Source organism: Pseudophryne corroboree, chromosome 2, assembly GCF_028390025.1.
Source record: "Pseudophryne corroboree isolate aPseCor3 chromosome 2, aPseCor3.hap2, whole genome shotgun sequence".
Lineage (NCBI taxonomy): Eukaryota > Metazoa > Chordata > Amphibia > Anura > Myobatrachidae > Pseudophryne > Pseudophryne corroboree.
The window spans coordinates 1,044,544,995-1,044,617,083 of record NC_086445.1 but is presented as its reverse complement, the minus strand read 5'-3'; the positions used below and the strand labels follow the sequence as shown (position 1 = coordinate 1,044,617,083).

Genomic DNA, 72,089 nt, shown 5'->3' with positions numbered 1-72,089 from the left:
GCCCTCATTCCGAGTTGAACGCTCGCTGCCTTTTTTTGCTACGCTGCGATCAAGTAAGAACTGCGCATGCGTATGCTCAGCAATGCGCAGGCGCGTCGTACGGGTACAAAGCGGATTGTTGCTGAGCGATGGATTTAACAATCCATTCGCACAGCCGGTCGCAAGGAGAGTGACAGGAAGAAGGCGTTTGTGGGTGTCAACTGACCGTTTTCTGGGAGTGTTTGGAAAAACGCAGGCGTGTCCAAGCCTTTGCAGGGCGGGTGTCTTGCATCAATTCCGGGACCAAAAAGACTGAAGTGATCGCAGCGGCTGAGTAAGTCCAGAGCTACTCAGAAACTGCACAAAACTTTTTCGTCCTGCTCGGCTGCACAAGCGATCGCACACTTGCAAAGCGAAAATACACTCCCCTATAGGCGGCGACTATCTGATCGCAGCGCTGCAAGAAATAGCTAGCCAGCGATCAACTCGGAATGAGGGCCATTGTTCAGCTTTAACCTGACACCACACAGCCGCTCTGCATATATAGATATTGCTCAGTAACAGACCCTACTGTATGTTACACCGGTGATCACTCCGGGTGCTGGTCAGTGAGGAGGGAATATTTACATTTTGGACATCTACGTGATGTATTGTTATAGTTACAGTAGCTGTAGCGATACATAACGTCTAAAATTTAGCCCTTCAAAATGTTACCCTCTTCCCTGACCAGCACCCTGCACCTAGCGCGTTCACTAATACCCCCTTCTCACCGAGCCTCTGACCCAGGATATTGCTGGAGCAACCTGTGTCCTGGCTAGGTGTGAAAGGGACAACCTGAGCTCTGTGCCACCAGAATTCGAGCAGGGTCGTACCCGGAACTGACCTGGGTAGTCTGCAGTGTGAAATATGTGACCCGGGTTACGCTGAAAGTACCAGAGAGCTGGATCAGCGGCGCATGGCGATGAGCGCCAGTAAAGGGACGACACAACAATAACCCAGCCTGCAGAGTGTACACGATATTAAGCAGCTACACAGGGCATGAAACAGGGTTCAGTAACTTAGGTTGGTGTGAAAGGGGTATTGCAGTGTAACCCTTTTTTCTCTGACGTCCTAGTGGATGCTGGGAACTCCGTAAGGACCATGGGGAATAGCGGCTCCGCAGGAGACTGGGCACATCTAAAGAAAGCTTTAGGACTATCTGGTGTGCACTGGCTCCTCCCCCTATGACCCTCCTCCAAGCCTCAGTTAGATTTCTGTGCCCGACGAGAAGGGTGCACACTAGGTGGCTCTCCTGAGCTCTTTGTGAAAGTTTTAGTTTAGGTTTATTATTTTCAGTGAGACCTGTTGGCAACAGGCTCACTGCATCGTGGGACTAAGGGGAGAAGAAACGGACTCACCTGCGTGCAGAGTGGATCGGGTTTCTTAGGCTACTGGACATTAGCTCCAGAGGGACGATCACAGGTTCAGCCTGGATGGGTCCCGGAGCCGCGCCGCCGGCCCCCTTACAGAGCCAGAAGAGCGAAGAGGTCCGGTGAAATCGGCGGCAGAAGACGATCCTGTCTTCAGATAAGGTAGCGCACAGCACCGCAGCTGTGCGCCATTGCTCTCAGCACACTTCACACTCCGGTCACTGAGGGTGCAGGGCGCTGGGGGGGGCAGCGCCCTGAGACGCAATAAATCGATTAAAACCTTATATGGCTAAAATAAATGCATCACATATAACTCCTGGGCTATATGGATGCATTTAACCCCTGCCAAAACATATAAAAAAACGGATGATAAGGATGCCGAGAAAGGGGCGGAGCCTATCTCCTCAGCACACTGGCGCCATTTTCCCTCACAGCTCAGTTGGAGGGAAGCTCCCTGGCTCTCCCCTGCAGTCACTACACTACAGAAAGGGGTTAAAAAAGAGAGGGGGGCACAAATTAGGCGCAGTATAAACAATACAGCAGCTATAAAGGGATAAACACTTATATAAGGTTATCCCTGTATATATATAGCGCTCTGGTGTGTGCTGGCAAACTCTCCCTCTGTCTCCCCAAAGGGCTAGTGGGTCCTGTCCTCTATCAGAGCATTCCCTGTGTGTGTGCTGTGTGTCGGTACGTTTGTGTCGACATGTATGAGGAGAAAAATGATGTGGAGACGGAGTAGAGTGTCTGTAATAGTGTTGTCACCCCCTAGGGGGTCGACACCTGAGTGGATGTACTGTTGAAATTGCGTGACAGTGTCAGCTTTGTATAAAAGACAGTGGTTGACATGAGACAGCCGGCTACTCAGCTTGTGCATGTCCAGACGTCTCATACAGGGGCTCTAAAGCGCCCGTTACCTCAGATACAGACGCCGACACGGATACTGACTCCTGTGTCGACGGTGAAGAGACAACCGTGATTTCCAATAGGGCCACACATTGCATGATTGAGGCAATGGAAAATGTTTACACTTTTCTGATAATATGAATACCACCAAAAAAAAAAAGGGGTATTATGTTTGGTGAGGAAAAACTTCCTGTAGTTTTCCTGAATCTGAAAAATAAAATGAGGTGTGTGATGATGCGTGGGTTTTCCTCCGATAACAATTGATAATTCTAAAAAGTTATTGGCAGTATACCTTTTCCCGCCAGAGGTTAGGGTGCGTTGGGAAACACCCCCTACAGGGGATAAGGCGCTCACACGATTGTAAGAACAAGGGCTCTACCCTCTCTTGAGATGGCCGCCCTTAAGGATCCTGCTGATAAAAAGCAGGAGGGTATCCTAAAATGTATTTACACACATACTGGTGTTATACTGCGACCAGCAATCGCCTCAGCCTTGATGTGCAGTGCTGGGTGGCGTGGTCGGATTCCCTGACTGGAAATATTGATATCCTAGATAAGGACAGTATATTATTGCCTATAGAGCAATTAAAAGATGCTTTTCTATATATGCATGATGCACAGCGGAATATTTGCCGACTGGCATCAAGTATAAGTGCGTTGTATTCTACCAGTAAAGTGGTCAGGGATTCCAAACGGCATTTGGAAGTATTGCCTTAAAAAAGGGGATGTACCCTAGGTCGCCTCTCAAAATAAGACGCCGTATTATCAGGCGCAGTCCTGGTTGGCAAGCGGACAAAAGGGTTCCTCTTTTCTGCTCGTGACAGAGGGAGAGGAAAATGGCTGCAGAGATCAGCCAGTTCCCAGGAACAGAAACCCTTTTCCGCCTCTGCCAAGCCCTCAGTATGACGCTAGGGCTTTACAAGTTCAGGCACGGTGGGGGCCCGTTCTCAGTGAATTTCAGTGCGCAGTGGGCTCACTCGCAAGTAGACCCCTGGATCCTTCAGGTAATATTTCAGGGGTACAAATTGGAATTCGAGACGTATTCCCCTCGCCGTTTCCAAAAGTCTGTTTTACCGACGTCTCCCGCTGACAGGGAGGCAGTTTTGGAAGCCATTCACAAGCTGTATTCCCAGCAGGTGATAATTAAGGTACCCCTCCTGCAACAGGGAACGGGGTATTATTCCACACTATTGTGGTACCGAGGCCAGACGGCTCGGTGAGACCGATTTTAAAATCTAAAATCTTTGAACACTTACATACAGAGGTTCAAATTCAAAATTGAGTCACTCAGAGCAGTGATTGCAAACCTGGAAGAAGGGGACTACATGATGTCTCGGGACATCAAGGAGGCTTACCTTCATGTCAAAAATTGCCCTTCTCACCAAGGGTATCTCAGGTTATGGTACAGAACTGTCACTATCAGTTCAGACGCTGCCGTAGGGATGGTCCACGGCACCCCGGGTCTTTACTGAAGTAATGACCGAAATGATGATATTCCTTCGAAGGAAGGGAATTTTAGTTATCCCTTACTTGGACGATTCCCTGATAAGGGTAAGATCCAGAGAACAGTTGGAGGTCGGTGTAGCACTATCTCAGGTAGTGTTGCGGCAGCACGAGTGGATTCTCAATATGCCAAAATCGCAGCTGGTTCCGACGACTTGTCTTCTGTTCCTAGGGATGATCCTGGACACAGTCCAGAAAGACGGTGTTTCTCCCGGAGGAGAAAGCCAGGGAGTTATCCGAGCTAGTCAGGAACCTCCGAAAACCGAACCAAGTCTCAGTGCATCAATGCACAAGGGTTCTGGGTAAAAATGGTGGCTTCCTACGAAGCAATCCCATTCGGCAGATTCCACACAAGAACTTTCCAGTGGAACCTACTGGACAAATGGTCCGGGTCGCATCTTCAGATGCATCAGCGGATAACCCTGTCACCAAGGACAAGGGTGTCCCTCCTGTGGTGGTTGCAGAGTGCTCATCTTCTAGAGGGCCGCAGATTCGGCATTCAGGACTGGGTCCTGGTGACCACGGATGCCAGCCTGCAAGGCTGGGGAGCAGTCACACAGGGAAGAAATATCCAGGGCTTATGGTCAAGCCTGGAGACATCACTTCACATAATATCCTGGAACTAAGGGCCATTTACAATGCCCTAAGTCAAGCAAAGCCTCTGCTTCAGGGTCAACCGGTATTGATCCAGTCGGACAACATCACGGCTGTCGCCCACGTAAACAGACAGGGCGGCACAAGAAGCAGGAGGGCAATGGCAGAAGCTGCAAGGATTCTCCGCTGGGCGGAAAATCATGTGATAGCACTGTTAGCAGTGTTCATTCCGGGAGTGGACAACTGGGAAGTAGACTTCCTCAGCAGACACGACCTCCACCCGGGGGAGTGGGGACTTCACCCAGAAGTCTTCCAACTGATTGTAAACCGTTGGGAAAAACCAAAGGTGGACATGATGGCGTCCCGTCTTAACAAGAAACTGGACAGATATTGCGCAAGGTCAAGGGACCCTCAGGCAATAGCGGTGGATGCTCTGGTGACACCGTGGGTGTACCAGTCAGTGTATGTGTTCCCTCCTCTGCCTCTCATACCAAAAGTACTGAGAATCATAAGAAGGAGAGGAGTAAGAACGATACTCGTGGTTCCGGATTGGCCAAGAAGGACTTGGTACCCGGAACTTCAAGAGATGCTCACGGAAGACCCGTGGCCTCTACCTTTAAGAAAGGACCTGCTCCAGCAGGGGCCTTGTCTGTTCCAAGACTTACCGCGGCTGCGTTTGACGGCATGGCGGTTGAACGCCGGATCCTGAAGGAAAAAGGCATTCCAGATGAAGTCATCCCTACCCTGGTCAAAGCCAGGAAGGATGTAACCGCAAAACATTATCACCGCATTTGGCGAAAATATGTTGCGTGGTGTGAGGCCAAGAAGGCCCCTACAGAGGAATTTCAACTAGGTCGTTTCCTCCATTTCCTGCAGACAGGACTGTCTATGGGCCTAAAATTAGGGTCCATTAAGGTTCAAATTTCGGCCCTGTCGATTTTCTTCCAGAAAGAACTGGCTTCAGTACCTGAAGTTCAGACATTTGTAAAAGGGGTACTGCATATACAACCTCCTTTTGTGCCTCCAGTGGCACCTTGGGATCTCAATGTTGTTTTGAGGTTCCTTAAGTTACATTGGTTTGAACCACTCACCACTGTGGACTTAAAATATCTCACATGGAAGGTGACGATGCTGTTAGCCCTGGCTTCAGCCAGGCGTGTGTCAGAATTGGCTGCTTTATCATATAAAAGCCCTTACTTAATTTTTCATTCTGACAGGGCAGAATTGAGGACTCGTCCTCAATTTCTCCCTAAGGTGGTTTCTGCTTTTCACATGAACCAACCTATTGTGGTGCCTGCGGCTACTAGGGACTTGGAGGACTCCAAGTTACTTGACGTTGTCAGGGCCCTGAAAATATATGTTTCCAGGACGGCTGGAGTCAGAAAGTCTGACTCGCTGTTTATCCTGTATGCACCCAACAAGCTGGGTGCTCCTGCTTCTAAGCAGACTATTGCTCGTTGGATTTGTAGTACAATTCAGCTTGCACATTCTGTGGCAGGCCTGCCACAGCCAAAATCTGTAAAAGCCCATTCCACAAGGAAAGTGGGCTCATCTTGGGCAGCTGCCCGAGGGGTCTCGGCTTTACAACTTTGCCGAGCAGCTACTTGGTCAGGGGCAAACACGTTTGCTAAATTCTACAAATTTGATACCCTGGCTGAGGAGGACCTGGAGTTCTCTCATTCGGTGCTGCAGAGTCATCCGCACTCTCCCGCCCGTTTGGGAGCTTTGGTATAATCCCCATGGTCCTTACGGAGTTCCCAGCATCCACTAGGACGTCAGAGAAAATAAGAATTTACTTACCGATAATTCTATTTCTCATAGTCCGTAGTGGATGCTGGGCGCCCATCCCAAGTGCGGATTGTCTGCAATACTTGTACATAGTTATTGTTAACTAAATCGGGTTATTGTTGTTGTGAGCCATCTTTTCAGAGGCTCCTTCGTTGTTATCATACTGTTAACTGGGTTCAGATCACAAGTTGTACGGTGTGATTGGTGTGGCTGGTATGAGTCTTACCCGGGATTCAATATCCTTCCTTATTATGTACGCTCGTCCGGGCACAGTATCCTAACTGAGGCTTGGAGGAGGGTCATAGGGGGAGGAGCCAGTGCACACCAGCTAGTCCTAAAGCTTTCTTTAGATGTGCCCAGTCTCCTGCGGAGCCGCTATTCCCCATGGTCCTTACGGAGTTCCCAGCATCCACTACGGACTATGAGAAATAGAATTATCGGTAAGTAAATTCTTATTTTCTCTGACGTCCTAGTGGATGCTGGGAACTCCGTAAGGACCATGGGGAACAGACGGGCTCCGCAGGAGACTGGGCACTCTAAAAAAAAGATTAGGTACTATCTGGTGTGCACTGGCTCCTCCCTCTATGCTCCTCCTCCAGACCTCAGTTAGAATCTGTGCCCGGCCAGAGCTGGTTGCTCCTAGTGGGCTCTCCTGAGCTCCTAGAAAAGAAAGTATTTATTAGTTTTTTTATTTTCAGTGAGATCTGCTGGCAACAGACTCACTGCTACGTGGGACTGAGAGGAGAGAAGCAAACCTACCTGCTTGCAGCTAGCTTGTGCTTCTTAGGCTACTGGACACCATTAGCTCCAGAGGGTTCGAACACAGGTACCAGTCCTCGATCGTCCGTTCCCGGAGCCGCGCCGCCGTCCCCCTTGCAGAGCCAGAAGAACAGAAGCTGGAAGACGACGAAATCGGCGGCTGAAGACTCCTGTCTTCATTAAAGTAGCGCACAGCACCGCAGCTGTGCGCCATTGCTCCCAGCACACTTACACACTCCGGTCACTGTAGGGTGCAGGGCGCTGGGGGGGGGGGGGGGCCCTGGGCTGCAATTGAGGTACCTTTGGCACAAAAACATACATATATACAGTCTAGCACTGTATATATGTAAAAAACCCCGCCATTATTTTACACTAAAAGCGGGACAGAAGCCCGCCACTGAGGGGGCGGGGCCTTCTTCCTCAGCACACCAGCGCCATTTTCCCTTCACAGCTCCGCTGGAAGCACGCTCCCCAGGCTCTCCCCTGCAGTATCCAGGTACAAGACGGGTTAAAAAGAGAGGGGGGGCACAGAAATTTAGGCGCAAATTAATACAAACAAGCAGCTATTGGGAAAATCACTTATTAGCAGTGTGAATCCCTGTGTTATATAGCGCTGTGGTGTGTGCTGGCATACTCTCTCTCTGTCTCCCCAAAGGACTTTGTGGGGTCCTGTCCTCAGTCTGAGCATTCCCTGTGTGTGTGCGGTGTGTCGGTACGGCTGTGTCGACATGTTTGATGAGGAAGGTTACGTGGAGGCGGAGCAAGGGCAGATAAGTGTGGTGTCGCCCCCGTCGGGGCCGACACCTTATTGGATGGATATGTGGAAGGTCTTAAATGACAATGTAAACTCCTTACATAAAAGGTTTGATGACGCTGCAGCCTTGGGACAGCCGGGGTCTCAGCCCGCGCCTGCCCAGGCGACTCAGAAACCGTCAGGGGCTCATAAACACCCTCTACCTCAGATGGTTGACGCAGATGCCGACACGGAGTCCGACTCCAGTGTCGACGATGATGAGGCACTTTTACAGTCTAAAATGACCAAGGCCATCCGATACATGATTGTTGCAATGAAAGATGTATTACACATTTCTGAGAGTAACCCGGTTAATACCAAGAGGGTTTATATGTTTGGGGAGAAAAAGCAGCCAGTGACTTTTCCCCCATCTAATGAATTAAATGAATTGTGTGAAGAAGCGTGGAGTTCCCCTGATAAGAAATTAGTGATATCTAAGAGGTTACTGATGGCGTACCCTTTCCCGCCAACGGACAGGTTACGTTGGGAAACATCCCCTAGGGTGGACAAGGCGCTGACACGCTTATCTAAAAAGGTGGCCCTGCCGTCTCAGGATACGGCCGCCCTAAAGGAGCCTGCGGATAGAAAGCAGGAAGCTATCCTGAAGTCTGTGTATACACACTCTGGTACTCTACTGAGACCTGCTATTGCTTCAGCCTGGATGTGTAGTGCTGTAGCAGCGTGGACAGATACTCTGTCAGACGACATAGATTCCCTCGACAGGGATACTGTTTTGCTAACCCTGGGCCATATCAAAGACGTCGTCTTATATATGCGAGATGCTCAGAGGGACATTTGCCTGCTGGGCTCTAGAATTAATGCTATGTCCATTTCTGCCAGGAGGGTCTTATGGACTCGGCAATGGACAGGAGATGCTGATTCTAAAAAACACATGGAGGTTTTGCCTTATAAGGGGAGGAATTGTTTGGGGACGGTCTGTCGGACCTCGTGTCTACAGCGACAGCTGGAAAGTCCACTTTCTTGCCTCAGGTTTCCTCACAGCCTAAGAAAGCACCGTATTATCAAATGCAGTCCTTTCGTTCCCAAAAAGGCAAGAGGGTCAGGGGTGCATCCTTTCTTGCCAGAGGCAAGGGTAGAGGTAAGAAGCTGCACCATGCAGCAAGTTCCCAGGAACAAAAGTCCTCCCCTGCTTCCACTAAGTCCACCGCATGACATTGGGGCTCCACAGGCGGAGCCAGGTGCGGTGGGGGCGCGTCTCCGAAACTTCAGCAGCCAGTGGGTTCGTTCACAGGTGGATCTCTGGGCTATACAAATTGTATTTCAGGGATACAAGCTGGAATTCGAAGCGACTCCCCCCCGCCGTTACCTCAAATCAGCCTTGCCAGCTTCCCCCATGGAAAGGGAGGTAGTGCTGGCGGCAATTCACAAGCTGTACCTCCAGCAAGTGATTGTCAGGGTCCCCCTCCTTCAACAGGGAAGGGGTTACTATTCCACAATGTTTGTGGTACCGAAACCGGACGGTTCGGTGAGACCCATTCTGAATCTAAAGTCCTTGAACACTTATATAAAGAAATTCAAGTTCAAAATGGAATCGCTCAGAGCGGTTATTGCAAGCCTGGAAGAGGGGGATTTAATGGTGTCACTGGACATCAAAGATGCTTACTTGCATGTCCCCATTTACCCACCTCACCAGGAGTACCTCAGATTTGTGGTACAGGACTGTCATTACCAGTTCCAGACGTTGCCGTTTGGCCTGTCCACGGCACCGAGAATATTTACCAAGGTAATGGCCGAAATGATGATACTTCTTTGGCAGAAAGGAGTTATAATTATCCCGTACTTAGACGATCTCCTCATAAAGGCGAGGTCCAGGGAGCAGTTGTTGATCAGCGTAACACTCTCTCAGGAAGTGTTACTACAGCACGGCTGGATTCTGAATGTTCCAAAGTCGCAGCTGATTCCTACGACGCGTCTGCTTTTCCTGGGCATGATTCTGGATACAGAACAGAAGAAGGTGTTTCTCCCGGTGGAGAAGGCCCAGGAAATAGCATCTCTGGTCAGGGACCTCCTGAAACCAAAACAGGTATCGGTGCATCACTGCACGCGAGTCCTTGGAAAGATGGTGGCTTCATACGAAGCTATTCCCTTCGGCAGATTCCATGCGAGGATCTTTCAGTGGGATCTGTTGGACAAGTGGTCCGGATCGCATCTTCAGATGCATCGACTGATCACCCTGTCCCCCAGGGCCAGGGTGTCTCTTCTGTGGTGGCTGCAGAGTGCTCACCTTCTCGAGGGCCGCAGGTTCGGCATACAGGACTGGGTCCTGGTGACCACGGATGCAAGCCTCCGAGGGTGGGGGGCAGTCACTCAGGGAAGAAACTTCCAAGGGCTGTGGTCAAGTCTGGAGACTTCTCTACACATAAATATACTGGAATTAAGGGCCATTTACAACGCCCTGAGTCAAGCAGAGCCCCTGCTTCAAAACCAACCGGTGCTGATTCAGTCAGACAACATCACGGCGGTCGCCCATGTAAACCGCCAGGGCGGCACAAGAAGCAGGATGGCAATGGCGGAAGCCACAAAGATTCTTCGATGGGCGGAGAATCACGTGCAAGCACTATCAGCAGTGTTCATTCCGGGTGTGGACAACTGGGAAGCAGACTTCCTCAGCAGACACGACCTACACCCGGGAGAGTGGGGACTTCATCAAGAAGTCTTCCAACTGATTGCAAACCGATGGGAACTGCCACAGGTGGACATGATGGCGTCCCGCCTCAACAAAAAGCTAAAAAGATATTGCGCCAGGTCAAGGGACCCTCAGGCGATAGCTGTGGACGCCGTAGTGACACCATGGGTGTACCAGTCGGTATATGTGTTTCCTCCTCTTCCTCTCATACCAAAAGTACTGAGAATAGTAAGAAAGAGGGGAATAAGAACAATACTCATTGTTCCGGACTGGCCAAAAAGGACTTGGTACCCGGAACTGCAAGAAATGCGCACAGAGGACCCATGGCCTCTGCCTCTCAGACAGGACTTGCTGCAACAAGTGCCCTGTCTGTTCCAAGACTTACCGCGGCTGCGTTTGACGGCATGGCGGTTCAACGCCGGATCCTAGCGGAAAAAGGCATTCCAGATGAAGTTATTCCTACGCTGATAAAAAGCTAGGAAAGACGTGACAGCAAAACATTATCACCGTATATGGCGGGCGGAAGTATGTTGCTTGGTGTGAGGCCAGGAAGGCCCCTACGGAGGAATTCCAGCTGGGTCGATTCCTGCACTTCCTACAGTCAGGGGTGACTATGGGCCTAAAATTGGGGTCCATAAAGGTCCAGATTTTCGGCCTTATCCATTTTCTTTCAAAAAGAACTGGCTTCACTGCCTGAGGTTCAGACATTTGTTAAGGGAGTGCTGCATATTCAGCCCCCTTTTGTGACACCAGTGGCACCCTGGGATCTTAACGTTGTGTTGGATTTCCTGAAATCCCACTGGTTTGAGCCACTTAAGACCGTGGAACTAAAGTATCTCACGTGGAAAGTGGTCATGCAGTTGGCCTTAGCATTGGCTAGGCGTGTGTCGGAGTTGGCGGCTTTGTCATGTAAAAGCCCATATCTGATCTTCCATATGGACAGGGCAGAATTGAGGACTCGTCCCCAATTTCTACCAAAGGTGGTGTCATCGTTTCATTTGAACCAACCTATTGTGGTGCCTGCGGCTACTAGGGACTTGGAGGACTCCAAGTTGCTGGATGTAGTCAGGGCTTTGAAAATATATGTTTCCAGAACGGCTGGAGTCAGGTAGACTGACTCGCTGTTTATCTTGCATGTACCCAACAAGCTGGGTGCTCCTGCTTCAAAGCAGACTATTGCTCGCTGGATCTGTAGCACGATTCAGCAGGCTCATTCTGCGGCTGGATTGCCGCATCCAAAATCAGTAAAAGCCCATTCCACAAGGAAGGTGGGCTCTTCTTGGGCGGCTGCCCGAGGGGTCTCGGCATTACAGCTTTGCCGAGCTGCTACTTGGTCGGGTTCAAACACATTTGTAAAGTTCTACAAGTTTGATACCCTGGCTGAGGAGGACCTAGAGTTTGCTCATTCGGTGCTGCAGAGTCATCCGCACTCTCCCGCCCGTTTGGGAGCTTTGGTATAATCCCCATGGTCCTTACGGAGTTCCCAGCATCCACTAGGACGTCAGAGAAAATAAGAATTTACTCACCGGTAATTCTATTTCTCGTAGTCCATAGTGGATGCTGGGCGCCCGTCCCAAGTGCGGACTCTCTGCAATACATGTATATAGTTACTAGGTGCTTCATCGCGCCCTACGGGCGCTCTTCACACCGTCGCAAGGGGCTACGCCCCCTTAACCCTTGCATGCCTTTCTGGGGTTTAATATTTGTATTATATGGAGTATTACCTGCATTCCTTTGTTAGTGGTTAAATATTGCACAATGAAAGGGCGTGCGATGGTGAAGGAGGCGCAGCCCCTTGCGACGGCGTGAACAGCACCTGCAGGGCACGATGTACAGAATGTAGCGGGTGCGGGGGGGACTGCGGATGGTGTCTGTAGATGCTGCGGGTGGAGGGGAGGCAGAAGTGGGGGTGGGGCCCGGATGGGGAAGGTTCGGGAGGTGCTGCGCGTGGGGGAGGGGCAGAGGAGTGGGGGATGCAGATGGGGGAGGGGTCCGGAGGCACCGCAGGTGGGGGAGGGGCAGGGGTGCCACGGGTGGGAGAGGGGCAGGTGTGGGGATGTTGTGGATGGGTGAAGGGTTCCGGAGGTGCTGTGGGATGGGAAGGGACGGGTGTGCCGGGGGTTGGGTAGGGGACCGCAGGCACCATGGGTAGGGTAGGGGCAGGTACGGGTGTTGCGGCGGATGGGAAAGGAGGTCCGGAGGTGCTGCAGGTGGTGGAGGGGCAGGTGCAGGGGTGCCATTGGTGGGGGAGGGGTGGGTGAGGGGGGGACCGCTGATGGAGGAGGGTGTCTGCAGATGCTGCAGGTGGAGGGGGGCAGGTGTGGGGGGAGACGTATAAGGGGGGTGAATGGTGGAAGGGGCCTGGAGGTGCTGTGGGTGGTGAAGGGGTGGAGGAGTGGGAGCCACGGGTGGTGTAGGGGGTCTGGAGGCACAGCATGTGGGGGAGGGGTGGAGTGCCGCATGTGGTGGAGGGGAAGGTGCGGAGGTGTGGTGCATTGGGGAGAGGTCTGGAGGCGCTGCGGGTACTGTACATGCCATAAAAGGTAGTTGGAGGGTATGCAGTAACAGGGCCAGGACAGGGGTGACAGGGTCAGTACAGGGGTGACGGGGCCAGGACAGGGGTGACGGTGCCAGGATAGGGGTGACGGGGCCAGGACAGGGGTGACGGGGCCAGGACAGAAATGATAGGGACAGGATAGGGGTGACAGGGCCAGGGTAGGGACGGCAGGACCAGGACAGGGGTGACGGGGCCAGTATAGGGTTCACAGGGCAAGCACAGGGGTGACAGGGCCAGGATAGGGGAAACAGGGCCAGCATAAGGGTGACAGGGCCAGGATAAGGGTGAAAGGGCCAGAATAAGGGTGGCAGGGCAAGGCCAGGGACATGACAGAACACAGGGCACGGGAGAGATTGGTATTAGGGACAAAACAGTGGTGACAGACAGATGTGTCTTACCGGAGTCACTGCTGCTGGCTGCTGCTGTTCCATCCCAACCTGTTGGGATCTGCTGCTGCTGGAGACTTGGCATGGCTGACTCTCTCAGGCTGGAGTCCTGCTTTCTCTGCCAGTCCGCATCCCTCCCCCCCCTCCTCAGTCACACACCGCAGACCTCGCGCAGCTGCCGGGCACTGTGGTAAGGTGAGACTGGAAATGACTGGTTAGCCCCCAGGAGATGCTGCGGCTGGAGGGAGGAGGGGGTCATAGCATGCACGTGGCGCGGACCTCACGGCTTCCGGGCACTGTGGTAAGGGGAGACTGGGAGTGACTGGTTAGCCCCCAGGAGACGCTGCGGCTGGAGGGAGGAGTGGGTCAGAGCCTGCAAGCAGCTCGGATTTCTGCAGCGCTACCCGCCAGCTAAAGTGTGTGAATGAGCTGGGCGCACTCCACTGCGGGTGGCAGCGCTGCAGCTAGCGGTGGGGTTGCCGGGGCTGGAGATAACAGAGGCAGTATGGAACCTGCACAGCGGCAGGTGCCTCACTAAACTGCAGCTAAGAAGCGTGGAGTGTGTCAGAAAGTGACGCTCCTCCGCACCAGAGAGACCCTGCTGAGTATGCCGATGTGGGGGGTCAAGCACACAGTGAGCCGGTGCCCGTCTGTCTGTATGACATACCCCTCACACACCCCCATACCTCCCAAATGTCCTGATTTTCGCGGGACAGTCCCATTTTTTGGGGTCTGTCCCGCTGTCCCACCCGCGGGTCGCAGTGTCCTGCGGTGGGGGGGGGGGGGGGGGGGGCAGTTGGAAAGCTCCTGTACTCGCTGTTCTGCTTAGCAGAGCAGCGGTGAATAGTGGAGACAGAGGGAGAGGGGGCATCAGGGGGTACGGATTAATGGGGGGGTTCCAGCAGCAGAGCCGGATTAAGGTGGGGGGGGGGCAGGGGATATGTACCGTTGGCCCCACAGTTTTAGAGGCCCCCCCGGCTGGAGTAGCTCTGTCCCAGCTCAGAAGCTCCCCCCCCCCGTCCTGCCAGCAACAGTGGCAGCATTGTGCTACAGTCAGCACACGCTGCTACGTGTAGGCAGGTCTGTGGTGTTGCAGGGAGGCAGCAGTCTCCCTGCTTTCTTCTCCCTGTGCGGGTGTGTAGGGGGGAGCGACCACGTCCTCTGGATTTAGCCCTAGCTGAGGGGCCAAAATCCCATAAAAAAAATAAAAACAAAAATCGGAATTTGCATAAGGGGGCGTGACCGCGCGGTCCGCGATTAGGCCACGCCCCCAACCCCCAGCAGGCACAGCAATGAGATAGGGCTCCCCTGTCTCAAGTGCCCTGGGCCCCCCGGACTCATAATCAGCCCCTGGGGGCATGCCAGCAGCTCACAGAGCGCTGGGCATGCCCCCTCACTGACGAAAACGGGGCCCTCCCGTGAAGCCACGCCCCCTTTTCGCCGAGTGTTTTTCCCTCCTTCTGCCTGGAGAAAGCTCCTGCAGAAAGCTGGGAGGTCTGCACCCCTGCCTGTGCCATGCCCAATGCCCATGCTATCTGCTTCTGCTCCTAGTCTCCTGTAGATTTGGCCAGATCTCTGTGACTCATTTGAATAACTCCGCCCACTGTTGTGACTCCGCCCAGCGTTAGCAAATGAATCACAAGGTCACAGAATAGGGCTATTATATAGGAGATTGCTTAACTATAGGGTTATTGTTATGAGCCATCTGTTGAATGAGGCTCAGTTGTTGTTCATACTGTTAACTGGGTATAGTTATCACAAGTTATACGGTGTGATTGGTGTGGCTGGTATGAGTCTTACCCTGGATTCAAAATTTCCTTTCCTTGTAATGTCAGCTCTTCCGGGCACAGTTTCCCTAACTGAGGTCTGGTGGAGGGGCATAGAGGGAGGAGCCAGAGCACACCAGATAGTACCTAATCTTTTTTTAGAGTGCCCAGTCTCCTGCGGAGCCCGTCTGTTCCCCATGGTCCTTACGGAGTTCCCAGCATCCACTACGGAGTACGAGAAATAGAATTACCGGTGAGTAAATTCTTATTATTCATTGTCCATTCCAATCCGGCAATGACCGGGTCACTTTTCCCAATTCAACACACAATACTTCCTTTTTTTTTTTTCTTTCTTTTTTTTAACACTTAAAAGACTGGTATGACATCATAATCTGCAAGCCTGTAATATACACAGAAGAAAAACCAATCCGATTTATTAATAATAATTTAATGAGAAATAGACTAAATATTTTCCTTTTGAGACACGGTAACGTGTTTGTGTAGCTCAAACATAACAAAAAGAAAATCACCACAATCATGAATTCAAACTACTGCGCAACTTCTGTCTGTCCGCGTGCCGGAGCACTGAGACTCGAGGGTGAAGGAAGTGCACTGTGCTCCAATGGCTGCAGATTGCTACATGTTCCTCAGACAGTGAGGGTGAAGGAAGTGCACTGTGCTCCAATGGCTGCAGATTGCCACCCGTTCTTCAGACAGTGAGGGTGAAGGAAGTGCACTGTGCTCCAATGGCTGCAGATTGCTACATGTTCTTCAGACAGTCAGGGTGAAGGAAGTGCACTGTGCTCCAATGGCTGCAGATTGCCACCCGTTATTCCTTCACCCTCACTGTCTGAGGAACATGCAGCAAATCTGCAGCCATTGGAGCACAGTGCACTTCCTTCACCCTGACTGTCTGAGGAACATGTAGCAATCTGCAGCCATTGGAGCACAGTGCACTTCCTTCACCCTCACTGTCTGAGGAACGGGTGGCAATCTGCAGCCATTGGAGCACAGTGCACTTCCTTCACCCTCACTGTCTGAGGAACATGTAGCAATCTGCAGCCATTGGAGCACAGTGCACTTCCTTCACCCTCACTGTCTGAGGAACGGGTGGCAATCTGCAGCCATTGGAGCACAGTGCACTTCCTTCACCCTCACTGTCTGAGGAACATGTAGCAATCTGCAGCCATTGGAGCACAGTGCACTTCCTTCACCCTCACTGTCTGAGGAACATGTAGCAATCTGCAGCCATTGGAGCACAGTGCACTTCCTTCACCCTCACTGTCTGAGGAACGGGTGGCAATCTGCAGCCATTGGAGCACAGTGCACTTCCTTCACCCTCACTGTCTGAGGAACGGGTGGCAATCTGCAGCCATTGGAGCACAGTGCACTTCCTTCACCCTCACTGTCTGAAGTGCACTGTGCTCCAATGGCTGCAGATTGCCACCCGTTCCTCAGACAGTGAGGGTGAAGGAAGTGCACTGTGCTCCAATGGCTGCAGATTGCTACATGTTCCTCAGACAGTGAGGGTGAAGGAAGTGCACTGTGCTCCAATGGCTGCAGATTGCTACATGTTCCTCAGACAGTGAGGGTGAAGGAAGTGCACTGTGCTCCAATGGCTGCAGATTGCTACATGTTCCTCAGACAGTGAGGGTGAAGGAAGTGCACTGTGCTCCAATGGCTGCAGATTGCTACATGTTCCTCAGACAGTGAGGGTGAAGGAAGTGCACTGTGCTCCAATGGCTGCAGATTGCTACATGTTCCTCAGACAGTGAGGGTGAAGGAAGTGCACTGTGCTCCAATGGCTGCAGATTGCTACATGTTCCTCAGACAGTGAGGGTAAAAGAAAAGTGCAACTCGCTTTAACCATCAAACAAAAGTCGGCTGAAGGTCCTCATTAAAGTTTATGACTGTCTGGGAATGGTTGGGATGTCTCGGCCACCCGTGCAGGTGCTCATCCATCTCCGTGTTGCAGCTGTCACTGGACTCACATGTATTCACAGAGCAGATGTCACAGTAGGGCCTGTGGCAGAAGCACAGAGCCTCCTCCGAGCTACTAGAGTCTGAATCTGAAAAGGGAGTCTGGGATCTGTAAGTGTCCCGTGGGTCTGGCTCCAAGTGGGCCCAGTGGGTAATACGGCTAGATCCCTTACCGTAGTTTTGGCGGTCTGATAATTTTGTTATCCATACGCCGCCGTTCCCTTGGTCCCTTTCTTCTGCTTGAAAGCATAATTCCACGCTCCTTGTTGGGGCAGATGGCCGACATCGGTCACCGTAGGTTTCATCCAGTGCTATCTCAGGCGTGGGATTTAACAGGTCACCTCTGTGCACGTTCGCGTCATTGGATCTGTCTCTGGAACCTTGGTTTATAAAATAATGCGCGTGGGGAGGCATCGGCCTGACATTCTGTGAGAAACGGGCAACGTTCCTACAACCGTATCCATGACCCCGTCTTCTCCGTGTTATGTAAGGCGACAAGCTGAGGCAAACATTGCGGAACCCTTCGCTAGGATGTGCTGCGGTCTCCCCGTGGAAACTGTGGCTGGAACGTCTCTGCCTCCTTGGAGATGACTTCCCACAGCCCGATAGAGTCTCTATGCTGAGCTCCCTCAGGATGTCCTGCAGCTTCTCACTGCTGACATAGTTTACCTTTCTCGTCAACTGCTCCCACGCCTCGTCTGCTACTCTGCCTGTGCTCTCCTGCTGAGATTTAGAGGAGGCGCCGTCTGCAAAGCTGACGTTTCTGGACATTGCAGCCATTTCAGTCTCTTGTTTTAGGATGGAGCAGTTAGGGGATGGGGGGACACTGACTCGCAATTCATATCCTTCTTCACTAGGGGACTGGAATCCTTCATCGTTAGATTTCGAGGTGGTATATCCCTGAGCTGGTTGGACACACAGGCGGTGGTTTGTGTCGTCTTCTGGATCATTCTTAGTTAGCCCCTTGCTTTCTCCATCGGTGCCCTCGTCTGGAGAGTCTTTGTGCTGCTGAAGAGCCAGCGTTGACGCAGCGATAGCGGCAGCCTCGGGGATCACGCTGCATTCGGAATTCAGGAGCTGGACCAGCTTCTCCTTGGCATTCGTCACCTGCTCTTGTAGGCTTTCTATCACTGCGTTCTTCTGTTGAGTAAATGCAACACAGATGACACTGTTTAGTGCAAGTCAGAGAAAGGAAACCATTCATTATGCCCCTTACCACCTAAACTGCGCCAACAACAGGGGCATTCTGATAGGCCATTGCCCCCCAAAAGAGCATGAGCAGAGGAATCCATGTCAGTGGCATTGTTGAGAAGACTATCTTATAGGAGATGCTTATTAATGTATTCTCACGAGCAGTGTAGTGCAGAAATCTGTCTAGGTCTTCTCATTATCTTCGTGTAATTCTACAAGCTGTATAGTCAGGTCCATAATTAAGCTTACGTACAATTATATATTGTATAGGCCTTTGTCTAAGTAGGGCAGGACCCTTCATAGTAGGGACTGGTAGCCATTTGCCAGGAGACCAGCAGATCTGAAGGTGCCACCTGAAGCGGTGGCTCGGGATACCAGATAAGTTACAGGAGCCAGGTTTGTCCTAGTTATGGTACTGAGCACTGTACGCTACTTGAGTTTAGACAAGCCTTTGCCTGGGTGGGAAAGAAAGATGTATCATTGTAATTGGGATGTTTGATGCTAATTATAGAATACCACTTTTAAACAAAGAGCAAGAACAAGGCAGAGATTGTGCGTAAATGTCCTCAACAGAAACTGCCACCTCCTACCAACGGGTTGCAGTTAAAATGCTGCCGGACGGGATCCCGACGGTCTAAATACTGACGCCGGAATCCTGAACGACGGCATAAGACCAGCTTCAAAATCCCGACGGAGATCGGGATCCCGGCCTCAGAATACAGATGCCTGGAATTCCGCTCTTCCAGCGGGACGCTGCTGCAGGTGGTGGGAGGTTAGGTTTAGGTATTAGAAGGGGGTGTGTTAGGGTTAGGTGCAGGGACGGGAAGGTTATGGTAAGGTACCGAGGAGGGGGGAGTTAGGGTTAGGACCTTGGGAGGTTAGGGTTCGGCACTAAGAGGGGAGGGATTGGTTTAGACATTGAGGGAGGGTTAGGGTTAGCCAGCACCGGGGTGGGTTAGGTACCACCAGGAAGGGTTAGGCAGCACCGGGAAGGGTTAGGTACCACCAGGGAGGGTTAGGCAGCTCCGGGAAGGGTTAGGTACCACCAGGGAGGGTTAGGCAGCACCGGGGAGGGTTAGGTACCACCAGGAAGGGTTAGGCAGCACCGGGAAGGGTTAGGTACCACCAGGGAGGGTTAGGCAGCTCCGGGAAGGGTTAGGTACCACCAGGGAGGGTTAGCCAGCACCGGGGTGGGTTAGGTACCACCAGGAAGGGTTAGGCAGCACCGGGAAGGGTTAGGTACCACCAGGGAGGGTTAGGCAGCTCCGGGAAGGGTTAGGTACCACCAGGGAGGGTTAGGCAGCACCGGGGAGGGTTAGGTACTACCAGGGAGAGTTAAGCACCACCGGGGAGGGTTAGGGTACTTTTTGAGGGGCTGTTGGGAAACTGATGGTCGGCATACTGAACCCCTACCAACTACTCTGGTCACTCTGAACCCCCCTAAATCCCTTCTCCCCCCCCCCCCCCCCCTCTAAAATCAGTTCTATAATCTTATTGTTTCTGAAAAGTCTGTATTACTCACAAACCACTTTCGCAGTATGAATGTTTGCGCCATTATGTTATTAGGTACTAGTACAGGCACACATGGAAATTACCCAAAAGTAACTCCGTCCCCATGAAATCAGACAGAAGTCTCACCTCAGTCAGCAGACGTCTCATCGATGTGTTCTCGCCCAGCAGCTGGTAGATTTGCTCCTCGCTGTACATTGACCTCATGCTCTTGCTGGGACTGTTGAAATATTTGGCCATCTGGACGTTCGTCTGACTTGGCTCCTCTTCAAACTGCCTCCACTGCAACAGCTGGGGGTGCACAGCACAAGCATTCTCATACTACACATATTATCAGGGCAGGTGCAGTAATAAGATCTCACAGGTGCGCTACTTGGGTACAGTGAGTTCAGGAGTATTGGGAGCCAAGCTCTGCGTGTTGTAGCAAGGCATCACGCCCAGTGCACAGACTCTGAACGGGGCACAGTATCCCATGTCAGCACTAGATATGCTCACAGAGATTGTATTTCTATTATCTAAGTATGGGAAGAAGTCAGGGAGGCTGTTATGATCCAGTCTGCAGCAATCAAGTTCTTGTATTTGTTATCGGACTTACCTTGTTACCTGGCCTGCAGGTGAGGTTTCCTGTTTGTCTTTTATACTGTTGCTGTTGGAGCATGTCAGCTGATTGCATTCCCTCCAGTCAGAATGCTCCTTGCCTCAGCTGACATTAGCAACCAATCAGAGACTTGCAATCCCTATGTAAACCATGTCTGCCTTTTGTCTGTGCCAGTGCAACTGTCAGGATCCGCCCTGTCCGGATCCGTCATGATAGTCAGCGGATACGGATCGGGGAGCCTTGGGCTGTTGCTGTAGTAACGTAGAATTGACGGGACACTGGGTTGCTTCCAGTGTCTGATTGGAACCAGACTTGTATACTGAACGGACTGGAATCAACTGAATACTGGAACAGACTGCAATTGGACTGGACTGGAGTCAAATACTTGAGTTGGACCAGACAATGACCGGACTGGAATTGAAAACTTGAACCGGAATGGAGACTGACTTGGATGATCCTGCACTGGTGTGCAACTTGTTACTGAGTGTAACCCTGTGGAGAACAGGAGTGCAAGATTGAACAGGATAAGGTGCCACACTGTACTGATTGGAAATGGCTGTGCCGGAACAGGAGCAAACTGTCCCTGGATGTTGGTGGAGAGAGACTGTGCTGCTGGGTGCTGGTGCATTGTCTGGACGTGGAGGTAAAGTATAGTGATGAGCGGATTCGGTTTTACTCGGTTTTACTCGGTTCTAAAAACGGCATCTTATTGGCTCACGGATGTCACGTGTTTTGGATAGCCAATAAGATGCCGTTTTGAGAACCGAGTAAAACCGAGTACTCACTGAACCAAGATAGCTCGCAGGCAAACGGAGGTTAATCACGTGGCAAAGTTCAGGACCATAACAACAGACTTGTCGGAGGGCTGTTCTGAGCACTGTAATCAGGAGTAGGCTGCAGAGAACTTTAGCCTGTGGGGAAGCTTGCAGTAGAAACACAGGCACTTGACCAAGCTGTAGTTGTTGCAGATTGAGAACCAGGAAGCTTACAGGTTTACTGAAGGTAGAGATTAATGGCTGAGGTCTGTGTAATCGTACTGTGGCGAAAGCCGAGTGAAGCACTTTTGAAAGTGGGCAATGCAGACCAGGAATATGGCAATGCAGGGTTATATCACCGGAAACTGTGGTATACACTCAGGAGCCAGGCTGTCAGGCTGTGACTTGCTGGGAGTCAGAATGATTATACACTGGCACAGAGCAAAAAGCAGACAAGGTATACATAGGGATTGCAAGTCTCTTATTGGCTGCTAATGTCAGCTGAGGCAAGGAGCTATGCAATGGATGCTTCCACCATGCTAGGCGACAAGCCTACGCTACGGATACTTCTACCACTCTACACTGGCTCCCATTCCCCTACAGAATCCTCTTCAAACTCCTCACCCTCACATACAAGGCCATCTCTAATTCCACTGCTCCCTACATCTCCAACCTCCTCTCCCTTCATACTCCCTCCCGCCCACTACGGTCGGCTGATGACCGTCGCCTCTCCTCTGCCTTGGTCACTGCTTCCCATGCACGAGTTCAGGATTTTGCCGTGCTGCACCCCTTCAGTGGAATACGCTCCCCCGCTCCATTAGACTCTCCCCGACCTTGCAAAGCTTCAAACGGGCACTGAAAACCCACCTATTTATCAAAGCGTACCCTTCCAATGCATAACCTAGTCCTTAGGCTGCTCCTCCATCCCCCTGCCCCATGCCTTGGACATCTCTGCTTTGCTCGCATACCACCATCAGGCTTCTACCTGTTTGCTTGCACCTCATGTCATCTGTCTGTTGCCCCTCCCCACTAGATTGTTAGCTCTTCAGAGCAGGGCCCTCTCTCCTCTTGTCTAAGCCATCTTCTTGACACATTTCACTCAGTGACCATCTTTACCTGCTTTTTCTCGTGCTGGTAAATGGCCCCTCTCTATCTATGGCCGCCAGCCCAAGTAGTACAATGATTACTCCTTCGCTACTTACATCTAAGCTGTATTATGTTTTGAGAATTGTGGTGCTCTTTGTTACCTGCACTCCATTTTTGTTATTTATTTACTGTTATGCTAAGTTTTGTCTCCCTGTACTGTCCTTTGTACGGCGCTGCGAAACACTTGTGGCGCCCTATAAATAAAATGTAATAATAATACCACTCTAGGCAATAAGCCTACGCAACAGAAACTTCCACCACTCTAGGCGTCAAGCCTACGCAACAGACACTTCCACCACTCTAGGTGACAAGCCTACGCAACAGAAACTTCCACCACTCTAGGTGACAAGCCTATGCAACAGAGACTTCCACCACTCTAGGCGACAAGCCTACGCGACGGAAACTTCCACCACTCTAGGCAACAAGCCTATGTGACGGATACTTCCACCACTCTAGGCGACAAGCCTACGCAACATAAACTTCCACCACTCTAGGCGACAAGCCTACGCAACAGAAACTTCCACCACTCTAGGCGACAAGCCTACGCAACAGACACTTCCACCACTCTAGGCGACAAGCCTACGCAACAGAGACTTCCACCACTCTAGGCGACAAGCCTACGCGACGGAAACTTCCACCACTCTAGGCAACAAGCCTACATGACGGATACTTCCACCACTCTAGGCGACAAGCCTATGCAACAGAAACTTCCACCACTCTAGGCGACAAGCCTACGCGACGGAAACTTCCACCACTCTAGGCGACAAGCCTACGCAACAGAAACTTCCACCACTCTAGGCGACAAGCCTACGCAACAGAAACTTCCACCACTCTAGGCGACAAGGCTATGCAACAGAAACTTCCACCTCTCTAAGTGACAAGCCTACGTGATGGATACTTCCACCACTCTAGACTACAAGCCTACGCGACGGATACTTCCACCACTCTAGGCAACAAGGCTACACAACAGAAACTTCCACCACTCTAGGCCTATGCGATGGACGCCTCCTCCACTCTAGGTGACAAGCCTACGCGATGGATACTTCCACCACTCTAGGCGACAAGCCTACGCGATGGACGCCTCCACCACTCTAGGCAACAAGGCTACGCAACAGAAACTTCCACCACTCTAGGTGACAAGGCTACGCAACAGAAACTTCCACCACTCTAGGCGACAAGCCTACGCAACAGAAACTTCCACCACTCTAGGTGACAAGGCTACGCAACAGAAACTTCCACCACTCTAGGTGACAAGCCTACGCAACAGAAACTTCCACCACTCTAGGTGACAAGGCTACACAACAGAAACTTCCACCACTCTAGGTGACAAGGCTACGCAACAGAAACTTCCACCACTCTAGGTGACAAGGCTACGCAACAGAAACTTCCACCTCTCTAGGTGACAAGGCTACGCAACAGAAACTTCCACCACTCTAGGTGACAAGCCTGTGTAATCGTATTGTGGCGAAAGCCGAGTGAAGCACTTTTGAAAGTGGGCAATGCAGACCAGGAATATGGCAATGCAGGGTTATATCACCGGAAACTGTGGTATACACTCAGGAGCCAGGCTGTCAGGCTGTGACTTGCTGGGAGTCAGAATAAATACACTGGCACAGAGCAAAAAGCAGACAAGGTATACATAGGGATTGCAAGTCTCTTATTGGCTGCTAATGTCAGCTGAGGCAAGGAGCTATGTAACGGATGCTTCCACCATGCTAGGCGACAAGCCTACGCTACGGATGCTTCTACCACTCTAGGCAATAAGCCTACGCAACAGAAACTTCCACCACTCTAGGCGACAAGCCTACGCAACAGAAACTTCCACCACTCTAGGTGACAAGCCTACGCAACAGAGACTTCCACCACTCTAGGCGACAAGCCTACGCAACAGAAACTTCCACCACTCTAGTTGACAAGCCTACGCGACGGATACTTCCACCACTCTAGGCAACAAGCCTACGTGACGGATACTTCCACCACTCTAGGTGACAAGCCTACGCAACAGACACTTCCACCACTCTAGTTGACAAGCCTACACGACGGATACTTCCACCACTCTAGGCAACAAGCCTACGTGACGGATACTTCCACCACTCTAGGTGACAAGGCTACGCAACAGACACTTCCACCACTCTAGGTGACAAGCCTACGTGACGGATACTTCCACCACTCTAGGCGACAAGCCTACGCAACATAAACTTCCACCACTCTAGGCGACAAGCCTACGCAACAGAAACTTCCACCACTCTAGGCGACAAGCCTACGCAACAGACACTTCCACCACTCTAGGCGACAAGCCTACGTGACGGATACTTCCACCACTCTAGGCCTACGCGATGGACGCCTCCACCACTCTAGGTGACAAGCCTACGCAACAGAAACTTCCACCACTCTAGGCGACAAACGTATGTGGTGGATGCTTCCACTACTCCAGATGATAAACCCTCTTTAAAAAGAATTTGTGCACTGTGTTAGTGGTATGTGTGCAGTTTTGTATGAGTTGTCCTTTTAACTGCCAGGAGAAGAAGCGTGATTGGTCAAAATCTTCCATGTGCCTCAGCTGTGGTAGCGGCTGTGTAAAGTGCAACGTGTGCGAGTGCTGTGATGGAGATGACTGCTAACGAGCCACACCGCACTCGCCCCCTCCTTAGTGACAGACTGCTCCCGCTCCCACATGTCCTGTTACTAAGGGATATCACTAGAGCGGATGCCAAATGCCACCCTATTGCCCAGATATCACCCTTGCGGTTATTGAAGCAATGTATGGAGAGGGGGGTAGATCCTGTTGCGAGACACCGAGCCCGCAGCGCGTCGAGCCTGCAAGGGGACCCTTAGCGCTCGCCCTCCTACAAGAATTCTGGCGGGCAGCATCACGTCCGCCCGTACAGCATACTGAATCCGTATCTGACCCTAACCCTATAGGTTTGCAATCCACTCCAAATAAAATGTCATCTTGGTGATTGGTAGTAGATATAAGAGGCTCTGCACATGTGCTGCGCTTCTGCTTTTCCTTTTTGCAGAACTCGAGAACATTTTGGCTTTTACAAGTGTTTATGTTACTATATTTAGCTGACATAAGAACTTGCTCTGATTTGGGGAAGAGATCACGTTGCAGAAAAGGGAAGGTGACGTTTTCTTGTAAATCTATAAGTAGTCACAAAAAGATCATGACGGGGAACTTTCCCCCAAATTACTACAGAATGACGGATTCTCTGCACACCGCTGGAGTAAACAAATGTCATCTCATCAGACCTGGACGTGGGGTTAATTGTGATTGACTGGGAATGAAGGAACGGAGATATCCACGTAAATGTACAGATGGACAATGGTGGCTGCTGAGTGGGTGGCGGACTGTGCGCCCCTGCTATGTGCTGTACGGGTAGCAGTGCGCAGCGTGATGAAGCCATTGTCATCTGCCATCTGATCAGCAGTGTCTGCGCGCGGCTTAAGGGTGTGACACTACTTTGTGATTTATGAAACTAAAGGGGGCAATTCCAAGTTGATCGCAGCAGGAATTTTGTTAGCAGTTGGGCAAAACCATGTGCACTGCAGGGGAGGGGTGGGGGGGGGGTGGGGGGGGCAGATGTAACATGTGCAGAGAGAGTTAGATTTGGGTGGGGTGTGTTCAATCTACAATCTAAATTGCAGTGTAAAAATAAAGCAGTTAGTATTTACCCTGCACAGAAACAAAATAACCCACCCAAATCTAACTCTCTCTGCACATGTTACATCTGCCTCCCCTGCAGTGAACATGGTTTTGCCCAACTGCTAACAAAATTCCTGCTGCAATCAACTTGGATTTACCCCCAAAGATTGTTCCTTTCATGTCGCAGCATTAGCTAGACAGACAGGGACAGTTTCTAGTCCATCCCGCCATTGTTACATGTAGTTTCGCCGGTGTTCGGTTTCAGGCGGAGGCTGGGACGTCAGGAATGAGTTGCGTACGTAAAATAGAATTTAAAAACTAAAGAAGTTACCAGACTCCCCCCTCTCTGAGTGAGTGTGGACTGTTACCTGTGGAATGAAGATGAGGCCGTTAATTGTGATGGTACAGACGAGGATGCTTCCAGACGTCGTTCCATAGACCAGGCCAGGCCAGGTGTGGAAGAACCGAGTCACTAAGAACACAACCGCGGTGCAAACGACCGCAAGACTGCTGCCAACCATGATCACCAGAGACTGGTTAACTGGCGGAGTGCTGATATTCCTGGTCAGGCCGGCCAGGTAGCTGCTGTACACCAGGAGGACGCCCTGAAGAAAGCAAGACGAGAGAAAGGGATTTTTATAGTGGTTCCAATAATTCATGTTTGATTTTTAATTTAAGTGACTAAAGTTACCTCTGGAAACCTATTGTTTTGCTCTGTTTTCGTTATCTTTTTTCCCTTATTCTTCTATTAATGATTTACAGTTTACCATGGCAACCACAGTCACATGACAAATGTGAGCACACAGACTTTGGAATTACTCTTTTCCGTATGCTTATTTATGACATTGGCCCTCATTCCGAGTTGTTCGCTCGGTATTTTTCATCGCATCGCAATGAAAATCCGCTTAGTACGCATGCGCAATGTTCGCACTGCGACTGCGCCAAGTAACTTTGCTATGTAGAAAGTAATTTTACTCACGGCTTTTTCATCGCTCCGGCGAACGTAATGTGATTGACAGGAAATGGGTGTTACTGGGCGGAAACACGGCGTTTCAGGGGCGTGTGGCTGAAAACGCTACCGTTTCCGGAAAAAACGCAGGAGTGGCCGGAGAAACGGTGGGAGTGCCTGGGCGAACGCTGGGTGTGTTTGTGACGTCAACCAGGAACGACAAGCACTGAACTGATCGCACAGGCAGAGTAAGTCTGGAGCTACTCTGAAACTGCTAAGTAGTTAGTAATCGCAATATTGCGAATACATCGGTCGCAATTTTAAGAAGCTAAGATTCACTCCCAGTAGGCGGCGGCTTAGCGTGTGTAACTCTGCTAAATTCGCCTTGCGACCGATCAACTCGGAATGAGGGCCATAGTTCTCACACTGCCACCACGGGTCTTACGTAATAGCTGCAAGATGCCGTCACGGTTATGATTATAGTCCATATTGTAAAAGCAGCAAAAGGCAAAATCCAACCAGTTTTAAATTATCGCTGCCTCAGGGGCTAACTGGCCAGAATGTCGCCGATGCCTCATCTCGCAGACTATTTCAGAAGGTCCAATTGTGCCCAGAGGCGCTTCCTGACTGAGGTGTGCTCCCACCAAGCGTCATCCCTAGATTTAGAAACAGAGGTACCAGCCAGTCAGCTCCTAGCTGTCATTGGGGGGGCAGATGTACTAAGCCTGGAGAAGTGATAAGTGGAAGGTGATAACGCACCAGCCAATCATTACAAGTTTGAAAAATGACAGTTAGGAGCTGATTGGCTAATGCGTTAGCACCTTCCACGTTATCACTTCTGCAGGCTTAATACATCTGCCCCAGTACTGATTGGAAAGTCATCCAGTGAGTTGTGAGGTTAGGGGTGACTAAATATCGTTCATGCGTATACTGCGCAGTTCCAATCAGGGATCTATAATATGGCTAACCATGCATATAATGTATGCCAGGAAGTCTTCTGCAGGTGGAAGGGGCATCAGCGGGCACGGCTGCCTACTGTCTATACTGGGAAACAACTGCCTGTGAAATGACTGATAAACCAAGCGGACAGAGAGAGCAGCCAATCTAAACGGTTACACAGACTATGCCTATCCCTTACGTATATGGGCGCGTTGTGAGGATAACTCCGCCCTGGAAATGCCGCATTGGGCGGAGCTCTGTAAATAAACTCCTAATAATATTCTGGGTTCATGTTTGATTTATATATTAACCCTTTACTCTCCGCTACCTTCACTATCCATCTAGCGGGGCTCTGATCAATTGCTGAGACTGATACTGGTTTATTATGGTATCCAGACTCTGGGTCAACAGAACTTAGTTCGACACAACTCAGGTCAACACCTATTGGTCGACAGTGAATAGGTCGACGTGGAAAAAGATCGACATGAGTTTTTCACTTTTTTTCCCCCTTTTTTTGAACTTTTTCATACTTTACGATCCACGTGGAGTACAATTGGGAACAGTAACATGTGCTGAGCGCAGCAGCAGTGGAGTGAGGCACCTTGCCCGAAGCATGGCGAGCGAAGAGCGCCATGCGAGGGGACACGGTGCACTAATTGGGGTTCCCCGTCACTTTACGGAGATAACAACACCAAAAAAACACCTATTTCCACGTCAACTTAATGGCTGTGTCAACCTATTTCCTGCGTCGACCTACTCACTGTCGACCAATAGGTGTTGACCTAATGTGTGTCGCCCCAGCCACTGTCGATCCTCAGTCCCAGATGCATTTATTATATGTGGTTAATCTCAGCAATATTACTGTTTAGGTTTAATGCCTGAAGGTGGCGCTCTCAGGTGATATTTACCATCTTTAGGTGACCCTGCATTTATTCTGACCAGGAACGTTGGGGAGACACTAAGAGTTCCTACCTTGAACCCCACCAAGAGGGCGATCCAGAAGTCCGCATACAGGGAAGAACAGGAGCGTGTTCTGGTCACGGCGCAGAAGGTGCCCTGCCGAGCGGCCTGTGTGGGCGACAAAGTAGAATTTGGTCACCACGTATGCGACGGGTGCAGTACACAAGTGTGCGGATCTCAGGGGCTTCTGCTGGCAGGTAATGATAACCAGCAGCTCACAGAAGAGGGCAGTATCTCTAAGGCATCAATGCTAACCACTCTGCAACCATGCTGCCCCTGTTACAGCTCTGCAATACAGAGTTCACTGCAGTGTGTAATATAACTAGCGTTAGTAATGCCCAGTAACATACATGCCGTTAGTGGTGCCCAATGATATACACAATGGCAGTAATACCTATTACTATGCCAAGTGCTGTTCTCAGTCATTGCCGTGGTAATATGCCAGCGGTACATACTCCCTTGGCAATAGTATTCACCATCTATGGTTACTACCCACGGCGTCCGCTCCTGCCCGCCTGGCACTCAGTCATGTGACCCAGCTGTTACTTCTCATGCCCTTACACAACACGTCGTTAGCGGGCGCAGTTCAGGAGCGACACACGGAAGGGAAAAGACGGATACACTAAAGCACAATGCACGTAGGGTCTGATTCAGGTGCGGCTGTTCTTGCTGCTGCAATCTTTTGCTGTACGCAACTGCGACTATATGCTAATATGGACAGAAGCTAAACTGAGCATAGTGACACCCGCTGCTGGCGCATAATTTCCCTCCGACGGTGTATAACTGCTGATACATCGGTACCATCGTCGCAGATCGGGTCCTGTTGCAGAGTCTGAGTGTCTACCGGGACGCATACGCAGGAAGAGAACATCGGCTGAATCAGGCCCATAGATTAGTAGCTGTACTACGGCCCCCTTACTGTATGGCGGTATAAGGAGCAAGTATGAGCGGTGCATAGTTCTGGGGGTCTCACCGTGATGCTGGCGCTCACATTCTGCGTACAGAGGACAGGGTCAGACAGAACCCATGACAGAAGCAGCAAGGCGTCCACAAACAGAAGGCCAGCTTCCAGGCCAAGCAGCGTCAGGTCCTTTATAATCTGCAGGACAAAAGTCAGAGATCAGCAACGCTTCCTCATGCTAGCTCTTCTGGTGCCTGAGTTACTAGCAGGGCTGCTCTCACATTACCCACCCCCCTCACCTCAACAACAGCACCTCGCACCTCCTTCCAATCACCTACCTCACTGCATGAGCCGCTGGGGGACCGGATAGCTCCAGAACAGGCAGGGCCTGAGACAACGTCTCTCTGCCCAGATGCTGACCACAGTGTAACACGCTCCCCTCTACATTATCATCTAACCTTTTACTTTTTTTTTTTTTTACCTAACTAAACCTATTTAAATTGCTATTGCCCGTGTATATACAAATACTATTGGGGGTAATTCCAAGTTGATCGCAGCAGGAATTTAGTTAGCAGTTGGGCAAAACCATGTGCACTGCAGGGGAGGCAGATATAACATGTGCAGAGAGAGTTAGATTTGGGTGGGTTATTTTATTTCTGTGCAGGGTAAATCCTGGCTGATTTATTTTTACACTGCAAATTAGATTGCAGATTGAACACACCCCACCCAAATCTAACTCTCTCTGCACATGTTATATCTGCCCCCCCTGCAGTGCACATGGTTTTGCCCAGTTGCTAAAAAACTTGCTGCTGCGATCAACTCAGAATTACCCCCCATTGTTACTGAGACGATCAGGACATCATGGGCTGATGCATAGCAATAAAGCTACAACATAATTAGTGTATTAGTTATTAGGCAACTGTGGGCAATAGAGGCTGATAGAGTCCCAGCCGAAGTGGCAGGAGGATCTACAGGTGAAGACCCTCAACGGCCACAGAAGAGCACCAAGCCCCAGGTTCCATTCTTATCACATGCACACAGGAGATGGGTGGACAGTTCTGGTCTATGGTTACTACGGGCAATTAAGGGAACTCCCAAAGTCCGGTTACTGCAGTCTCTACTGACTTCCACGGCTGGTGACCATCTGAGGACCTGGATCCATTATTTCTGGATACAGCAATAACACAACATGTGGCCCTCCTAGAGGCCAGTGGATGACAGAAAAGTAGAGATTAGGGCAGAGGAAGGTTACACGACTTCAGTTCCACAACAGCTTCCAGAGCTCCATGTTGCCTACACCTGGACTAGAAGACAATGTTCTCAGCTGCTCCTCTGCCTTCCCGTAATAATATAAAAAGTAACTCTACAAATATATATATATATATATATGCTGACAGCTCTCGTTTTGTGAACTGCTTAGATGTATACTATTTCCACATCTCATATTTTCCTCAACACCACAGAGACCCTCCTTATATACCTGACTCTTTCCGCACAGTACAAAAGCTCAGAAACTTCCCACCTCATTTACTATTGCAGTTACCAGGGCTAAACTCACTACTAAGTACAGTTAAGGCTGTACTACTGTATATCAAAAATAAAAGCTTACTTTGGAGCCCTTTACGTGATGATCTAAAAAAAGAAACCTTTATTTTATCAATACTCAATACAATTCAATTGTTACTTCTGATGAAAGCGCACAGCCAGCACTGAAACGCGCCAGGGATTGTCATCTTACAGCTACATTGTGTCTCTCGCAGCCAACCTGCATTTGCATTCATTGGTACCCTAGGACATGTATTCATCCCAGATAACTGCTATAGTAAATGAGGTGGGAAATTCGGGAGTCTGCGCCACGTGGTTGGAAAATCTTCAGGTAGCACAAGAGTAGACAATACAAGATATTAATTTCTCTAGCGGATGCCAATACAGGAAAATGATTATGGTGATAACAGTGAGGCTCAGCAGTACTCACCACTCGTTTATCGGGCACCCTGTGGGTAAATACCCGGTGAAGTCTCCAACTCTTCCCCAACAATGGCCCGAACACCAGCGTGACACCAACGTACAGGAGGCTGATCCGGACCTAAATGGGGAATCGTGAGTGGAAGTATAAGAACCATTTACAGCGCTTGGTGTTGCAGAATGAATTTACCTATCGCGTTATCACCTCATTTATATAAATATATACAGCTATATATCAGATTACCGAGTATACCATAAGTCCTGCCCCAATCCTCCATGGTGAGGCGGGTATTATAGGAACGGAGAATATTCATCACCATTGTTGATCTTCCAATTAACTAATTTCACAGTTTCCACCCGAAAAATTCTTATCTCATTTTCTATTACAGTTTCCAGGGCTGAATAACCAAATATTGGGGACTATTCAGAGGTGGACGCAATGTTAATAAAATCACAAATGATCGTGTATCGGCCACCTGCGCTGCAGCCGCATTGCGCATGCGCAGACTTTCACTGTGCGATCGCACCCCGGAAGGTGATTTACAGGCGTCAGACGGTCAATGGCATCATTGCGCCATTGGGGGGGGGGGAGTGACGCGGGAAACGCAGGCATGTCATGGCCGTTTTCGGGGCGGTCAGATGAAGTCGTCTGCATTTCCCGCGATAGGAGACATGGCAGCTATGCGCCTGTATATGCAGCCTGACTGCGTGTATAGGTGTCTACCTCTATTCCGAGGTTTCTGAGATGCAGTCGCCATTGAATTCTGATCGCATCGCTGGGCGGCCTTGCTCTGTGCTGGGCGGGCCCTAGAATACGATTTTACCAGTAGCAGTTTGGGTGGGAGGGGCCACACTGGTGCGTCATATCAGGGGGCGATGACTCTCGGGTTGTTTATTGTACAGGGTAATATCAGGGGATGAGTCTGAGCCTCATATGACATGAGGAGGCATCTAATGACTATGCTGAGATCTCGGTGGTTAATAACGTTCTACCTGTAGGAGAGGAGAGAGGTGTAGGAGGTATGGCATCGCTGTCACTCACCTGCATCACCGTTTCCACGGAGGAGGCGTTTTCCTGCACCGCAAACATGAAAGCGCTGATGTACGCACAGACGCTGCCCAGCACGGTCACCAGGTTCAGGTTAGGGCTGGACATCTTCACAATCCTGACCCACAGACACATAAATCATCAGTCATCATACAGCACATCACTTCATAGATATCTCCCACTCCCCAGCGGAACAGCAAACCCCACCCCCACTCCCCAGCGGAACATCAAACCCCACCCCCACTCCCCAGCGGAACAGCAAACCCCACTCCCACTCACCAGCGGAACAGCAAACCCCACACCCCACTCCCCAGCAGAACAGCAAACCCCACCCCCACTCCCCAGCGGAACAGCAAACCCCACACCCCACTCCCCAGCGGAACAGCAAACCCCACACCCCACTCCCCAGCGGAACAGCAAACCCCACCCCCACTCACCAGCGGAACAGCAAACCCCACACCCCACTCCCCAGCAGAACAGCAAACCCCACCCCCACTCCCCAGCGGAACAGCAAACCCCAGCCCCACTCCCCAGCGAAACAGCAAACCCCACTCCCCAGCGGAACAGCAAACCCCACTCCCCAGCGGAACAGCAAACCCCACTCCCCAGCGGAACAGCAAACCCCACCCCCACTCCCCAGCGGAACAGCAAACCCTACCCCCACTCCCCAGCGGAACAGCAAACCCCACCCCCACTCCCCAGCAGAACAGCAAACCCCACCCCCACTCCCCAGCGGAACAGCAAACCCCACCCCCCACTGCCCAGCAGAACAGCAAACCCCACCCCCCACTACCCAGCAGAACAGCAAACCCCACCCCCACTCCCCAGTGGAACAGCAAACCCCACCCCCCACTCCCCAGTGGAACAGCAAACCCAGTGGTGCAAGTAGAAATATTTTCTTAGTGGTACTGAGTGCCAAAAAATGGGCGTGGTCATGTGTTGTGAGGGGGCGTGGCCACATGCTGCTAGTGGGAGTGACTACATGACACTAGCATCGTGGCCACACGACACAGTCCCTTTTTTTGGGGAATCTGGAAGCGAGGCTAAAAATATATAGTAATACCTCCAATATAATAGAAATATATAGTGATAAATCCAGTATAATAGAAATATATAGTGATACCTCAAGTATAATAGAAATATATAGTAATGCCTCCATTATAATAGAAATATATAGTAATGCCTCCAGTATAATAGAAATATATAGTGATACCTCCACTATAATAGAAATATATAGTAATGCCTCCAGTATAATAGAAATATATAGTGATACCTCCACTATAATAGAAATATATAGTAATGCCTCCACTATAATAGAAATATATAGTAATACCTCCAGTATAATAGAAATATATAGTAATGCCTCCAGTATAATAGAAATATATAGTGATACCTCCACTATAATAGAAATATATAGTAATGCCTCCAGTATAATAGAAATATATAGTGATACCTCCACTATAATAGAAATATATAGTAATGCCTCCACTATAATAGAAATATATAGTAATACCTCCAGTATAATAGAAATATATAGTAATGCCTCCAGTATAATAGAAATATATAGTGATACCTCCAGTATAATAGAAATATATAGTAATACCTCCAGTATAATAGAAATATATAGTAATGCCTCCAGTATAATAGAAATATATAGTAATACCTCCAGTATAATAGAAATATATAGTAATGCCTCCAGTATAATAGAAATATATAGTAATGCCTCCAGTATAATAGAAATATATAGTAATGCCTCCAGTATAATAGAAATATATAGTAATGCCTCCAGTATAATAGAAATATATAGTAATGCCTCCAGTATAATAGAAATATATAGTAATGCCTCCAGTATAATAGAAATATATAGTGATACCTCCAGTATAATAGAAATATATAGTGATATCTCCAGTATAATAGAAATATATAGTAATGCCTCCAGTATAATAGAAATATATAGTAATGCCTCCAGTATAATAGAAATATATAGTGATACCTCCACTATAATAGAAATATATAGTAATGCCTCCAGTATAATAGAAATATATAGTAACTAGGTGCTTCATCGCGCCCTACGGGCGCTCTTCACACCGTCGCAAGGGGCTACACCCCCTTAACCCTTGCATGCCTTTCTGGGGTTTAATATTTGTATTATATGGAGTATTACCTGCATTCCTTTGTTAGTTGTTAAATATTGCACAATGAAAGGGCGTGCGATGGTGAAGGAGGCGCAGCCCCTTGCGACGGCGTGAACAGCACCTGCAGGGCACGATGTACAGAATGTAGCGGGTGTGGGGGGGACTGCGGATGGTGTCTGTAGATGCTGCGGGTGGAGGGAGGCAGAAGTGGGGGTGGGGCCCGGATGGGGAAGGTTCGGGAGGTGCTGCGCGTGGGGGAGGGGCAGAGGAGTGGGGGATGCAGATGGGGGAGGGGTCCGGAGGCACTGAAGGTGGGGGAGGGGCAGGGGTGCCACGGGTGGGAGAGGGGCAGGTGTGGGGATGTTGTGGATGGATGAAGGGTTCCGGAGGTGCTGTTGGATGGGAAGGGACGGGAGTGCCGGAGGTTGGGTAGGGGACCGCAGGCACCATGGGTAGGGTAGGGGCAGGTACGGGTGTTGCGGCGGATGGGAAAGGAGGTCCGTAGGTGCTGCAGGGGCAGGTGCGGGGGTGCCATTGGTGGGGGAGGGGTGGGTGAGGGGGGGACCGCTGATGGAGGAGGGTGTCTGCAGATGCTGCGGGTGGAGGGGAGCAGGTGTTGGGGGAGACATATAAGGGGGGTGAATGGTGGAAGGGGCCTGGAGGTGCTGTGGGTGGTGAAGGGGTGGAGGAGTGGGAGCCACGGGTGGTGAAGGAGGTCTGGAGGCACAGCATGTGGGGGAGGGGTGGAGTGCCGCATGTGGTGGAGGGGAAGGTGCGGAGGTGTGGTGCATTGGGGAGAGGTCTGGAGGCGCTGCGGGTACTGTACATGCCATAAAAGGTAGTTGGAGGGTATGCAGTAACAGAGCCAGGACAGGGGTGACAGGGTCAGTACAGGGTTGACGGGGCCAGGACAGGGGTGACGGGGCCAGGACAGGGGTGACGGGGCCAGGACAGAAATGATAGGGACAGGATAAGGGTGACAGGGCCAGGATAAGGGTGAAAGGGCCAGGATAAGTGTGGCAGGGCAAGGCCAGGGGTGACAGGGACATGACAGAACACAGGGCACGGGAGAGATTGGTATTAGGGACAAAACAGTGGTGACAGACAGATGTGTCTTACCGGAGTCACTGCTGCTGGCTGCTGCTGTTCCACTCCAACCTGTTGGGATCTGCTGCTGCTGGAGACTTGGCATGGCTGACTCTCTCAGGCTGGAGTCCTGCTTCCTCTGCCCGTCCGCATCCCTCCCCCCCTCCTCAGTCACACACCGCAGACCTCGCGCAGCTGCCGGGCACTGTGGTAAGGTGAGACTGGAAATGACTGGTTAGCCCCCAGGAGATGCTGTGGCTGGAGGGAGGAGGGGGTCATAGCATGCACATGGCGCGGACCTCACGGCTTCCGGGCACTGTGGTAAGGGGAGACTGGGAGTGACTGGTTAGCTCCCAGGAGACGCTGCGGCTGGAGGGAGGAGTGGGTCAGAGCCTGCAAGCAGCTCGGATTTCTGCAGCGCTACCCGCCAGCTAAAGTGTGTGAATGAGCTGGGCGCACCTCACTGCGGGTGGCAGCGCTGCAGCTAGTGGTGGGGTTGCCGGGGCTGGAGATAACAGAGGCAGTATGGAACCTGCACAGCGGCAGGTGCCCCACTAAACTGCAGCTAAGAAGCGTGGAGTGTGCCAGAAAGTGACGCTCCTCCGCATCAGAGAGACCCTGCTGAGTATGCCGATGTGGGGGGTCAAGCACACAGTGAGCCGGTGCCCGTCTGTCTGTATGACATACCCCTCACACACCCCCATACCTCCCAAATGTCCCGATTTTCGCGGGACAGTCCCATTTTTTGGGGTCTGTCCCGCTGTCCCACCCGCGGGTCGCAGTGTCCGGCGGTGGGGGGGGGGGGGGCAGTTGGATAGCTCCTGTACTCGCTGTTCTGCTTAGCAGAGCAGCGGTGAATAGTGGAGACAGAGGGAGAGGGGGCATCAGGGGGTACGGATTAATGGGGGGGTTCCAGCAGCAGAGCCGGATTAAGGTGGGTGGGGGGGGGGGGGCAGGGGATACGTACCGTTGGCCCCACAGTTTTAGGGGACTCCCCGGCTGGAGTAGCTCTGTCCCAGCTCAGAAGCTCCCCCCCCCCGTCCTGCCAGTAACAGCGGCAGCATTGTGCTACAGTCAGCACACGCTGCTACGTGTAGGCAGGTCTGTGGTGTTGCAGGGAGGCAGCAGTCTCCCTGCTTTCTTCTGCCTGTGCGGGTGTGTAGGGGGGAGCGTCCACGTCCTCTGGATTTAGCCCTAGCTGAGGGGCCAAAATCCCATCAAAAAAATAAAAATAAAAATCGAAATTTGCATAAGGGGGCGTGGCCGCGCGGGCCGCGATTAGGCCACGCCCCCAACCCCACAGCAGGCACAGCAATGAGATAGGGCTCCCCTGTCACAAGTGCCCTGGGCCCCCCGGACTCATAATCAGCCCCTGGGGGCATGCCAGCAGCTCACAGAGCGCTGGGCATGCCCCCTCACTGACGAAAACGGGGCCCTCCCGTGAAGCCACGCCCCCTTTTTGCCGAGTGTATTTCCCTCCTTCTGCCTGGAGAAAGCTCCTGCGTTAAGCTGGGAGGTCTGCACCCCTGCCTGTGCCATGCCCAATGCCCATGCTATCTGCTGCTGCTCCTAGTCTCCTGTAGATTTGGCCAGATCTCTGTGACTCATTTGACTAACTCCGCCTACTGTTGTAACTCCGCCCAGCGTTAGCAAATGAATCACAAGGTCACAGAATAGGGCTATTATATATAGTAATGCTTCCAGTATAATAGTAATATATAGTGATACCTCCAGTATAATAGAAATATATAGTAATGCCTCCAGTATAATAGAAATATATAGTGATACCTCCAGTATAATAGAAATATATAGTAATGCCTCCAATATAATAGAAATATATAGTAATGCCTCCAGTATAATAGAAATATATAGTGATACCTCCACTATAATAGAAATATATAGTAATGCCTCCAGTATAATAGAAATATATAGTAATGCCTGCAGTATAATAGAAATATATAGTGATACCTCCAGTATAATAGAAATATATAGTGATACCTCCAGTATAATAGAAATATATAGTGATACCTCCACTATAATAGAAATATATAGTAATGCCTCCAGTATAATAGAAATATATAGTAATGCCCCCAGTATAATAGAAATATATAGTGATACCTCCAGTATAATAGAAATATATAGTAATGCCCCCAGTATAATAGAAATATATAGTGATACCTCCAGTATAATAGAAATATATAGTGATGCCTCCAGTATAATAGAAATATATAGTAATGCCTCCAGTATAATAGAAATATATAGTAATGCCTCCAGTATAATAGAAATATATAGTGATACCTCCAGTATAATAGAAATATATAGTGACACCCCCAGTATAATAGAAATATATAGTGATACCTCCAGTATAATAGAAATATATAGTGATGCCTCCAGTATAATAGAAATATATAGTAATGCCTCCAGTATAATAGAAATATATAGTGATGCCCCCAGTATAATAGAAATATATAGTAATACCTCCAGTATAATAGAAATATATAGTAATGCCCCCAGTATAATAGAAATATATAGTGATACCTCCAGTATAATAGAAATATATAGTAATGCCTCCAGTATAATAGAAATATATAGTAATGCTTCCAGTATAATAGAAATATATAGTAATACCTCCAGTATAATAGAAATATATAGTGATACCTCCAGTATAATAGAAATATATAGTAATACCTCCAGTATAATAGAAATATATAGTGATACCTCCACTATAATAGAAATATATAGTAATACCTCCACTATAATAGAAATATATAGTAATGCCTCCAGTATAATAGAAATATATAGTAATGCCTCCAGTATAATAGAAATATATAGTAATGCCTCCAGTATAATAGAAATATATAGTGATACCTCCAGTATAATAGAAATATATAGTAATGCTTCCAGTATAATAGAAATATATAGTAATGCCTCCAGTATAATAGAAATATATAGTAATGCTTCCAGTATAATAGAAATATATAGTAATACCTCCAGTATAATAGAAATATATAGTGATACCTCCAGTATAATAGAAATATATAGTAATACCTCCAGTATAATAGAAATATATAGTGATGCCTCCAGTATAATAGAAATATATAGTAATACCGCCAGTATAATAGAAATATATAGTGATACCTCCAGTATAATAGAAATATATAGTAATGCCTCTAGTATAATAGAAATATATAGTAATGCCTCCAGTATAATAGAAATATATAGTAATACCTCCAGTATAATAGAAATATATAGTGATACCTCCAGTATAATAGAAATATATAGTGATACCTCCAGTATAATAGAAATATATAGTAATGCTTCCAGTATAATAGAAATATATAGTAATGCCTCCAGTATAATAGAAATATATAGTAATTCTTCCAGTATAACAGAAATATATAGTAATACCTCCAGTATAATAGAAATATATAGTGATACCTCCAGTATAATAGAAATATATAGTAATACCTCCAGTATAATAGAAATATATAGTGATGCCTCCAGTATAATAGAAATATATAGTAATACCGCCAGTATAATAGAAATATATAGTAATGCCTCCACTATAATAGAAATATATAGTGATACCTCCAGTATAATAGAAATATATAGTGATACCGCCAGTATAATAGAAATATATAGTGATACCTCCAGTATAATAGAAATATATAGTAATGCCTCTAGTATAATAGAAATATATAGTAATGCCTCCAGTATAATAGAAATATATAGTAATGCCTCCACTATAATAGAAATATATAGTGATACCTCCAGTATAATAGAAATATATAGAGATGCCTCCAGTATAATAGAAATATATAGTAATACCTCCAGTATAATAGAAATATATAGTGATACCTCCAGTATAATAGAAATATATAGTAATGCCTCCAGTATAATAGAAATATATAGTGATACCTCCAGTATAATAGAAATATATAGTGATACCTCCAGTATAATAGAAATATATAGTGATACCTCCACTATGATAGAAATATATAGTGATACGCCAGTATAATAGAAATATATAGTAATGCCTCCAGTATAATAGAAATATATAGTGATACCTCCAGTATAATAGAAATATATAGTGATACCTCCAGTATAATAGAAATATATAGTGATACCTCCAGTATAATAGAAATATATAGTGATACCTCCACTATAATAGAAATATATAGTAATGCCCCCAATGTAATAACAATATATAGTAATGCCTCCACTATAATAGAAATATATAGTAATGCCCCCAATGTAATAACAATATATAGTAATGCCTCCACTATAATAGAAATATATAGTAATGCCCCCAATGTAATAACACTATATAGTAATGCCCCCAGTATAATAGAAATATATAGTAATGCCCCCAATGTGATAACACTATATAGTAATGCCCCCAGTATAATAGAAATATATAGTAATGCCCCCAATGTAATAACACTATATAGTAATGCCCCCAGTATAATAGAAATATATAGTGATACCTCCAGTATAATAGAAATATATAGTGATACCTCCAGTATAATAGAAATATATAGTGATACCTCCAGTATAATAGAAATATATAGTGATACCTCCAGTATAATAGAAATATATAGTGATGCCTCCAGTATAATAGAAATATATAGTAATGCCTCCAGTATAATAGAAATATATAGTGATACCTCCAGTATAATAGAAATATATAGTGATGCCTCAGTATAATAGAAATATATAGTAATGCCTCCAGTATAATAGAAATATATAGTAATGCCCCCAATATAATAGAAATATATAGTGATACCTCCAGTATAATAGAAATATATAGTGATACCTCCAGTATAATAGAAATATATAGTGATGCCTCCAGTATAACAGGAAAATACAGCCACTGTCACACTCCCAGTAACCCTAGCAAAGTGGGAGGAGCCGTCATGCTGCCGAGCACCATGGTCTTGTTGCTTTGAGGTACATTATAATTGAGGTAATGGCAAAATGTGTGTGGCAGGTGGTACTGCGTACCCGCTGCCAAATACTTAAGGGTACTCCGTACCCGAGCGTACCCGCATACTTGCACCGCTGAGCAAACCCCACCCCCACTCCCCAGTGGAACAGCAAAACCCACCCCCAGGATCCTGTGCGCCAGACCCACATACGCCCTGACTCATCACTGCTCCCTTTACCATAACTGCAGCCTGAAGATTATCATTACACCAGATATGACTGGTGCGCTGACTGCTGAATTTCCATGTCCCGGTACTGGGCACAGGACGCAGGCGCGTTGCATCAGACAATAACAGTCATTTAGTACAGTGCATAACTCAGTGCCCGGGCAATGAAAGGGTTTAGAGATTCATGTAACACTGTCACTCTGAAGGGTTTCATTGAGAATCTGCTGCTCAGTGTAACCCCACACTACAGATGTCTGCTCCGCTGCTCAGTGTAACCCCACACTACAGATGTCTGCTCCGCTGCTCAGTGTAACCCCACACTACAGATGTCTGCTCCGCTGCTCAGTGTAACCCCACACTACAGATGTCTGCTCCGCTGCTCAGTGTAACCCCACACTACAGATGTCTGCTCCGCTGCTCAGTGTAACCCCACACTACAGATGTCTGCTCCGCTGCTCAGTGTAACCCCACGCTATGGATGTCTGCTCCGCTGCTCAGTGTAACCCCACACTACAGATGTCTGCTCCGCTGCTCAGTGTAACCCCACACTACAGATGTCTGCTCCGCTGCTCAGTGTAACCCCACACTACAGATGTCTGCTCCGCTGCTCAGTGTAACCCCACACTACAGATGTACACTACAGATGTCTGCTCTGCTGCTCAGTGTAACCCCACACTACAGATGTCTGCTCTGCTGCTCAGTGTAACCCCACACTACGGATGTCTGCTCCGCTGCTCAGTGTAACCCCACACTACAGATGTCTGCTCCGCTGCTCAGTGTAACCCCACACTACGGATGTCTGCTCCGCTGCTCAGTGTAACTCCACGCTATGGATGTCTGCTCCGCTGCTCAGTGTAGCCCCACACTACAGATGTCTGCTCCGCTGCTCAGTGTAGCCCCACACTACAGATGTCTGCTCCGCTGCTCAGTGTAATCCCACACTACAGATGTCTGCTCCGCTGCTCAGTGTAACCCCACACTACAGATGTCTGCTCCGCTGCTCAGTGTAACCCCACACTACAGATGTCTGCTCCGCTGCTCAGTGTAACCCCACACTACAGATGTCTGCTCCGCTGCTCAGTATAACCCCATGCTATGGATGTCTGCTCCGCTGCTCAGTGTAACCCCACACTACAGATGTCTGCTCCGCTGCTCAGTGTAACCCCACACTACAGATGTCTGCTCCGCTGCTCAGTGTAACCCCACACTACAGATGTCTGCTCCGCTGCTCAGTGTAACCCCACGCTATGGATGTCTGCTCCGCTGCTCAGTGTAACCCCACACTACAGATGTCTGCTTCGCTGCTCAGTGTAACCCCACACTACAGATGTCTGCTCCGCTGCTCAGTGTAACCCCACGCTATGGATGTCTGCTCTGCTGCTCAGTGTAGCCCCACACTACAGATGTCTGCTCTGCTGCTCAGTGTAACCCCACACTACAGATGTCTGCTCTGCTGCTCAGTGTAACCCCACACTACGGATGTCTGCTCCGCTGCTCAGTGTAACCCCACACTACAGATGTCTGCTCCGCTGCTCAGTGTAACCCCACACTACGGATGTCTGCTCCGCTGCTCAGTGTAACTCCACGCTATGGATGTCTGCTCCGCTGCTCAGTGTAGCCCCACACTACAGATGTCTGCTCCGCTGCTCAGTGTAACCCCACACTACAGATGTCTGCTCCGCTGCTCAGTGTAACCCCACACTACAGATGTCTGCTCCGCTGCTCAGTGTAACCCCACGCTATGGATGTCTGCTCCGCTGCTCAGTGTAACCCCACACTACAGATGTCTGCTCCGCTGCTCAGTGTAACCCCACACTACAGATATCTGCTCCGCTGCTCAGTGTAACCCCACACTACAGATGTCTGCTCCGCTGCTCAGTGTAACCCCACGCTATGTATGTCTGCTCCGCTGCTCAGTGTAACCCCACACTACAGATGTCTGCTCCGCTGCTCAGTGTAACCCCACACTACAGATGTCTGCTCCGCTGCTCAGTGTAACCCCACACTACAGATGTCTGCTCCGCTGCTCAGTGTAACCCCACACTACGGATGTCTGCTCCGCTGCTCAGTGTAACCCCACACTACAGATGTCTGCTCCGCTGCTCAGTGTAACCCCACACTACAGATGTCTGCTCCGCTGCTCAGTGTAACCCCACACTACAGATGTCTGCTCCGCTGCTCAGTGTAACCCCACACTACAGATGTCTGCTCCGCTGCTCAGTGTAACCCCACACTACAGATGTCTGCTCCGCTGCTCAGTGTAACCCCACACTACAGATGTCTGCTCCGCTGCTCAGTGTAACCCCACGCTATGTATGTCTGCTCCGCTGCTCAGTGTAACCCCACACTACAGATGTCTGCTCCGCTGCTCAGTGTAACCCCACACTACAGATGTCTGCTCTGCTGCTCAGTGTAACCCCACACTACAGATGTCTGCTCCGCTGCTCAGTGTAACCCCACACTACAGATGTCTGCTCCGCTGCTCAGTGTAACCCCACGCTACAGATGTCTGCTCTGCTGCTCAGTGTAACCCCACACTACAGATGTCTGCTCCGCTGCTCAGTGTAACCCCACACTACAGATGTCTGCTCTGCTGCTCAGTGTAACCCCACACTACAGATGTCTGATAACCGCAGTGCATGTTTAACACTCTCTCTTCCAGAGAAGCCCGCCAGTACCTGTTTCTCCGGAAACGCACAGTGAAGATGAAGAAGAAGAGCGACAGGAGGAGTCCGCAGGTGAGCAGTGTACCCAATACGCCATGTACAGCATCTGAGATGGGTGAGGTGTCTGGTGCCTGCAGGGGGAGACACTGAGCATCACTCTCTACATGGGGAAATGTCACATAGAAGTCATTACATGGGAGGTCAGGCATGGTGACGCAGTGACCCCGGCGGGTGTTACTTTGTATTTGGGGATTATAATTCAGTTCTCTCTGCTGAATATTCATGAGGGTGTTATTATATAATACTATCCCCAGCCACCTATACAGCAGAGTATATACCAGGGACGTCACTGATATATACAACATACCCATAGCTTGTGTATCTGTATACAGATGGGACCATGGGGGTCATTCCGAGTTGTTCGCTCGTTGCCGTTTTTCGCAACGGAGCGATTAAGGCTAAAATGCGCATGCGCATGGTTCGCAGTGCGCATGCGGTTAGTATTTTACCACAAAACTTAGTAGATTTACTCACGCCCGAACGAAGATTTTTCATCGTTGAAGTGATCGTAGTGTGATTGACAGGAAGTGGATGTTTCTGGGCGGAAACTGACCGTTTTCTGGGAGTGTGCGGAAAAACGCAGGCGTGCCAGGATAAAACGCGGGAGTGTCTGGAGAAACAGGGGAGTGGCTGGGCGAACGCTGGGCGTGTTTGTGACGACAAACCAGGAACGAAATGGCCTGAGCTGATCGCTATTTGTGAGTAGGTCTGGAGCTACTCAGAAACTGCTAAGAGATTTCTATTCGCAATTCTGCTAATCTTTCGTTCGCTATTCTGCTATGCTAAGATTCACTCCCAGAGGGCGGCGGCCTAGCGTGTGCAATGCTGCTAAAAGCAGCTAACGAGCGAACAACTCGGAATGAGGGCCCATATTCACATTCCTGCACTGAGTTTGCTCCCGATTAGGTTGTTCAAGGACTGGACTCTATAACCTCTATAATACATATATTCAAGACCATGGATAATGCTGGCATTAAAATAGGTTTAATATTGAATATGTTTTGCATACATTTCAGCAGTAATTGGTTTGCATTGTTATGTACACTTCAGGCAATGTGTTATTATTGTATAGGTATATAATATAATATAATATGCTGTGCATACAATGTCAGACTAGGGCATGTAGGGCCCAATGGGGGAATGCAGTGGCTGGGGTCCATGTTTAGAGGTGTGGACAGTCTCAAGTGGGTGTGGTCAGCTGCCACATTGGCTTGCCTAACCAGTACAGAGTGCATGGTGTGGGCCTCTTGATAAATATATATAGTAAATACTGTAGTGCATGCATGATAATGATTAATACCAGAAATGCACTGTAGAGAATACACCATAGTCCTGTGCAGTATAATGTAACATATGTATAATGTATAATGTATAATGCACTGTAGAGAATACACCATAGTCCTGTGCAGTATAATGTAACATATGTATAATGTATAATGCACTATAGAGAATACACCATAGCCCTGTGCAGTATAATGTAACATATGTATAATGTATAATGCACTGTAGAGAATACACCATAGTCCTGTGCAGTATAATGTAACATATGTATAATGTATAATGCACTGTAGAGAATACACCATAATCCTGTGCAGTATAATGTAACACATGTATAATGCACTGTAGAGAATACACCATAGTCCTGTGCAGTATAATGTAACATATGTATAATGTATAATGCACTGTAGAGAATACACCATAACCCTGTGCAGTATAATGTAACACATGTATAATGCACTGTAGAGAATACACCATAGTCCTGTGCAGTATAATGTAACTTATGTATAATGTATAATGTACTGTAGAGAATATACCATAGTCCTGTGCAGTACAATGTAATTTATGTATAATGTATAATGCACTGTAGAGAATACACCATAGTCCTGTGCAGTATAATCTAACTTATGTATAATGTATAATGCACTGTAGAGAATACACCATAGTCCTGTGCAGTATAATGTGACATATGAATAACGCACTGTAGAGAATACACCATAGTCCTGTGCAGTATAAGGTAACATATGTATAATATATAATGCACTGTAGAGAATACACCATAGTCCTGTGCAGTATAATGTAACATATGTATAATGTATAATACTCTGTAGAGAATACACCATAGTCCTGTGCAGTATAAGGTAACATATGTATAATGTATAATGCACTGTAGAGAGCACACCATAGTCCTGTGCAGTATAAGGTAACATATGTATAATGTATAATGCACTGTAGAGAATACACCATAGTCCTGTGCAGTATAATGTAACACATGTATAATGCACTGTAGAGAATACACCATAGTCCTGTGCAGTATTATGTAATTTATGTATAATGTATAATGTACTGTAGAGAATACACCATAGTCCTGTGCAGTATAATGTAACTTATGTATAGTGTATAATGCACTATAGAGAATACACCATAGTCCTGTGCAGTATAATGTAACATATGAATAATGCACTGTAGAGAATACACCATAGTCCTGTGCAGAATAATGTAACATATGTATAGTGTATAATGCACTGTAGAGAATACACCATAGTCCTGTGCAGTATAATGTAACATATGTATAATGTATAATACTCTGTAGAGAATACACCATAGTCCTGTGCAGTATAAGGTAACATATGTATAATGTATAATGCACTGTAGAGAGCACACCATAGTCCTGTGCGGTATAAGGTAACATATGTATAATGTATAATGCACTGTAGAGAATACACCATAGTCCTGTGCAGTATAATGTAACACATGTATAATGCACTGTAGAGAATACACCATAGTCCTGTGCAGTATAATGTAACATATGTATAATGTATAATGTACTGTAGAGAATACACCATAGTCCTGTGCAGTATAATGTAATTTATGTATAATGTATAATGCACCGTAGAGAATACACCATAGTCCTGTGCAGTATAAGGTAACATATGTATAATGTATAATGCACTGTAGAGAGCACACCATAGTCCTGTGCGGTATAAGGTAACATATGTATAATGTATAATGCACTGTAGAGAATACACCATAGTCCTGTGCAGTATAATGTAACACATGTATAATGCACTGTAGAGAATACACCATAGTCCTGTGCAGTATAATGTAACATATGTATAATGTATAATACACTGTAGAGAATACACCATAGTCCGGTGCAGTATAATGTAACATATGAATAATGCACTGTAGAGAATACACCATAGTCCTGTGCAGTATAATGTAACATATGTATAATGTATAATGCACTGTAGAGAATACACCATAGTCCTGTGCAGTATAATGTAACATATGTATAATGCACTGTAGAGAATACACCATAGTCCTGTGCAGTATAATGTAACATATTTCTACTGTATAATGTACTGTAGAGAATACACCATAGTCCTGTGCAGTATAATGTAACATATGTATAATGTATAATACACTGTAGAGAATACACCATAGTCCTGTGCAGTATAATGTAACATATGTATAATGTATAATACACTGTAGAGAATACACCATAGTCCTGTGCAGTATAATGTAACATATGTATAATGCACTGTAGAGAATATACCATAGTCCTGTGTAGTATAATGTAACATATGTATAATGCACTGTAGAGAATACACCATAGTCCGGTGCAGTATAATGTAACATATGTATAATGTATAATGCACTGTAGCGAATACACCATAGTCCTGTGCAGTATAATGTAACATATGTATAATGCACTGTAGAGAATACACCATAGTCCTGTGCAGTATAATGTAACATATGTATAATGTATAATGCACTGTAGAGAATACACCATAGTCATGTGCAGTATAATGTAACATATGTATAATGTATAATGCACTGTAGAGAATACACCATAGTCCTGTGCAGTATAATGTAACATATGTATAATGCACTGTAGAGAATACACCATAGTCCTCTGCAGTATAATGTAACATATGTATAATGTATAATGCACTGTAGAGAATACATTATAGTCCTGTGCAGTATAATGTAACTTATGTATAATGCACTGTAGAGAATACACCATAGTCCTGTGCAGTATAATGTAACATATGTATAATGTATAATGCACTGTAGAGAATACACCATAGTCTTGTGCAGTATAAGGTAACATATGTATAATGTATAATGCACTGTAGAGAATACACCATAGTCCTGTGCAGTATAATGTAACATATGTATAATGTATAATGCACTGTAGAGAATACACCACAGTCCTGTGCAGTATAATGTAACATATGTATAATGTATAATGCACTTTAGAGAATACACCATAGTCCTGTGCAGTATAATGTAACATATGTATAATGTACTGTAGAGAATATACCACAGTCCTGTGCAGTATAATGTAACGTAGGTATTATGTATAATGCACTGTAGAGAATACACTATAGTCCTGTGCAGTATAATGTAACATATGTATAATACACCATAGTCCTGTGCAGTATAAGGTAACATATGTATAATGTATAATGCACTGTAGAGAGCACACCATAGTACTGTGCGGTATAAGGTAACATATGTATAATGTATAATGCACTGTAGAGAATACACCATAGTCCTGTGCAGTATAATGTAACATATGTATAATGTATAATGCACTGTAGAGAATACACCATAGTCCTGTGCAGTATAATGTAACATATGTATAATGCACTGTAGAGAATACACCATAGTCCTGTGCAGTATAATGTAACATATGTATAATGTATAATGCACTGTAGAGAATACACCATAGTCCTGTGCAGTATAATGTAACATATGTATAATGCACTGTAGAGAATACACCATAATCCTGTGCAGTATAATGTAACATGTGTATAATGTATAATGCACTGTAGAGAATACACCATAGTCCTGTGCAGTATAATGTAACATATGTATAATGTATAATGCACTGTATAGAATACATTATTGGGGGTCATTCCGAGTTGTTCGCTCGCAAGCTGCTTTTAGCAGCTTTGCACACGCTAAGCCGCCGCCTACTGGGAGTGAATCTTAGCTTATCAAAATTGCGAACGAAAGATTAGCAGAATTGCGAATAGACACTTCTTAGCAGTTTCTGAGTAGCTCCAGACTTACTCGGCATCTGCGATCAGTTCAGTCAGTGTCGTTCCTGGTTTGACGTCACAAACACACCCAGCGTTCGCCCAGACACTCCTCCGTTTCTCCAGCCACTCCCGCGTTTTTCCCAGAAACGGTAGCGTTTTTTCACACACTCCCATAAATCGGCCAGTTTCCACCCAGAAACACCCACTTCCTGTCAATCACATTACGATCACCAGAACGATGAAAAAACCTTGTAATGCCGTGAGTAAAAAACCTAACTGCATAGCAAATTTACTTGGCACAGTCGCACTGCGGACATTGCGCATGCGCATTAGCGACTAATCGCTCCGTTGCGAGAGAAAAAAATGAGCGAACAACTCGGAATGACCCCCATAGTCCTGTGCAGTATAATGTAACATATGTATAATGCACTGTAGAGAATACACCATAGTCCTGTGCAGTATAATGTAACATATGTATAATGTATAATGCACTGTAGAGAATACACCATAGTCTTGTGCAGTATAAGGTAACATATGTATAATGTAAAATGCACTGTAGAGAATACACCATAGTCCTGTGCAGTATAATGTAACATATGTATAATGTATAATGCACTGTAGAGAATACACCACAGTCCTGTGCAGTATAATGTAACATATGTATAATGTATAATGCACTTTAGAGAATACACCATAGTCCTGTGCAGTATAATGTAACATATGTATAATGTACTATAGAGAATATACCACAGTCCTGTGCAGTATAATGTAACGTATGTATAATGTATAATGCACTGTAGAGAATACACCATAGTCCTGTGCAGTATAATGTAACAAATGTATAATGTATAATGCACTGTAGAGAATACACCATAGTCCTGTGCAGTATAATGTAACATATTTATAATGTATAATGCACTGTAGAGAATACACCGTAGTCCTGTGCAGTATAATGTAACATATGTATAATGTATAATGCACTGTAGAGAATACACCATAGTCCTGTGCTGTACCAGGTAACATATGTATAATGTATAATGCACTGTAGAGAATACACCATAGTCCTGTGCGGTACCAGGTAACATATGTATAATGTATAATTGAAGTGCAAAGTCTGGAACCTGATCCCTAGAGGCTGAAGTTGGGGGGGTTTGGGGTGGGGGGGTGGGGAGGGGGTGGGTGGGTGGGGGAAGGGTGGGGGGTAGTAGTGGGCCAGTCCAACCCTGTGTGCATAGTATATACTGTACTGTAACTTCCCTGTACCATGAATTCAAGGTGTTCATGGTGCCCTATTAAATACCTGGGGTTGTAAATTTGGTGGCATTTGTGTACACACGCATTTGTGTAAGCGCCTTGAGTCCTGTTGGAGAAAACGCGCTATGTAAATAAAATTATTATTAGTAATTATTATTACACTGGGCCCCTGGCATGTACTGCTGTGGTTCTATAATATTATATACAGTATAGTATATACAGTGAGGATGTGGCGTGTGTGTACACTGGGCCCCTGGCGTGTACCGGTGTGGTTCTATAATATTATATACAGTACAGTGTATACAGTGAGGATGTGGCGTGTGTGTACACTGGGCCCCTGGCGTGTACCGCTGTGGTTCTATAATATTATATACAGTATAGTGTATACAGTGAGGATGTGGCGTGTGTGTACACTGGGCCCCTGGCATGTACCGCTGTGGTTCTATAATATTATATACAGTATAGTGTATACAGTGAGGATGTGGCGTGTGTGTACACTGGGCCCCTGGCATGTACAGCTGTGGTTCTATTATATTATATACAGTATAGTGTATACAGTGAGGATGTGGCGTGTGTGTACACTGGGCTCCAGGCATGTACCGCTGTGGTTCTATAATATTATATACTGTACAGTGTATACAATGAGGATGTGGCGTGTGTGTACACTGGGCCCCTGGCATGTACCGCTGTGGTTCTATAATATTATATACAGTATAGTGTATACAGTGAGGATGTGGCGTGTGTGTACACTGGGCTCCTGGCATGTACCGCTGTGGTTCTATAATATTATATACAGTATAGTGTATACAGTGAGGATGTGGCGTGTGTGTACACTGGGCTCCTGGCATGTACCGCTGTGGTTCTATAATATTATATACAGTATAGTGTATACAGTGTGGATGTGGCGTGTGTGTACACTGGGCCCCTGGCATGTACCGCTGTGGTTCTATAATATTATATACAGTATAGTATATACAGTGAGGATGTGGCGTGTGTGTACACTGGGCCCCTGGCATGTACCGCTGTGGTTCTATAATATTATATACTGTACAGTGTATACAATGAGGATGTGGCGTGTGTGTACACTGGGCCCCTGGCATGTACCGCTGTGGTTCTATAATATTATATACAGTATAGTGTATACAGTGAGGATGTGGCGTGTGTGTACACTGGGCTCCTGGCATGTACTGCTGTGGTTCTATAATATTATATACAGTATAGTGTATACAGTGAGGATGTGGCGTGTGTGTACACTGGGCCCCTGGCATGTACCGCTGTGGTTCTATAATATTATATACAGTATAGTGTATACAGTGAGGATGTGGCGTGTGTGTACACTGGGCCCCTGGCATGTACCGCTGTGGTTCTATAATATTATATACAGTATAGTGTATACAGTGAGGATGTGGCGTGTGTGTACACTGGGCCCCTGGCATGTACCGCTGTGGTTCTATAATATTATATACAGTATAGTGTATACAGTGAGGATGTGGCGTGTGTGTACACTGGGCCCCTGGCATGTACCGCTGTGGTTCTATAATATTATATACAGTATAGTATATACAGTAAGGATGTGGCGTGTGTGTACACTGGGCCCCTGGCATGTACCGCTGTGGTTCTATAATATTATATACAGTATAGTGTATACAGTGAGGATGTGGCGTGTGTGTACACTGGGCCCCTGGCATGTACCGCTGTGGTTCTATAATATTATATACAGTATAGTGTATACAGTGAGGATGTGGCGTGTGTGTACACTGGGCCCCTGGCATGTACCGCTGTGGTTCTATAATATTATATACAGTATAGTATATACAGTGAGGATGTGGCGTGTGTGTACACTGGGCTCCTGGCATGTACCGCTGTGGTTCTATAATATTATATACAGTATAGTGTATACAGTGAGGATGTGGCGTGTGTGTACACTGGGCCCCTGGCATGTACCGCTGTGGTTCTATAATATTATATACAGTATAGTGTATACAGTGAGGATGTGGCGTGTGTGTACACTGGGCCCCTGGCGTGTACCGCTGTGGTTCTATAATATTATATACAGTATAGTGTATACAGTGAGGATGTGGCGTGTGTGTACACTGGGCCCCTGGAATGTACCGCTGTGGTTCTATAATATTATATACAGTATAGTGTATACAGTGAGGATGTGGCGTGTGTGTACACTGGGCCCCTGGCATGTACAGCTGTGGTTCTATGATATTATATACAGTATAGTGTATACAGTAAGGATGTGGCGTGTGTGTACACTGGGCCCCTGGCGTGTACCGCTGTGGTTCTATAATATTAGATACAGTATAGTGTATACAGTGAGGATGTGGCATGTGTGTACACTGGGCCCCTGGCATGTACCGCTGTGGTTCTATAATATTATATACAGTATAGTATATACAGTGAGGATGTGGCGTGTGTGTACACTGGGCTCCTGGCATGTACCGCTGTGGTTCTATAATATTATATACAGTATAGTGTATACAGTGAGGATGTGGCATGTATGTACACTGGGCCCCTGGCATGTACCGCTGTGGTTCTATAATATTATATACAGTATAGTGTATACAGTGAGGATGTGGCGTGTGTGTACACTGGGCCCCTGGCATGTACCGCTGTGGTTCTATAATATTATATACAGTATAGTGTATACAGTGAGGATGTGGCGTGTGTGTACACTGGGCCCCTGGCATGTACCGCTGTGGTTCTATGATATTATATACAGTATAGTGTATACAGTGAGGATGTGGCGTGTGTGTACACTGGGCCCCTGGCGTGTACCGCTGTGGTTCTATGATATTATATACAGTATAGTGTATACAGTGAGGATGTGGCGTGTGTGTACACTGGGCCCCTGGCGTGTACCGCTGTGGTTCTATAATATTATATACAGTATAGTGTATACAGTGAGGATGTGGCGTGTGTGTACACTGGGCCCCTGGCGTGTACCGCTGTGGTTCTATAATATTATATACAGTATAGTGTATACAGTGAGGATGTGGCGTGTGTGTACACTGGGCCCCTGGCATGTACCGCTGTGGTTCTATAATATTATATACAGTATAGTGTATACAGTGAGGATGTGGCGTGTGTGTACACTGGGCCCCTGGCATGTACCGCTGTAGTTCTATAATATTATATACAGTATAGTGTATACAGTGAGGATGTGGCGTGTGTGTACACTGGGCCCCTGGCGTGTACCGCTGTGGTTCTATAATATTATATACAGTATAGTATATACAGTGAGGATGTGGCGTGTGTGTACACTGGGCCCCTGGCGTGTACCGGTGTGGTTCTATAATATTATATACAGTATAGTGTATACAGTGAGGATGTGGCGTGTGTGTACACTGGGCTCCTGGCATGTACCGCTGTGGATCTATAATATTATATACAGTATAGTATATACAGTGAGGATGTGGCGTGTGTGTACACTGGGCCCCTGGCATGTACCGCTGTGGTTCTTTAATATTATATACAGTATAGTGTATACAGTGAAGATGTGGCGTGTGTGTACACTGGGCCCCTGGCATGTACCGCTGTGGTTCTATAATATTATATACAGTACAGTGTATACAGTGAGGATGTGGCGTGTGTGTACACTGGGCCCCTGGCATGTACCGCTGTGGTTCTATAATATTATATACAGTATAGTGTATACAGTGAGGATGTGGCGTGTGTGTACACTGGGCCCTTGGCATGTACCGCTGTGGTTCTATAATATTATATACAGTATAGTGTATACAGTGAGGATGTGGCGTGTGTGTACACTGGGCCCCTGGCATGTACCGCTGTGGTTCTATAATATTATATACAGTATAGTGTATACAGTGAGGATGTGGCGTGTGTGTACACTGGGCCCCTAGCATGTACCGCTGTAGCTCTATAATATTATATACAGTATAGTGTATACAGTGAGGATGTGGCGTGTGTGTACACTGGGCCCCTGGCATGTACCGCTGTGGTTCTATAATATTATATACAGTATAGTGTATACAGTGAGGATGTGGCGTGTGTGTACACTGGGCTCCTGGCATGTACCGCTGTGGTTCTGTAATATTATATACAGTATATAGTGTATACAGTGAGGATGTGGCGTGTGTGTACACTGGGCCCCTGGCGTGTACCGCTGTGGTTCTGTAATATTATATACAGTATATAGTGTATACAGTGAGGATGTGGCGTGTGTGTACACTGGGCTCCTGGCATGTACCGCTGTGGTTCTATAATATTATATACAGTATAGTGTATACAGTGAGGATGTGGCGTGTGTGTACACTGGGCCCCTGGCGTGTACCGCTGTGGTTCTGTAATATAATATACAGTATATAGTTTATACAGTGAGGATGTGGCGTGTGTGTACACTGGGCCCCTGGCATGTACCGCTGTGGTTCTATAATATTATATACAGTATAGTGTATACAGTGAGGATGTGGCGTGTGTGTACACTGGGCCCCTGGCGTGTACCGCTGTGGTGCTATAATATTATATACAGTATAGTATATACAGTAAGGATGTGGCGTGTGTGTACACTGGGTCCCTGGCATGTACCGCTGTGGTTCTATAATATTATATACAGTATAGTGTATACAGTGAGGATGTGGCGTGTGTGTACACTGGACCCCTGACATGTACCGCTGTGGTTCTATAATATATACAGTATAGTGTATACAGTGAGGATGTGGCGTGTGTGTACACTGGGCCCCTGGCATGTACCGCTGTGGTTCTATAATATTATATACAGTATAGTATATACAGTAAGGATGTGGCGTGTGTGTACACTGGGTCCCTGGCATGTACCGCTGTGGTTCTATAATATTATATACAGTATAGTGTATACAGTGAGGATGTGGCGTGTGTGTACACTGGACCCCTGACATGTACCGCTTTGGTTCTATAATATTATATACAGTATAGTATATACAGTAAGGATGTGGCGTGTGTGTACACTGGGCCCCTGGCGTGTACCGCTGTGGTTCTATAATATTATATACAGTATAGTGTATACAGTGAGGATGTGGCGTGTGTGTACACTGGGCCCCTGGCGTGTACCGCTGTGGTTCTATAATATTATATACATTATAGTGTATACAGTGAGGATGTGGCGCGTGTGTACACTGGGCCCCTGGCATGTACCGCTGTGGTTCTATAATATTATATACAGTATAGTGTATACAGTGAGGATGTGGCGTGTGTGTACACTGGGCCCCTAGCATGTACCGCTGTTGTTCTATAATATTATATACAGTATAGTGTATACAGTGAGGATGTGGCGTGTGTGTACACTGGGCCCCTGGCATGTACCGCTGTGGTTCTATAATATTATATACAGTATAGTGTATACAGTGAGGATGTGGCGTGTGTGTACACTGGGCCCCTGGCATGTACCGCTGTGGTTCTATAATATTATATACAGTATAGTGTATACAGTGTGGATGTGGCGTGTGTGTACACTGGGCCCCTGGCATGTACCGCTGTGGTTCTATGATATTATATACAGTATAGTGTATACAGTGAGGATGTGGCGTGTGTGTACACTGGGCCCCTGGCATGTACCGCTGTGGTTCTATTATATTATATACAGTATAGTGTATACAGTGAGGATGTGGCGTGTGTGTACACTGGGCCCCTGGCATGTACCGCTGTGGTTCTATAATATTATATACAGTATAGTGTATACAGTGAGGATGTGGCGTGTGTGTACACTGGGCCCCTGGCATGTACCGCTGTGGTTCTATAATATTATATACAGTATAGTGTATACAGTGAGGATGTGGCGTGTGTGTACACTGGGCCCCTGGCGTGTACCGCTGTGGTTCTATAATATTATATACAGTATAGTGTATACAGTGAGGATGTGGCGTGTGTGTACATTGGGCCCCTGGCATGTACCGCTGTGGTTCTATAATATTATATACAGTATAGTGTATAGAGTGAGGATGTGGCGTGTGTGTACACTGGGCCCCTGGCATGTACCGCTGTGGTTCTATAATATTATATACAGTATAGTGTATAGAGTGAGGATGTGGCGTGTGTGTACACTGGGCTCCTGGCATGTACCGCTGTGGTTCTATAATATTATATACAGTATAGTGTATACAGTGAGGATGTGGCGTGTGTGTACACTGGGCCCCTGGCATGTACCGCTGTGGTTCTATAATATTATATACAGTACAGTGTATACAGTGAGGATGTGGCGTGTGTGTACACTGGGCCCCTGGCGTGTACCGCTGTGGTTCTATAATATTATATACAGTATAGTGTATACAGTGAGGATGTGGCGTGTGTGTACACTGGGCCCCTGGCATGTACCGCTGTGGTTCTATGATATTATATACAGTATAGTATATACAGTGAGGATGTGGCGTGTGTGTACACTGGGCTCCTGGCATGTACCGGTGTTGTCCTATAATATTATATACAGTATACTGTATACAGTGAGGATGTGGCGTGTGTGTACACTGGGCCCCTGGCATGTACCGCTGTGGTTCTATAATATTATATACAGTACAGTGTATACAGTGAGGATGTGGCGTGTGTGTACACTGGGCTCCTGGCATGTACCGCTGTGGTTCTATAATATTATATACAGTATAGTGTATACAGTGAGGATGTGGCGTGTGTGTACACTGAGCCCCTGGCGTGTACCGCTGTGGTTCTATAATATTATATACAGTATAGTGTATACAGTGAGGATGTGGCGTGTGTGTACACTGGGCCCCTGGCATGTACCGCTGTGGTTCTATTATATTATATACAGTATAGTGTATACAGTGAGGATGTGGTGTGTGTGTGTACACTGGGCCCCTGGCATGTACCGCTGTGGTTCTATAATATTATATACAGTATAGTGTATACAGTGAGGATGTGGCGTGTGTGTACACTGGGCCCCTGGCATGTACCGCTGTGGTTCTATGACATTATATACAGTATAGTGTATACAGTGAGGATGTGGCGTGTGTGTACACTGGGCCCCTGGCATGTACCGCTGTGGTTCTATGACATTATATACAGTATAGTGTATACAGTGAGGATGTGGCGTGTGTGTACACTGGGCCCCTGGCGTGTACCGCTGTGGTTCTATAATATTATATACAGTATAGTGTATACAGTGAGGATGTGGCGTGTGTGTACACTGGGCCTCTGGCGTGTACCGGTGTGGTTCTATAATATTATATACAGTATAGTGTATACAGTGAGGATGTGGCGTGTGTGTACACTGGGCCTCTGGCATGTACCGCTGTGGTTCTATAATATTATATACAGTATAGTGTATACAGTGAGAATGTGGCGTGTGTGTACACTGGGCCCCTGGCATGTACCGATGTGGTTCTATAATATTATATACAGTATAGTGTATGCAGTGAGGATGTGGCGTGTGTGTACACTGGGCTCCTGGCATGTACCGCTGTGGTTCTATAATATTATATACAGTATACTGTATATAGTGTGGATGTGGCGTGTGTGTACACTGGGCCCCTGGCGTGTACCTCTGTGGTTCTATAATATTATATACAGTACAGTGTATACAGTGACGTTGTGGCGTGTGTGTACACTGGGCCCCTGGCATGTACCGCTGTGGTTCTATAATATTATATACAGTATAGTGTATACAGTGAGGATGTGGCGTGTGTGTACACTGGGCCCCTGGCATGTACCGCTGTGGTTCTATAATATTATATACAGTATAGTGTATACAGTGAGGATGTGGCGTGTGTGTACACTGGGTCCCTGGCATGTACCGCTGTGGTTCTATAATATTATATACAGTACAGTGTATACAGTGAGGATGTGGAGTGTGTGTACACTGGGCCCCTGGCATGTACCGCTGTGGTTCTATAATATTATATACAGTATAGTATATACAGTGATGATGTGGCGTGTGTGTACACTGGGCCCCTGGCATGTACCGCTGTGGTTCTATAATGTTATATACAGTATAGTGTATACAGTGAGGATGTGGCGTGTGTGTACACTGGGCCCCTGGCATGTACTGCTGTGGTTCTATAATATTATATACAGTATAGTATATACAGTGAGGATGTGGCGTGTGTGTACACTGGGCCCCTGGCGTTTACCGCTGTGGTTCTATAATATTATATACAGTATAGTATATACAGTGAGGATGTGGCGTGTGTGTACACTGGGCCCCTGGCGTTTACCGCTGTGGTGCTATAATATTATATACAGTATAGTGTATACAGTGAGGATGTGGCGTGTGTGTACACTGGGCCCCTGGCATGTACCGCTGTGGTTCTATAATATTATATACAGTATAGTGTATACAGTGAGGATGTGGCGTGTGTGTACACTGGGCCCCTGGCGTGTACCGCTGTGGTTCTATAATATTATATACAGTATAGTGTATACAGTGAGGATGTGGCGTGTGTGTACACTGGGCCCCTGGCATGTACCGCTGTGGTTCTATAATATTATATACAGTATAGTGTATACAGTGAGGATGTGGCGTGTGTGTACACTGGGCCCCTGGCGTGTACCGCTGTGGTTCTATGACATTATATGCAGTATAGTGTATACAGTGAGGATGTTTGCACACAGAAGAGAGCGCCTCATCTCACCCTGGACAGCCGGCAGAGTTCTAGCAGCACCCACAGAGCCTCCGTCCTGTCCAGCGATGTGTCAATGTGACTCTCTGACAACAGACTGCAATTCAGGGTGGGCTCCATAGCCGAGGTCATACACTGGCATGCAGAATACGGCACTGCCTCCGAACCATGGGAGTCGCACGTTCCGTCATACTCCTGCTAGCAGCACGTCACAGACATCTCTATGTCTCCATCTGTATCTGATACACGCAGATCCACCAATAAAGTTTCTTATCTAACAGATCATAAAGGTATTAGAAATGTGCAGTCACTGCAACCCTTGTAGCTCCTCCATTCCCTGGAATTCAGAAATCCAGACGGTGCGCCCAGCCACCTGCAGGAAATTACTCTTGATCAGAAGGACAGTTCCTTTGTTTGCGTCAGGTCCCCCATTACTTTCTATAAAGGTGACATTGTGCTTCTCAGTTGTAGTAGCTGCTGGTGCAGTACCTCAGATGTAACACAAGATGGCGGCATGTGCCAGCATTATTGATGAATGGATGTTCTCACTCACATCACATACAGAAGGCTCAGCAGACTGATAATAATGTGGCTCTGAAATACAAAAAGTAGACAACTAGGTTACATCTACACAACATACAGCATAAGCCGCAGGACCAACAGCCAGGGCAGCATGTAATGCAGCTATGCCACGTCTGCTCTCAGGTACTGGAGAAGGGATGTCCACCTTCAGATCACTTTCGTGGCGTGTGTATGCCCTGCTGCCACTTTGACTAAATGCATAGCATCATCTCACTAGTTTCATAATGTGCCATCATGTAGCATTGTACTTACAGAAAGCTACATAGTAAGGGTAAAAAAGTCAGTATATCTAGTCTACCCTATTATTATTATTATTATTATTATTATTAAGTTCAATAGATATTGATCCAGAAGGAGGTAACACTCCGTACAGAGGCGACTTTCACATACGGCAACAAAAGTCCTTCCTGGACTCAAAAATGGCAAATAGACTAATCTCCTCCATCAGTTACCTTATATATCAGGGCAGTACGGATGGTGTAGTGGTTAGCATTACCGCCTCACAGCACTGAGGTCATGGGTTTGATTCCCACCATGGCCCTAACTGTGCTGCGTGGGTTTCCTCCGGGTACTCCGGTTTCCTCCCACAATCCCAAAAATATACTGGTAGGATAATTGGCTTCCAACAAAACAAAACAAATTTACCTTAGTGTGTATGTGTGTGTGTGTGTGTGTGTAAATGTGATAGGGAATATAGAGTGTAAGCTCCACTGGGACAGGGACTGATGTGAATGGGGAAATATTCTCTGTACAGCGCTGCGGAATATGTGTGCGCTATATAAATAACTAGTAATAATAATATCGTTTAGGAATCAGAGCTCCTTTATATCCAGGTACTAAGTTGTCACCATGCCTACCACAGGCAGAGATTCCCAGCCTAAAATACAGCATTTCTCATTCTTATTACTGCAGAGTGTTGCTGCACTCCCTGCATTGGTTATAGTGGTGTCTGTATAACAGCTCTGTGTCCTAACAGAGGACTGCAACAAGAAACACATGGCAGATGCTATATACACATGACTACAAAGCAGAGATTCCCAGCCTAAAATACAGCATTGCTCATTCTTATTACTGCAGAGTGTTGCTGCACTCCCAGCATTGGCTATAGTGGTGTCTGTATAACAGCTTTGTGTCCTACCAGAGGACAGCAACAAGAAACACATGGCAGATGCTATATACACATGACTACAAAGCAGAGATTCCCAGCCTAATATACAGCATTGCTTATTCTTATTACTGCAGAGTGTTGCTGCACCCTCTGTATTGGCTATAGTGGTGTATGTATAACAGCTTTGTGTCCTACCAGAGGACAGCACCAAGAAACACATGGCAGATGCTATATACACATGACTACAAAGCAGAGATTCCCAGCCTAATATACAGCATTGCTTATTCTTATTACTGCAGAGTGTTGCTGCACTCCCTGCATTGGCTATAGTGGTGTCTGTATAACAGCTTTGTGTCCTACCAGAGGACAGCACCAAGAAACACATGGCAGATGTTATATACACGTGACTACAAAGCAGAGATTCCCAGCCTAATATACAGCATTGCTCATTCTTATTACTGTAGAGTGTTGCTGCACTCCCTGCATTGGCTATAGTGGTGTCTGTATAACAGCTTTGTGTCCTACCAGAGGACAGCAACAAGAAACACATGGCAGATGCTATATACACATGACTACAAAGCAGAGATTCCCAGCCTAAAATACAGCATTGCTTATTCTTATTACTGTAGAGTGTTGCTGCACTCTCTGCATTGGCTATAGTGGTGTCTGTATAACAGCTTTGTGTCCTACCAGAGGACAGCAACAAGAAACACATGGCAGATGCTATATACACATGACTACAAAGCAGAGATTCCCAGCCTAATATACAGCATTGCTTATTCTTATTACTGTAGAGTGTTGCTGCACTCCCTGCATTGGCTATAGTGGTGTCTGTATAACAGCTTTGTGTCCTACCAGAGGACAGCAACAAGAAACACATGGCAGATGCTATATACACATGACTACAAAGCAGAGATTCCCAGCCTAAAATACAGCATTGCTTATTCTTATTACTGTAGAGTGTTGCTGCACCCTCTGCATTGGCTATAGTGGTGTCTGTATAACAGCTTTGTGTCCTACCAGAGGACAGCAACAAGAAACACATGGCAGATGCTATATACACATGACTACAAATCAGAGATTCCCAGCCTAAAATACAGCATTGCTTATTCTTATTACTGTAGAGTGTTGCTGCACCCTCTGCATTGGCTATAGTGGTGTCTGTATAACAGCTTTGTGTCCTACCAGAGGACAGCAACAAGAAACACATGGCAGATGCTATATACACATGACTACAAAGCAGAGATTCCCAGCCTAATATACAGCATTACTTATTCTTATTACTGTAGAGTGTTGCTGCACTCCCTGCATTGGCTATAGTGGTGTCTGTATAACAGCTCTGTGTCCTACCAGAGGACAGCAACAAGAAGCACATGGCAAATGCTATATACACATGGCTACAAAGCAGAGATTCCCAGCCTAATATACAGCATTGCTTATTCTTATTACTGCAGGTGTTGCTGCACTCCCTGCATTGGTTATAGTGGTGTCTGTATAACAGCTTTGTGTCCTACCAGAGGACAGCAACAAGAAACACATGGCAGATGATATATACACATGGCCACAAAGCAGAGATTCACAGCTAATATACAGCATTGCTTATTCTTATTCTTATTACTGCAGAGTGTTGCTGCACCCTCTGTATTGGCTATAGTGGTGTCTGTATAACAGCTTTGTGTCCTACTAGAGGACAGCACCAAGAAACACATGGCAGATGCTATATACACATGGCTACAAAGCAAAGATTCCCAGCCTAATATACAGCATTGCTTATTCTTATTACTGCAGAGTGTTGCTACACTCCCAACATTGGCTATAGTGGTGTCTGTATAACAGCTCTGTGTCCTACCAGAGGACAGCAACAAGAAACACATGGCAGATGCTATATACACATGGCTACAAAGCAGAGATTCCCAGCCTAATATACAGCATTGCTTATTCTTATTACTGCAGAGTGTTGCTGCACTCCCAGCATTGGCTATAAGTGGTGTCTGTATAACAGCTCTGTGTCCTACCAGAGGACAGCACCAAGAAACACATGGCAGATGTTATATACACATGGCTACAAAGCAGAGATTCCCAGCCTAATATACAGCATTGCTTATTCTTATTACTGTAGAGTGTTGCTGCACTCCCTGCATTGGCTATAGTGGTGTCTGTATAACAGCTCTGTGTCCTACCAGAGGACAGCAACAAGAAACACATGGCAGATGCTATATACACATGACTACAAAGCAGAGATTCCCAGCCTAATATACAGCATTGCTTATTCTTATTACTGTAGAGTGTTGCTGCACTCCCTGCATTGGCTATAGTGGTGTCTGTATAACAGCTTTGTGTCCTACCAGAGGACAGCAACAAGAAACACATGGCAGATGATATATACACATGGCTACAAAGCAGAGATTCCCAGCTAATATACAGCATTGCTTATTCTTATTACTGCAGAGTGTTGCTGCACCCTCTGTATTGGCTATATTGGTGTCTGTATAACAGCTCTGTGTCCTACCAGAGGACAGCAACAAGAAACACATGGCAGATGCTATATACACATGGCTACAAAGCAGAGATTCCCAGCCTAATATACAGCATTGCTTATTCTTATTACTGTAGAGCAGTGTTTTTCAACCACTGTGCCGTGGCACACTGTTGTGCCCTGAGCAGTCTCCAGGTGTGCCGCCATAGAAGCACAGCCAGGCCCGTCAGTGTTTTGCCGCTACTGAGGCCCTGGAACGATCAATACTGGTGGGTTTAGTGGTTGCAGAGCCAGTTCTATTTATGGGCCCGGGCAGTGTTGGGCTCTTCTGGCTTTCTCAGATGTGGCTTAGGCATTACCTATGGAGAAGCTGCGACATGACATCCTAGGACACGCAACTGCACCATGCATCACCATTATATTTGAGTGTGCCTTGGCAATATTTAAATCTTGTTCAGTGTGCCGCGAGTTGTAAAAGGTTGAAAATCTCTGCTGTAGAGTGTTGCTACACTCCCAGCATTGGCTATAGTGGTGTCTGTATAACAGCTTTGTGTCCTACCAGAGGACAGCAACAAGAAACACATGGCAGATGATATATACACATGACTACAAAGCAGAGATTCCCAGCCTAATATACAGCATTGCTTATTCTTATTACTGTAGAGTGTTGCTGCACTCCCTGCATTGGCTATAGTGGTGTCTGTATAACAGCTTTGTGTCCTACCAGAGGACAGCAACAAGAAACACATGGCAGATGCTATATACACATGACTACAAAGCAGAGATTCCCAGCCTAATATACAGCATTGCTTATTCTTATTACTGTAGAGTGTTGCTGCACTCCCTGCATTGGCTATAGTGGTGTCTGTATAACAGCTGTGTGTCCTACCAGAGGACAGCAACAAGAAACACATGGCAGATGCTATATACACATGACTACAAAGCAGAGATTCCCAGCCTAATATACAGCATTGCTTATTCTTATTACTGTAGAGTGTTGCTGCACTCCCTGCATTGGCTATAGTGGTGTCTGTATAACAGCTTTGTGTCCTACCAGAGGACAGCAACAAGAAACACATGGCAGATGCTATATACACATGACTACAAAGCAGAGATTCCCAGCCTAAAATACAGCATTGCTTATTCTTATAACTGTAGAGTGTTGCTGCACTCCCTGCATTGGCTATAGTGGTGTCTGTATAACAGCTTTGTGTCCTACCAGAGGACAGCAACAAGAAACACATGGCAGATGCTATATACACATGACTACAAAGCAGAGATTCCCAGCCTAATATACAGCATTGCTTATTCTTATTACTGCAGAGTGTTGCTGCACCCTCTGTATTGGCTATAGTGGTGTATGTATAACAGCTTTGTGTCCTACCAGAGGACAGCACCAAGAAACACATGGCAGATGCTATATACACATGACTACAAAGCAGAGATTCCCAGCCTAATATACAGCATTACTTATTCTTATTACTGTAGAGTGTTGCTGCACTCCCTGCATTGGCTATAGTGGTGTCTGTATAACAGCTCTGTGTCCTACCAGAGGACTGCACCAAAAAACACATGGCAGATGTTATATACACATGGCTACAAAGCAGAGATTCCCAGCCTAATATACAGTATTGCTCATTCTTATTACTGTAGAGTGTTGCTGCACTCCCTGCATTGGCTATAGTGGTGTCTGTATAACAGCTCTGTGTCCTACCAGAGGACAGCAACAAGAAGCACATGGCAAATGCTATATACACATGGCTACAAAGCAGAGATTCCCAGCCTAATATACAGCATTGCTTATTCTTATTACTGCAGGTGTTGCTGCACTCCCTGCATTGGTTATAGTGGTGTCTGTATAACAGCTTTGTGTCCTACCAGAGGACAGCAACAAGAAACACATGGCAGATGATATATACACATGGCCACAAAGCAGAGATTCACAGCTAATATACAGCATTGCTTATTCTTATTCTTATTACTGCAGAGTGTTGCTGCACCCTCTGTATTGGCTATAGTGGTGTCTGTATAACAGCTTTGTGTCCTACTAGAGGACAGCACCAAGAAACACATGGCAGATGCTATATACACATGGCTACAAAGCAAAGATTCCCAGCCTAATATACAGCATTGCTTATTCTTATTACTGCAGAGTGTTGCTACACTCCCAGCATTGGCTATAGTGGTGTCTGTATAACAGCTCTGTGTCCTACCAGAGGACAGCAACAAGAAACACATGGCAGATGTTATATACACATGGCTACAAAGCAGAGATTCCCAGCCTAATATACAGCATTGCTTATTCTTATTACTGCAGAGTGTTGCTGCACTCCCTGCATTGGCTATAGTCAGTGGCGGATCCAGGGGGGGGGGGGCACTCGGGCCCGTGCCCCCCTGTCATTTGCGGCCTTCTGTCCCCCGTCACCCCCACCCGGCGCCGGCACCACACAGGGAGATGACGGGCGCCCGCTGAGATTGTGTTACCAGCGGGCACCCGTCTCCCTGCATAGCGGCAGCTGGAGGCAGGAGCTCAGTACTGAGCTCCGGCTTCCGGCGCTGTCACTGTGCGCCGTGCGCTATGGGAGAGGCGTCAGTCATGACGTCTCTCTCATAGTGCTGACTGAGGAGCGGACGCCCAGGGAGGAGGAGGACTGCAGCGGCCTGGAAGCGGGAACGGGGCTCGGTAAGTATGTTTTTTTCTTCCTTAATGCAGCGGGGGCATCTACTGGGGGCAAACTATGGGGGACATTACTACTGGGGGGGCATCAACAAGGGGCATTACTACTGGGGGGGGGCAAACTACTGGGGGCATTATAACTGGGGGGCATCACTACACAGGGGTCATCTATTGGGGGCAGCTACTGGGGGACATTTTTACTGGGGGTATTACTACAGGGGGGTCATCTATTGGGGCAAACTCGTAGGGGGCATTATTACTGGGGGGTCATCTATTGGGGGCAGCTACTGGGGGCATTATTACTGGGGGGGCATCTACTGGGGGCATTACTACTGGGGGGTCATCTATTGGGGGCAGCTACTGGGGGACATTTTTACTGGGGGCCATCTACTGGGGGCATTATTACTGGGGGGCATCCACTGGGGGTCATCTATTGGGGGCAAACTCCTAGGGGGCATTACTACTGGGGGCAAACTACTGGAGGACATTATTACTGGGGGGCATCTACTGGGGGCAAACTGCTGGGGGACATTATTACTGGGGGGCAAACTGCTGGGGGACATTATTACTGGGGGGCATCTACTGGGGGCAAACTGCTGGGGGACATTATTACTGGGGGGCATCTACTGGGGCAAACTACTGGGGGATATTATTACTGGGTGGCATCTACTGGGGGCAAACTACTGGGGGACTATTACTGGGGGCCAACTACAAAGGTGCTAACTACTGGCGGCGTAACTACAGGGGCATTACTACTGGCGGCTTAACTACAGGGGCATTACTACTTGGGAGCTAAACTACAGGGCGGCCAAACTACTGGGGGCTTAACTACAGGGGCCAAACTACTGGGGGCATTACTACTGAAGGCTAAGCTACAAGGGGGCATAACTACAGGGGCTAAACTACAATGGGGCAAACTACAGGGGGGCATTACTACTGGTGGCTAAACTACTGGGGGCATTACCACTGGGAGGCTAAACTAAAGGGGGGGGGGGGTTAAACTACTGGGGTCATAACTGCAGGGGAATTACCACTGGGGGCATAATGACTGGGGGCATTACTACAGGCAACATTACTACTGGGGGCAATACGGGCATTGCAAAAGGGGCACCACTACTATGGGGTCTATATAAGGGGCACTACCAGTACAGTGGACATTGCATAATGAGCGCTACAACTATGGGCATTGTATAAGAAGCGCCACCTCACATGCACTGAAGCCGCACGCAAATGTACTTGCCCCTTCCATGGTGCCCCCCCTATCATTTTCTTCTGGATCCGCCCCTGGCTATAGTGGTGTATGTATAACAGCTTTGTGTCCTACCAGAGGACAGCAACAAGAAACACATGGAAGATGCTATATACACATGGCTACAAAGCAGAGATTCCCAGCCTAATATACAGCATTGCTTATTCTTATTACTGCAGAGTGTTGCTGCACTCCCTGCATTGGCTATAGTGGTGTCTGTATAACAGCTCTGTGTCCTACCAGAGGACAGCACCAAGAAACACATGGCAGATGCTATATACACATGGCTACAAAGCAGAGATTCCCAGCTAATATACAGCATTGCTTATTCTTATTACTGCAGAGTGTTGCTGCACTCCCTGCATTGGCTATAGTGGTGTCTGTATAATAGCTGTGTGTCCTAACAGAGGACTGCAACAAGAAACACATGGCAGATGCTATATACACATGGCCACAAAGCAGAGATTCCCAGCCTAAAATACAGCATTGCTTATTCTTATTACTGCAGAGTGTTGCTGCACTCCCTGCATTGGCTATAGTGGTGTCTGTATAACAGCTCTGTGTCCTACCAGAGGACAGCAACAAGAAACACATGGCAGATGCTATATACACATGACTACAAAGCAGAGATTCCCAGCCTAATATACAGCATTGCTTATTCTTATTACTGTAGAGTGTTGCTGCACTCCCTGCATTGGCTATAGTGGTGTCTGTATAACAGCTCTGTGTCCTACCAGAGCACAGCAACAAGAAACACATGGCAGATGCTGTATACACATGACTACAAAGCAGAGATTCCCAGCCTAATATACAGCATTGCTTATTCTTATTACTGTAGAGTGTTGCTGCACTCCCTGCATTGGTTATAGTGGTGTCTGTATAACAGCTTTGTGTCCTACCAGAGGACAGCAACAAGAAACACATGGCAGATGCTATATACACATGGCTACAAAGCAGAGATTCCCAGCCTAATATACAGCATTGCTTATTCTAATTACTGCAGAGTGTTGCTGCACTTCCTGCATTGGCTATAGTGGTGTATGTATAACAGCTCTGTGTCCTACTAGAGGACAGCAACAAGAAACACATGGCAGATGCTATATACACATGGCTACAAAGCAGAGAAGGCAGGAGGGCATGTACATACCAATAAGGGTGTCTGGAGGTGGAAAGGCCCTTTTTTGGGTCACCATCAGTTGTAGAACTAGTGACCACAGGCTGGTTACCTCCCAAGAGACGGGACCAGCGGCCGAGGTCAGACCTGTAGGGGAGTAGTCGTTGCTGGAATCACACCGGCTCCTGGCACGTCCCAGCCCAGGGATAGTACAGGTCAGGTGCCTGGGTACAATATGCCGTCCTGGTGCCTTACCTGTCTGCAGCCCTGTGATGTTTGTGCCCCTCTACTATTGTTCTTCTGTACATAGTGTGCTGCTGAAGCTTCCATGACTCAGACACATATGCCCCAACCTGTTACACTTATTTCCTTTTCCCTGCTACAGAGCTTTGAAAAATTAATGAATGAACACAATAAAAATGTGATTAAATCATTCCAAGAGGCAAAGTTACTGCAGAATGCACCCAACTAACACAACAGCTGTGACCCGGAATCATGCGGCCAGCACATAGGCCCAGAACCGGTTCCCTTCCATCCACTGCTCCTTCCCTGGGTGTGAAGCCCCCGGTCATACTCTTACCTCCGCCGTCTCCAGTCCGGGCAGGCTGTGAGCGTCAGGGGCAGTGAGTGCCTGGGGTAGTTCTGGGATTGTTCTCTGAGCTGATATAATTCCCAGCAGGAGACGCCAGACACAGCTTCATATGTAACGTGGAGACGCACTCTTCACATGTCAGGGCACTGGCAGCTCCACATGGGACCAGGCTCATTAGAACGGTGTGACCTGCCGCAGTCACTAGGGGGGGGGGCGCAGATCCATCACCAGCAGAGACATGTGCTCACACAATTCTGCAGAACCCACACTTTCCCTGACCAACATACGGGGCACACGTCTATAAAAGCCCCCGGAGACTTAGACCCCACCGTCATCTATGTACCTATTGCTGCCCTAATAACGACAATAGTCATTTATTTATATAACACTTTTCTCCCGCAGGACTCAGAATTGTCTTACAGACATCAGAAAGATGAGACATTATGCTGAGGAATTACAGTTATATTAGCAATTGTTCTGCACTGAGAGCAACAACAATCCTGGGCCTGATTCACGCGCAGCAGACACAGGTGGTCATTCCGAGTTGATCGCTAGCTGCATTCAGTCGCTGCGCAGTGATCAGGCAAAAAATGGCAGTTCTGCGCATGCGTATGCGGCACAATGCGCACGTGCGACGTACTATTGCAACGAACAATGTAGTTTCATACAGGGTCTAGCGATGCATTTCAGTCGCACTGCTGGCCGCAGAGTGATTGACAGGAAGTGGGCGTTTCTGGGTGTCAACTGACCGTTTTCAGGGAGTGTGTGGAAAACGCAGGCGTGCCAGTTAAAAACGCAGGCGTGGCTGGGGAAACGGAGGTGTGGCTGGGCGAACGCAGGGCGTGTTTGTGACGTCAAAACATGAACTGAACAGTCTGAAGTGATCGCAAGCGCTGAGTAGGTATTGAGCTACTCTGAAACTGCACCAAAAAACTTTGCCGCCGCTCTGCGATCCTTTCATTCACACTTCTGCTAAGCTAAAATACACTCCCAGTGGGAGGCGGCATAGCGTTTGCACGGCTGCTAAAAACTGCTAGCGAGCGAACAACTCGGAATGACCACCATATTACATTACACCAGTATTTGTCTATGGGCCTGAACCTGAGTTAAACGAAGTGACGATGTTGGACGCAGTGGTAATGTTGGACGCAGTGGCGATGTTGGACACAGTGGCGATGTTGGACGCAGTCTCGATGTTGGGTGCAGTGATGATGTTGGACTCAGTGGCGATGTTGGACGCAGTGGCGATGTTGGACGCAGTGACGATGTTGGATGCAGTGGTGATGTTGGACGCAGTGACGATGTTGGATGCAGTGGTGATGTTGGACGCAGTGACGATGTTGGACACAGTGACGATGTTGGATGCAGTGGTGATGTTGGACGCAGTGATGATTTTGGATGCAGTGGCGATGTTGGACGCAGTGGCGATGTTGGACGCAGTGATGATGTTGGACTCAGTGGCGATGTTGGACGCAGTGGTGATGTTGGACACAGTGACGATGTTGGACACAGTGACGATGTTGGATGCAGTGGCGATGTTGGACGCAGTGGTGATGTTGGACACAGTGACGATGTTGGACGCAGTGGCGATGTTGGATGCAGTGGAGATGTTGGACGCAGTGACGATGTTGAACGCAGTGGAGATGTTGGACGCAGTGACGATGTTGGACGCAGTGGCGATGTTGGACGCAGTGGCGATGTTGAACACCGTGACGATGTTGGACACAGTGACGATGTTGGACACAGTGACGATGTTGGACGCAGTGGCGATGTTGGACGCAGTGGCGATGTTGGACGCAGTGACGATGTTGAACGCAGTGGAGATGTTGGACGCAGTGGCGATGTTGGACGCAGTGGCGATGTTGGACGCAGTGGCGATGTTGGACGCAGTGATGATGTTGGTCTCAGTGGCGATGTTGGACGCAGTGGCGATGTTGGACGCAGTGGTGATGTTGGATGCAGTGGCGATGTCAGACGCAGTCACGATGTTGGACGCAGTGGCGATGTTGGATGCAGTGGCGATGTCGGACGCAGTGGCGATGTTGGACGCAGTGGCGATGTTGGGCGGAGTGGCGATGTTGGACACAGTGATGTTGGACGCAGTAATGATGTTGGACACAGTGATGTTGGACGCAGTGATGATGTTGGACGCAGTGATGATGTTGGACGCAGTGACGATGTTGGACGCAGTGACGATGTTGGATGCAGTGACGATGTTGGACGCAGTGGTGATGTTGGACGCAGTGGCGATGTTGGACGCAGTGGTGATGTTGGATGCAGTGGCGATGTCAGACGCAGTCACGATGTTGGACGCAGTGGCGATGTTGGATGCAGTGGCGATGTCGGACGCAGTGGCGATGTTGGACGCAGTGGCGATGTTGGGCGGAGTGGCGATGTCGGGCGCAGTGGCAATGTTGGACGCAGTGAAGCAAGGTTTTTCCGCCGTGTAAGTAACGGTGTTGCACGACGAATGCGTTACAATATTGACCATACAGAGTCACAATACAAATGTAGACGCAGAGTAGCAGACGTGTAAGGGGCGTTCCTGGACGGTGACTCGGAGGTAACGGGAGTATCTAAACCTGCGAGGAGATGTTGCGTCCTCATCGCAGACGTGTTGCTAAAAGCAGTTGCATACAGTAGTGCGCATCCGCTCACGTAGGAGGCCATTTTGGGGCAGATTATCAAGCCTCGCAGCACAGGGTGATATTACAGCATCTGTGGGCGCTGACGGTGGCACCTTAGGGCCTAATTCAGACCTGATCGCTGTCGTGAAAAATTGCAAGGCGGCTGATTATCAAACGACTGCGCATGCGTAGAGACCGCAATGCCCGGGCGTGAGGCCAAACTGCAAAAAAATCCTTTGTCTTTTTTGATCGCTAGGCGTACGCAGGTTGATTGACAGGAAGCCGACGTTTGGGGGTGGTAACTGCCCATTTTCTAGGATTGTCAGGAATAACGCAGGCGTGCCCAAGCGTTATCAGGGCGGGTGTGTGATGTCAGACCCAACCCCGATCATCCTGTTCTCATCGCACTGTAGGAGTAAGTTCTGGGCTGCACACACTGGAAAAATCATTAGATGGTGAGCGAGTTGTGAACGGATTTGCAGCTGGTCGGTGTTTGCAAAACTTTTTGCATAGCGTACCAGACTTGCACGGGGCGGTTTTTCACTCCGTCTCGGCGGCGACTTCCTGATCTCAAACTTCTGCAAATTCACCGAGGAACGATCAGGTCTGAATTTGGCCCTCTGTTCTTTCCACCTGGGACGCACGGATGTATGCCAGGGAGGGACTTTGTAGTGGCGTTCCCATAAAGTTGCAGCTGCAGCAAAAGTCACAGAGACAGCCATGAGTTGTGCGTCTTCTCCATATAGCCGCAGCGCCCAGTGTTTCTGGATGTGTCAGGTTTTGCATTTGCCCTCTATTATCAAAACCTTTCCTTATTCTTTCTGGGAATTCTCCAGTGCCCGGGAAAAAGTCTGTTCTACCTGGAGGACCCTCACCGGACCCTGGGGGTCATTCCGACCTGATCTTAGCCCTGCAAAATTTAGCACAGCTATGATTACTTACACTAACATGCGGGAGGGACGCCCAGCACAGGACTAGTACGCCCCGCATGTCAGATCGCCCCCCCCCCGCACAAG

At 47.6% G+C, this 72,089-nt stretch overlaps 1 protein-coding gene across 1 annotated transcript; it reads right to left on the bottom strand.

Moving 5' to 3' along the window:
- Nucleotides 1-16,906: 16,906 nt before the first annotated feature.
- GPR156 (G protein-coupled receptor 156) lies at nucleotides 16,907-59,238 on the bottom strand. Its single transcript, XM_063950560.1, has 9 exons — nucleotides 58,661-59,238; nucleotides 43,726-43,844; nucleotides 32,668-32,791; nucleotides 31,636-31,746; nucleotides 29,733-29,858; nucleotides 28,772-28,867; nucleotides 26,280-26,516; nucleotides 19,896-20,057; nucleotides 16,907-18,206 (listed from the first exon to the last, which is right to left on the bottom strand). The coding sequence occupies exons 1-9, from the start codon at nucleotides 58,778-58,780 to the stop codon at nucleotides 16,956-16,958; spliced, it is 2,346 nt and encodes a 781-aa protein (XP_063806630.1). The 5' UTR covers nucleotides 58,781-59,238; the 3' UTR covers nucleotides 16,907-16,955.
- Nucleotides 59,239-72,089: the final 12,851 nt, after the last annotated feature.

Bases quoted from the DNA above. Each gene is read 5' to 3' on its own strand.
- GPR156 (XM_063950560.1), bottom strand. From the start codon at position 58,780: ATGACCTCGGCTATGGAGCCCACCCTGAATTGCAGTCTGTTGTCAGAG. The intron at 29,859-31,635 runs GTGAGTACTGCT...TTTGTCCTGCAG, and splicing joins GGGTGCCCGATAAACGAGTG to ATTATAAAGGACCTGACGCT. The intron at 20,058-26,279 runs GTAACAGTCCAC...GTGCACCCCCAG, and splicing joins GCCTCATCTTCATTCCACAG to CTGTTGCAGTGGAGGCAGTT.